The 58,483-nt window shown below is 45.3% G+C and overlaps 3 protein-coding genes across 4 annotated transcripts; 2 read left to right on the top strand and 1 right to left on the bottom strand.

The window, feature by feature from the left end:
• Positions 1–12,753: 12,753 nt before the first annotated feature.
• Positions 12,754–25,899, top strand: LOC310853739 (THAP domain-containing protein 5-like; the record flags this gene model as incomplete). 2 transcript variants are annotated; one of them, XM_083758155.1, is made up of 3 exons in its annotated part: positions 12,754–12,873; positions 18,954–19,143; positions 24,963–25,899. In XM_083758155.1, the coding sequence occupies exons 1-3, from the start codon at positions 12,791–12,793 to the stop codon at positions 25,722–25,724; spliced, it is 1,035 nt and encodes a 344-aa protein (XP_083614281.1). In that variant the 5' UTR covers positions 12,754–12,790. The 2 variants fall into 2 exon arrangements, with proteins under 2 accessions (XP_083614281.1, XP_083614282.1); XM_083758156.1 differs by having other exon boundaries at positions 18,954–19,163; positions 24,986–25,724.
• A 2,678-nt stretch (positions 25,900–28,577) lies between these two features.
• pnpla8 (patatin-like phospholipase domain containing 8) lies at positions 28,578–42,716 on the top strand. Its single transcript, XM_083757717.1, has 10 exons — positions 28,578–28,707; positions 30,506–31,681; positions 33,510–33,659; positions 34,171–34,322; positions 34,646–34,740; positions 37,016–37,187; positions 37,581–37,638; positions 38,505–38,699; positions 39,859–40,054; positions 40,452–42,716. Exons 2-10 carry the CDS (start codon positions 30,701–30,703, stop codon positions 40,724–40,726), a joined length of 2,274 nt encoding a protein of 757 aa, XP_083613843.1. The 5' UTR covers positions 28,578–28,707; positions 30,506–30,700; the 3' UTR covers positions 40,727–42,716.
• On the bottom strand, positions 28,723–29,870 carry akap14 (A-kinase anchoring protein 14; the record flags this gene model as incomplete). The annotated part of the gene is made up of 2 exons (XM_083758068.1): positions 28,723–29,064; positions 29,442–29,870. The coding sequence occupies 2 exons, from the start codon at positions 29,868–29,870 to the stop codon at positions 28,903–28,905; spliced, it is 591 nt and encodes a 196-aa protein (XP_083614194.1). The 3' UTR covers positions 28,723–28,902.
• Positions 42,717–58,483: the final 15,767 nt, after the last annotated feature.

Genomic DNA, 58,483 nt, shown 5'->3' on the forward strand with positions numbered 1-58,483 from the left:
TATAGTTTTAAAACAAAAACACAATGGTGAGTAAGTGACACGCTGTAACACCTTTACACTGATCACTGCATGCACACAGTTCGCAGTTGTCGAACGATCAATGGATTACTTACTTGTTTTGGGGTTCAAAAAGGTCATGTACAATACAGTATGTTGACTCAAAACTTTTTGATTGATCATTGATGCCATAGTCAATCGAGTTATAAAACATCCCTTTGTCCACGATTTACTCTATTTAGGTGAATTTATCCGGCGTTGTTAACTTGTTAGGGTTTGTGTTGTTGGGTCAGATTGAGGATTTTATTTAGCTTCCAATTGAATGGCTAACAAACATGCTTCGTTAAGGCGGCCGGGTGGCTCGCTCAAAAATGTCAGCTAGCTACAAGCTTGCACCACGCCGTAAGCTTGTTAAGGTAAACCTTTTTTTTTGTAGTATAGCCTACTAGGCCGCGGCGTGCATGTTTAGACTCAAACAGAACCAAAGTGTTCCAGCAGGACGACTATATACGCAATTGAGTTCAGTTAACTGAGATTACTATACTTTAGTTGTTCTCAAAGTAGGGTTCGGTTCAGGAATCCACCCTGACCCAGTAAAATGAGAGAATGTTAAATTACACTACGTCACATTCACTCTCCACTGTTGTTAGTTCATGTGACTCATGTCCCCACCTACATACATAGTTACAACAATATTCTTTTCATATTTTTAAAATTAATATTTCTTATGGAGGTCATATAGCAGCTAGGCCTACAGTATTTCAAACGGCCCGTGGCCTGAATAAACATGGGCCTGCCTGGGCTGGCCAAGGTAAATGAACTAGCCATCAGCCATGGTTCACAATCACATCATATGTCATGTTTCAGGGCTAATGATGCATGCTTGTAAAAAAAAATATCGAGGGGCGAGATGGTTTAGGGGCGACCGTACCTGATAGCCTGCAGCTACCTATTCGAATGAGCGGTCTCGTATTCTTTGAATGGTGATGTACTACTAAAGCTTTATAGCTACAACAGAACAGTTATTTTATTGACAATACATACTCGTTTAACGTGGATAACATAACATTGAAAGGTCATTCATAATTTCATACCATAGGCATTAGTTTACCTACCTGCTGACTGTGTGACACCGGGGCTCCACCGGGCGCGTCAGCCACTCTATACGTTGATGCGTGTGAAATAATGCTCGAGGGACCAATTATGCTATGCCGCCATTTTCTCGCCGCTGGGGGGCGCTCGAGACACATCAGTGACACTAATACTATTCACACTGATCAATCATCAACCTCCATTTCTGAGTTAGACCCTGTACGGTCTTCAACATGGATCTGGCCAAGGACCCCTTATGCTGAGATAGAGATAAAGTAGCCCCCCACTACATATTGTATAAAATGGACTGCTGCAGATTAAAAAAAATAATAATCATAGATTTCATGAAGTTTGTTTGACAGCACGTCTATCATGTTTATGTGCAATTTAGTAAACCTGACCTTTCACTCTGTCCGCTCTTTTTTTCCGCCTAGTCTAAAAACCTCTTTGCCAAAAATAGTCTATCTACAAGCTCACTACCGATATGTCCGTTCAATTCTGCTACAAGAATAAATGTGTAGTGTGAATGGATAGATTAGTATTCCCCTTTACATGTAATGCTTGTGAACTTGCGACCCTTGAATGTAATTTGTTCTAATAGCTGTAATGCTATTAATCGGATTCGAATAAATTCTGCTTCCAAATATCACAAAGAATTTAAGCACCGCTCCTTGTAATTGCCAGCAGTCACCTTGACTCACTTCATTGTTCTTATTGTTTCAGAACCAGAGCGGTGGCTTTACGGCAAATGGCTTCCCTCTGCCTGTGGGCAGGCTAATACCCAACACGCTTTTTGTTGGAGGGATCAACCAGAATGTGAGTTGAATCTGATGTCTGGATGGTGTAATTTTTAGTTATGTACTGTAGTAGCTAAGCTTGAAGCTGAACATTTGATCTGAAACATCTTAACAGTATGGGTGGGTTCAGTGTCTTGCTCAAGGGCACTTCAAAAGGACAATCAGATGATTGATTTAATACGTTATTAACAAGTTAACAGTACAGTACAGTCAAAGGTTATGCTTAAAGGATAACACAAAATGCACCAGGGGGCTGGTTTACATTGTGGTCCATTGTACTCAAAAACATTAAACATGTCATTTGGCTGTCCTCTAAAGCAGGGGTTCTCAAAGTGGGGTCCAATGCAGTGGTGTGTTCTATCGTAATATATAGTATACCGTCCAATACAATTTGAAAATAATTGTACTGTCCAGTAACCATCCGAGGAAGTGTATCTGATACGCAGGAGGAGGGTCCATCTAATTAAGACGTTTGAGAAAAACTGCTCTGAACACTGGTCCTGCTGTCGCAGATACGATCATTGTACATGCAATGATGTAGATGCTACAGTAAATATGGGAGCTTCAAAAACACAATTCATGTAGTTGATCAGGATCCTCCAGGGCTCCTTTCCCCCCTCTGTAGTAAATTAAAGGTCACTCAGAGCGCGTCACAAGCTTGTACTTCATGTGGTTTTAAAGACAGTTAACCTGCTTACAATATTGTCTTTGTGTTCTTTCATGGTTGTTTATCAGGCGAACGAAGGCCAAATTTGTCGCATATTTCAAAGTTTTGGTGCGATCAGGTTGGTGAGGTTTGTCAGATACAGAGGGGTGAACTTCCAAGGGTGAGCATTACAGTTGAATACATGACAATCAGAATGCTGTAAGATAAATATACTGACAGTTTGACATGCATGCAACAGAAAGAAATGAGTCAATTTCACTGAACATTGCGATAGTGTTACATTCATTTGAACAGTACTGATGTCAAAATGTTGGTATTTAGAGAACTAAGTTTTGGTCTCTTTTTCAAGGTATGGCTTTGTGTACTTTGGCGAAGATGTCGACATTCCGATGATTGCTGAGGTAAGTATAATTACCCATCAGTGGTTCTCAAACGTTTCACGGACTCCCCAAATCAATGTATTTGGCTGCAGGCAGACCACCCCCTCCCCCTCCCACCTGTCGGACTACCATCTGAACTACCTGCTATACTGGCACGGCTGGGGCCAATGTACACGGTTCTGAGGAACTATTAATTTAAATCACTAAAACAACTGGTTTGCACAAACAAACCAAAATTATAAGGACAAAAACAGCAGAGGCAAAGAGCTCCTCCTAATAAAACAAGAGAGGGCCACACTAGGCCATGACATCAGTACTCTGGTCCATACATGCAGCAATGCAGCATGACACCGAACCAGAGCTGAAGGGCGCCACATGCAGTTGGCATACGAGGCCATGACTCGAGGTGCCATGCCACTGAACGATCAGCAGCTAATGGCAGACAAGGCCGTAAGCCTACGACATGTGGGGGGGAAGAAGCAGCCTATCCCAGGGAATCTGGGATTCCCACTGTCAATGCCTGCCCTGCAACTAAGATTTAAGGAACATTCAGATTTTGCTAAAAACTTACATTTATCAAAACACATGAATTCACCGTGCATACTGCATACCATCAATGAGTCTCTTGTTGCACCTAAACCCAACACCACCAGGCAACCACAACAAGCCAGCCAGCTACTCTGATGGCTGGGTGTGGCTCCCCTTTATTCAGTCAAGTGTCACAGCTGTCCTGAATATGGGTGATTGGGGAGTCACATCACATGTCTAGGAAAGCTCAACTCACTACATATGGTAAAAGTGTTTAAACTGATTTTGATGCCCTATTAACTCATTTTGCTGGGGACCCCCTGGAACTCCCCCAAGGACCCCTGTTGGTCTCTGGACCCCACTTTGAGAACCACCGACTTACAGTATGTTTTGTTTGTTTAAATACATAATTATAACACCTTCTCTGTACACTATTTTCCACAGCAAGATATCTATTTCCTCGGGAGGAGACTTAAGCTGGGCCCTGCCATCCAGAAAAAGGGGGCCCCTCGCATCATTCGTATGTACTGTATACTATTGATCGATTGATTGAAGTATTTTTTAACAGTTTGCAGAATTACAGTACATTCAAGCACAACTCTCAAAAACTGGACGACACCATAAAGCATTACACTTGTTTACAATAGGGTCCACCATTTTCAATTCATCAGAACATTTAGAGACGTACAAATATACACTTTTAGCCAAAAACAGTAAATCATCATAAGAGGAGGGGAAAAGGGAAAAAATAACACACATTGAGGGGGAAAAGTGGTGGGGGGGGGGGGGGGGGTATTCAGATTTTACGGGGGCCAGTTTCGAATTGCAGCCGTCAGTAGGTGCCCTTTGAGAGTCATGGGATTTGCATGTCTTAATGACTGTTGGTAGGTCTTTCCACATTTTTGTGGCATAAGAGCAAAATTAATTTAGCCCCATGTTAGTGCCGAATCTGGGTTGCACATGGTTTGTTGAACTCCCTCTGGTGTTGTGGGTGTGGACTGTGGACTTCGTTGACATTAAGGAAGTATTTAGACCGGTACAGTACATGGGTATCTTGGTGGTGTTGCGAATCTTGTGGGCTGTACTCTGTCTTCAACCCTAAGCAAAGGACATGCAACACTTAAATTATGCTTTATGTTGTTATGTCATTCTATGTTTTAAATTCAGCATTTGTCACAACAAAATCTGTGTTTTAAGCACTCTGTAGAAGTTCAAGGTTGGACTGTATTGTTACATCTTGTGTACAGGTACATAAGAGTTTGTCTTCCTTACAGACAATACAGCAGCATAGATAGCATAACATATGTAGAAATAATAGTAACATATGCATGTTTTCCATGTAGTAGCAACGTTAGGTAAAATCTTTTAAAGCGCAAATAATATGCATTTAAAAATTGCTTTTAATATTTAATATCAAATTGTCTATGTCCCTCAAACTTATTTCTAATGGTTTGAGCCTCAATCACTACTCTGATATAACCAGTCCTTGTCAATTCTTTCTGGACTTTGAAAGCAGTTTTAGCTGCAGTACCACAATGTCCTGAGGTGGTGGGGTGCTGATATGCAGATTATTTAATATTTGAGTCATTATAATACTGATGCTAGATAAACCCAGGCTTGTTTCCATTCCATGCCAGCTTGGAAAATCAACAATAGTGGACATTGTAAACAAAGTGGAAATGCAAATTTGGAACTGAAGACTGAAGAAGAGGAGGAATTATATAAGTAGGGTGACATTGATGACATCACGATGAGGCCAAAATCAGTTGAGCTGTTCCTGAGAGCAATTTACATTAAAACACCCATATGATATGAAAGCCTGATTGTTCAAAATTGGTTATTTGTGGGGATAGAAAACACATATGGGAGCCCCAAAAACACAAAATAAATTGAAAAAGTAGAATTGTATGTTATAGGTCCTTTAACAGCTTCACAGTAGGTTATGTTCCATATAATACAACACAGTTTAGTTTAAGAAGATGTAATTTAGGCTAGGTCCCATATATGCAATTTGAGCATGATAGTGCAAGAGGGAGGGGGGGTCTAGCGTTTTCCTTCACTCTGGTTCTTATCAGTTCGTTCAGTTCATCTGATTGTTCCAGTGGCTTTGAGACAGTCTACGGTTGGGATGGCTTGGTTGGGAAGCTCATGACTGTGGTGTTGTCCACAAACTTGATCACTTTGTTGGAGCTGAACAGAGCTACACAGTTGTGTGTGTACAGGGAGTAGAGAAGGGGGCTCAGAACACAGCCATGAGGGGCTCCTGTGCTGAGGGGCAGAGGTCGTTGTGCCCATACGCTACACCTGACGTCTGTCTGTCAGGAAGTTGAAAAGCCAGCTGCAAAGGTTTGTGTTGAGACTGCTAAAGAGTCTGGCTCTTTAGCTTGCTGTCTAATAGAGCGTCGCTGTCCCGCCCCCTTTCAGAACGACGAGTGGCCCAGGTAATAATTAATTCTCCCCATAGGCTTTTCAAAAGGTATTTATAGACGTTTACGCCGCGGACAAAGCCAACTCGAGTTGTGACAAATCATGTTTTGGGTCGATCAAATAATTAGAATGAAGAAAATAAAAGCAGGGTACAACATTTTTTGTTTTGTTTTTCTTCTTACTAATTATAATTTGATCAGCCCAAAACATTGTGTTTATTGTCATGATTTGTCACAACTCCAGTTGGCTGTCTGTGGCGTAAACGTCTTTAGTTTAAATAAATACTTTTTTAAATACTGGGGAAAATGAATGGTGAATTATTTCCTGGGCTACTTGTCGTTCTGAAAGGGGGCGGGACTGCGACGCTCTATATGGATATGAACAGCATAATATGACTTATCTCTCTCCAGGTGAGAGAGGGTGGTATGGAGTGCTGTTGCAATGGCGTCGTCTGTGGATCTGTTTTGGCGATAAGCAAACTTTAGGTGGTCTTTTTTTATTTTATATAATGTTGAAGATCTGCAGCAGCAGTCAACCAAACAAAATGACACCTTTTCTGAGTAATGCTGAGGAAGGCCTACGTGCCGAAACGCGTATACTGTAGGCCTGTCACAATGAATACATAATCGCCTAATCAATTATTTTAGATAATTACAATTATTCATCATGATAGATTCAATGTTAAAAATGTTAATACATTTTCTAATCTATAAAAAAAAACTGGAAATAGATCTGCTAGCTCACAACACCTTCTATTTATGAGGTCAGCCATTTTTGTATATATTTTAGATATTTTTTATATCTGCCCCGTGGAATCTACCAAGCCTAGAAGCCAAACACAAATCATATGTTCCAATGTTCAATGCTAAGAAAACACAATTCAATTCTTAATTATGTATAAGTGTCAAGCATTATTGTTACAGCCCTAACTACAGTATACTATTTGTTCCATTTTGTCGCCACCCAGGTCTCAAGCAGGACCGTCTGATTGGCCAGGCTCCTGCGATACACCAACCACCCGAGTACCTTTGCTGCTTCTGTTCTTTCCTGATAGGGAACGGTCCAGACGCACCACATGGGATCAGTAATAGCCTGCCGGTGCCCGGCATGCCCCCAGCATGCTATACAGTAAGTAACATCTCTCTCGGTTGTCCTCAGACGAGCCCTCCATCGTCGTTTCCAGTCATCCCGGTTCTCCATACATCTGGCCAGTTCGTTGGTGCTTTGCACTCCTGCGTTGTTCTTGAGTACATACATACACGTATGTTAGTGTGGGATGTCCTCGTGATGGATGCCCGTGTGTTGGTTTTCTAGCTCACCCTTGGTATGCCCTCATACAGAATCTTGTTGGTAACATAACACTCTTACTGATGTTAATTACCGCATGCAGCATTTTGGTGTAGCACCCGTCTAGAGACTTCTGCAGGGTTGGCTTCAGGGTCCAGCATTCAGTGCCGTATAGAAGAACAGACTCCACCGTTGCATAGAAGAAGCTGAGTTTGATTTGACGGGGGAGGTTGGAGTTCCATACACTGGTCAGGGCCCTCCATGCAAGTGCCTTCCTCACTTTCAGATCTTGCTCCGTTGAGTTGACCCATGAGCCCAGGTACTTGAAGTCCTTGACTTCCTTCAGCACAGTGCCTCCTATTTTTGCCAGAGGTGGATCTTCCGGGGAGATGTTATAGGTGATAACCTCAGTTGATCTAAGTGACACCTAAATTGATCTGATCTTGAAATCTATGAGCTATTCAGAGAATATTGTTTGTGGATGTGTCTACTACAGTGGTTCTCAACCTGTGTCTTCATTGTGATACAGATAAATAGGAAAACATTCTATGTTAGATCCATTGATCCAAGTCAGAATGCAATTGATTGATCATAACATGCTCTGGAAACGCACACCGTCCATCCGAACGGCTGCCGTGTTAAGTGGTCAGATGAGTGGGCCACAAACGCTTTTGAGATTTTTGAGTGGGCCCTAATCCAGATCAGAAAAGGTTGAAAATGAACCACTGCTCTACTAATAAGCCAGCCAAGTGTTTGCTTGCCGTTAACGCCTTGACCTCTAGTTCTATCTAGTCCCTGGACCATCATGATCTGCTTGATCCCCACACAAAATTGTTGATGTTTGTCCTTTTCCTAGCCCTACTCCTACTCCAGCCTTTCTGGGGTCATGGTCCCACCGTTTCCCATGAGCTATGCACCACAGGCACAGAGCAATGTACACAATGCCTACAACCTCCAGGTACACACACACACACACACACACACCTATCTTTATGTTATACTTCACATCAATATTTCAGAACAGCAATATTGAAATGATGAGGCATTTTTAACCCTAAACCTAAAGCTGGAAATAGCCGATCTACAAGCTCTCAACGTGTGGCAGCACGATGCGTTGTAAGCTTGTAAATCTGCTGTTTTTGGTGTACGACATCAGGGCACAACTAAATATAATATAATTCAATGTTATAACCTTAAACATCTAAATGTCTAATCCTAACCCCAGTGTTTTCCAAAACTCCCCAAACATCTTTTTGTAAAATGTCAAACAACCTCTTTTTTTCTTCTGACTGAAGACCAGGAAAGTAGCCATCATGTATATTTTCTCCTGTATATTACAGAATTTCCTTCGCCCACTGCCACAGGGCGTGGCACCTCTTCGGCCACCGCCACAGGGCGTGGCACCTCTTCGGCCACCGCCACAGGACGCAGCACCTCTTCGCCCACCGCCACAGGGCGCGGCACCTCTTCGCCCACTGCCACAGGGCGTGGCACCTCTCTGGCCAGGAGGACGGAGGACACAGCAGGTCAATCAGGTGACTCTTCACACTCTGTCTGTATTAGTGTACTTGGGATGAGTCTGACCCTTAAACTCACAAGTCGGTGGCACAGTCGGTAGTGCTGTCGCCTCACAGCTAGAAGGTCCTGGGTTCGATTCCCGCTGGGGATGCTGTGGGCTCTGGGGGCGTGTTCTCTCCTCTACGTCATCAGTGCCCATACCCGAGGCGGGGTTGGCGAAAGGGCCTTTCTGAGTGGAGTTTGCATGTTCTCCCTGTGGGGGAAGGTACCCCCAGCCGGGGCACCTGATGGAGGGGAAAGGAACCGGTCGGAATAACGTGTTCTTTTCCACGCCCTACGTCCAACAGGGGAAACTCCCCCCTGTCAGGTGAAAAGAAGCAGCTTGGACTCCTCATGCATAGAAGGAAGGTCAGTCCACTGCCCTCCCAGGTTGGCAGAGGAAGTGTAGCGCCCAGGATTACATTAGATAATTGACACTGGGTGAAAAAATGGGTTGCAAAATCGTGGGATAAAAATGTATTAAAAAAAGTCAGGAAGTGAGAACAATCTCCCAGCTTTGATTGCTAAAACTTAGAGGAAGCAAAGAAACAAACATGAAACAAATTATTGAACAATCAATCTGAATTCTTACCCTCATCCGACCTACAGTAAACCTAAATGTTCTCCCTTTACAGGATTTCCTTCGCCCACCTCCACAGGGCGCTGCCCTTCCTTGGCCAGGAAAACAGAGGCCACGGCACATCAGTCAGGTGACTCTTCACATTCTGTCTTCGTGAATGTGTTGACCCTTAAACTCATAAGTCGGTCTCTAAATCAGTGGTCAGTGACTTCTAGCCAGAATTAGGCCAGTAGCAATATCTAGCTTTACAATTTAAGTCTCATGCACCAATGAGGAGCACACCTGGGCATGCGACTGGGTTTCACCTCAAACTGAACATGAGTTAACTTTCAATAGAGTGAATGTATGTCACATATTGACCCTGTGCTCTGGATATCATCAGCTGGCTTAGTCTGCATTACTAAGGGCTTGACCACTAGATGGCACTTGTTGCATCCGCACATATATATGTATAAGAAAGGCTAGATGGCTCGCCCGCACTGCTGGCCAATGGAGCAGATACGCATCCTGAATCATAGCCACATTGATAACGTTTGGAATAAACCAAACAATTTGAAAATCCATCAAGATTTCAGCGAGTTTCAGCTGCCGGTGAACGATGCTGGAGACTCCACCTTGTGCCATCTAGCCTTTATGTATGTCTATGATCTGCACTGTCCTTTGTGTTGCCTGGAGCAGAGAATCTCAAATGGTTTGACACCGGGACCGGCATCTTGCATTAACCATGAACTCTCAGCTAGGGATCACAATAACAAACTTAAGTTATTCTTCCTCTATGACCCTGTCGGATAATTTTGCAACTCACTTGAGAAACACTGAGCTAGAGACAAAATATTTGAATTGCCATTGGGTTTGTTTGTATTTTATTGTTTACCCTCCCTATTCTTGAACATAGTTATGCCCTCATTTTCTGATGTTTTCCAGAACTACGCAGACCATGATGCCGAGTCTGCAGACTTACTGTAGTCCATCAACTCCTCGGCCAGGTATAGACCACCAAACCCAGTCCACCATAAACACACCTATACTTTGACTCAAGTACCATAATGTGTTCTCTCTCTGTCCCTTGCTTGCTCCTCCAACAGGGACAGTTGTCGAGAAGTGTTGTTCGTGATCTCTCTTCCTTCCTCCACCTCCCTGGATTACAAGAGCACCGATGTGTGCAGTGCACTTTACCATCATCTTATCAACCGACATGGTGGCATAGTTAAAAAATAATGGTGGGAGCTCTTTTAAATCCCACAGGAATACAGGCTATTGGACAGGTCACTTTTATTTGTATTAAAGCTCACTTTTGTACCCAGTACTGTACTTCTTTAAAATGTCGGTTTAGGGTATTTTGTGTTAAAATTTGCAGTTTGGTTTTTGTTTTAATCTCATTTTACTTGAAACATTTTACTGTTATTGTTAAAAAAAAGGACATATTTGCACATTTGTATATTGTTTTATATTAATAGTTGTAGTTGGGGTTCCTATGACTATTTACCTCTCACTGTTGAAGTTGTGCCCAAAAAAATAAATGTTGAACTTCAATCTCATGGCAGGATTATTTTTCTTTTATAGAAGGTATTTTCCTGCGGGTTATCTCTTGGGATTTCCACAGATAACTAAGCCTGCTGTCTATTGTTCATCAAAGTTTGTTTTTGTCATCACAGGCCTGGTTGGCGTGACAGAATTCTCCATGGTGCCCTGTCCCACCCACCCCGTCAGACATTCCTTGATTACAGCTATAGATAGGAACTTTGAATAAGTACATGATTGCAACTCCTGGTGAATACCATATGTCACAATATCATTTTGTCTCCGGCTAGAAAGTGATTGCAGCGTCTCGCTCTAAGCTGGTATGGACAGTAATTGCATCAAAACAGCTTGGTTTCATTCTTGAAAATTATATTTAAAATATTATAGCCCAATCGGATCAATTCATCAGAGGAGGACCCCCCCCCACCCCATCCCCCAAATGTTACTGTACATATCTTTTTTTAGTCCCTCCTATGTTCAGCTTTTAGTGTGTGTGCGCACAAACTTTGTCCTACACAAACATTAAATTCCCAAACATTTACATGTTTTATACTAGTCCTTACCCGTTCTGATATATGAACACTAAATTATGTACAGTGTGGGTAATGTGATTTAATAGATCATGTTATTGGTGTATGTATTTTGAGGAAAGATTGCTTTAATGTACGGTAGTTGTGTCTACTTGATCACCGGACATGGAAAAACAGTACACCTGACAGAAATAAAAGTAACAGTCAGGGTTGCGTTTGTAGTGTAGCAATTGCATTAAAGGGACACTTCACCCTTTTTGCAAAAAAATAATATGTTGATAACATTTAGAAGATTTAGAACACTTTCCTGGGGGTCTTTATATGTGTGTAAAATGTGGTTTTAGATATTTTAGATTTGAGCAGTGAGCCCAGTGTCTGACTGGGCTTGCTTCCTTCCTGGACTACAGTTCCCATAATGCTTTGGTGCACCGTGCACTGCTCCTTGTGGAGCAGTGCACCAATCCATTGATTGATTGAAAAATGTATTAACAGTTTGCAGAATTACAGTACATTTTAAGCACAAACTCAATACAAAGACTGTTAACTGTGAGTGGACGACCCAATTAAGCATTACACTTGTTTACAACAGGGTCCACAGTATGGGGGATTCAGATTTTACAGGGGCCAGTTTCGAATTGCAGCCGTCCGTAGGTGCCCTTTGAGAGCGGTTTTGAAGGAGTCAAGGGATTCACATGTCTTAATGACTGTTGGTAGGGCGTTCCACATTTTGGTGGCATAGGAGCGAAAATAATTTAGTCCCTTGTTTGTGCAGAATCTGGGTTGTACATGGTTTGTTGCACTCCCTCTGGTGTTGTGGGTATGGACTTCGTTTACATTAAGGAAGTATTTAGACAGGTACATCATGGGTATCTTGGTGGTGCTGTACTCTTTCGTCGACCCTAAGCCATCCCAGCCTGTCAAAGTGTTTTAAGGGCCTTTGAGGTGCTGTGGTACCAAGAAGTGCATGCATAGTCAAAGAAACCTTGTACGAGGGCTCCTGTTAAGGTCTTCAAGGTGTTTTTGTTGACCAGTGAGGAGATCCTGTAAAGGAATCTTGTTCTTTGACATCAGAGACACTGGGCTCACTGCTAAAATATCTAAAACCACATATTGCACACATAAAGACCCCTAGGAAAGTGTTCTAAAATCTTCTAAACATCATTAACATATATTTTTTTGTAAAAAGGGTGAAGTTTCCCTTTAAGGTATGTATGCCATCAGAAGTAGCTGGAGACGGTGGAGAGACACACACACACACACACACAAAAAGCAGCAAATGTGCTGGCTTCTCCTTCTTCAAAGTACTCCTTGACCACAACCCGGAAGTTATAGCCTACACGAGTGTATATTTATTTTGTGAAAATGATTTTATCCCATAGGCTGTGTTGTAGGCTTACTATGCTACTGTAGTGTGATGGTTAACAGAGATGCCTCGGTACTGTGCAGTGAAAGTTTGTAGAAATCGTGGTGGGTATGCTGCTTCTAAACAAGAAAGGATCAGCTTTTATCCGTATGTTCCTCTTCTTTTCTTTTCTCTTCCTCTGTTCTGTACTGTGTTCATGTTTTATTCAGAGATGTCGACCTACTCTGTAACAAGCTAGCTGACATATTTAATCGATTCTGACATTTTGAAATGTCAGAATAGATCAAATACATATACATCTACGAGAGTCTAAAATCTTAGGCTATAGTTTACATCCAGTATGTCTGTCAATCTGTCCTGCCTTTAGTTTCCACTATTTGTCTGCTGGTGTAAATAAGATTTTTTTTTTTGAAGAAACATATTAGACACTTAACAGAACTTTTAATGTTTCGAGGAAATGTCCTATGTCCCATTTTTCTTTGTGTGTAAAATTATCAGGAAAGTGTATAGTGCCTCGGCCCTCGAGTATTTGATACTCTTTGCTCGATCCATTTCCAAACATATCTTCATATAAATGGTTATGGTCCTATCACTAATGTTCATCATAATACATGGCGCCATGTCTTACTGTCTCCACTAGCCCAAACATTTAGATTCTCGTAGAGGTTTTTTTCGATTCTGACGAATCTCTCTACGAGAGATCTCATTCTGACCTCGGACAAATCCAGAATCTCCAAGAAAGGGGTTATTGTTTGTGGGCTCAGTGATCATTTTATGATTTTCTGTACCCGCAAAATACAAAAACTAAAGTTTGACTGTCACAAAACAGTCATATCTATAGGGACCTCAAAACCTACTCTAGTGAGGCCTTTAACCTTGAACTGGAGAGTCTGGATTGGTCCGATGTGCTCAGGAGCTCACTAGTCGAAGAAGCATGGCTTGGCTTTAAAACCAAATTTACATCAGTACTAAACATCATGGCTCCTTTGCGAACCGTCAGGGTCAAAACCCGCTCGGAGCCATGGATGAATTCGGACATACTGCAATGAAAACCAGAGACAACAAATGCTCTGAACTTCTTAAATGCAAGTCCAAGCTAGCCAAGTGTTTCGACAGTGATCTCCAAACCAAACTGTACATCCTAGAAACCCAATGTAACAAGCTAAGAAACGGTGTTATTGCCATGACCAAATCAGCAAAAAGTAACTATCAATGATAAAGCCGAGGAAATTAAAAACAATCCTCGGAGCTTTGGAAGCTACTAAACAACCAACTAGGCTGTGGTCAGAAACTAAAAACCAGGTTTACTAATATAAACATCAAATCGAATAACACCCTCATCACTGACAAGCTTGATGTAGCCAACCACTTGAACATCTTCTTTACAAACATTGCAACAATGCTGGTTAACAAACTGCCCTCCCACTCTGGGCGTTTTGGTGTAGAACACATCAAAGCCTTCTACAAAAACCTAGGTGTTTGTAAAGATGATTTTAAAATGGCAATGGTAACAACTGAGGAGGTACTTAAAAAACTGAGTGCCCTCCAACCCCACAAGGCCACTGGCCATGACAATATTCCCTCCAAATTTCTCAGAGACTCAGCCATTTCCATAGCTCCCGTCATCACCCACATAGTAAACCTCTCCATCAAACAGGGACAGGTCCCCCAAGATTTTAAACTGGCCAAAGTAACCCCCCTGTACAAAAAAGGGAGTAAATTAGAACCTGGCAACTACCGCCCTATTTCTATTCTAAGCTCCATCTCGAAAGTGATGGAAAAAATTGTCTATGAACAGGTTGAAAAGTATCTTGCCACTAATAAATTGCTGTACGAGTTCCAATCTGGTTTCAGAACATCCCACTCCACTGACACATGCCTCCTCTATTTGAGCGACCACATCAAACACGAGGTGGACGCTGGAAAATACTGCGGCATGGTCATGCTGGACCTCCAAAAGGCTTTTGACACCGTGAACCACTCCATACTGGTTAACAAGCTTAAAGCTATTGGTTTTGATAGCACATCAGTGAGCTGGATGCAATCCTACCTGGAGGGGAGAGAACAGATGGTGGAGATGAACGGAACACTGTCCCCTCCCCTCCCAGTGAGCTGTGGCGTCCCACAAGGAAGCATACTAGGGCCTTTACTGTTCCTAATATATGTTAATGACATGACTTCAGCTTGTGACTGCAACTTGTTCCTGTTCGCAGATGACTCAGCACTGCTGGTCTCGGACAGGAACAAACTGCAGGTTGAAAAGACCCTCAGCTCTGAACTCGGTAGAATCTGCACCTGGCTCGCTGATAACAAACTATCCTTACACCTGGGAAAAACTGAATCCATTCTCTTCGGATCAAATAGTAATCTCAGCAAGGCAGATGGCTTCTTGGTTAGAGTGGGTGACAATGTTATCACACGAAAAGATCAAATTACCTACCTAGGTTCCATCCTGGAGGCCAATCTTTCCGGTGATAAAATGGCCACCAACGTAATCAAAAAAGTCAATCAAAGAACAAGATTCCTTTACAGGATCTCCTCACTGGTCAGCAAAAACACCTTGAAGACCTTAACAGGAGCCCTCGTACAAGGTTTCTTTGACTATGCATCCACCTCTTGGTACCACAGCACCTCAAAGGCCCTTAAAACAAGGCTCCAGACCTCCCAAAACAAACTGGTCAGGCTCCTACTTGGCCTCACCCCCCGAACCCACCTCACCCCTGCCCACTTTGACAGGCTGGGATGGCTTAGGGTCAACGACAGAGTACAGCATCTTGCAATGGGTCTGGTCCACAAGATTCGTTACACCACCAAGATACCCATGTACCTGTCTAAATACTTCCTTAATGTAAACGAAGTCCACACCCCACAACACCAGAGGGAGTGCAACAAACCATGTACAACCCAGATTCGGCACAAACAAGGGACTAAATTCTTTTCGCTCCTATGCCACCAAAATGTGGAACGCCCTACCAACAGTCATTAAGACATGTGAATCCCTTGACTCCTTCAAAACCGCTCTCAAAGGGCACCTACGGACGGCTGCAATTCGAAACTGGCCTCTGTAAGATCTGAATCCCCCCCACCCCACCCCCCCCCCCTTTCCCCTCACTGTATATGTATCTTTTCCCTTTTTGCTTCCTTTATGATGAATTCCTGTTCTGTTCTTTAGCTACATAGAAATGTCTATTTGTATGTCTCTAAATGTTTTGATGAATTGAACAATGTGGACCCTGTTGTAAACAAGTGTAATGCTTAATTCGGTCGTCCACTCACAGTTAACAGTCTTTGTATTGAGTTTGTGCTTAAAATGTACTGTAAATTCTACAAACTGTTAATAAATATTTCAATCAATCAAAAAAGAGTCTAAAAGTTAACCCCGCCCGTCGAAAAGGAACGTTTGTGCCTCAAAATCACTCTTACCTTGTACAAATGCAAAATCTAAGCTGCTTTAAATGTTGCCCCACTTGTTTGTGATCTGTGCACACCTATATTAAACAGCGCACATGCTTACTTTTCAATAAAAAAGGTATTTTAATCCACTCTGTCTCGGAATCTGGCAGCCATCTTTGTTTTCTCTCCATTGTAGATGCGCAAGAGAACCCTGGCCGCTAGGGGCGCGGGTAATGTTCTGTTGCGCATTTACAATGGAGGATTCCGAAACAGAGTGGATTAAAATACCTTTTTTATTGAAACATAAGCATGTGCGGTGTTTAATATGGGTGCGCACAGATCACAAACAAGTGGGGCAACATTTAAAGCAGCTTAGATTTTGCATTTGTACAAGGTAAGAGTGATTTTGAGGCACAAACGTTCCTTTTCGACGTTAGGGGCGGGGTTCTTTTTAGCCCCATATGTGCCCTCTCCCTACGTTCATTCTGTAGCTCCGAGATGAGGTCACACACTGGGCCCCTCCCCCACCGCGTTTCAGAAACGGCGCAAGTTTCCGAAAACATAGTCTCTTATCCTTACCAGACCATTAATCCAAAACGTGTAGGGCCGATCCTGGTTTACACTAATTCAAATTTAGGACCGGCCCAGAAAATCCAAGTCGCCATTTGAACTGAGCCTTTACGTCCTGTCTTTTGTCAGTCGCTTCCATGTTTATCAAGGAAGTTTAAAAGCTTTAGCGCCTCCCCGGCGCCTCCCCTGGTCGAAAATTTCCAACTGACTTCAGTTCACTCGACATGCACGCGCACACGCACACTTCCTTGATAAACATGGAAGCGACTGACAAAAGACGGGACGTAAAGGCTCAGTTCAAATGGCGACTTGGATTTTCTGGGCCGGTCCTAAATTTGAATTAGTGTAAACCAGGATCGGCCCTACACGTTTTGGATTAATGGTCTGGTAAGGATAAGAGACTATGTTTCCGGAAACTTGCGCTGTTTCTGAAACGCTGTGGGAGGGGCCCAGTGTGTGACCTCATCTCGGAGCTACAGAATGAGCGTAGGGAGAGGGCACATATGGGCTAGGTTCTTTTAGACTCTCGTAGAGAGATTCGTCAGAATCGGAAAAAAACCTCTACGAGAATCTAAATGTTTGGGCTATGTCTCCACCAGGCTGAAGGCATGGGGGGGGGGGGGGAGAATGTATGCGTGTGTGTACTAGGGCTGCACAATATATCGTTATCGTATCGTTATCGAGGTATGAACATGCACAATATCAGTATCGCAAAAAGGCAACGGTATCGCGATATAGATATATCGCCGACATATCGATATATCGTCCACTTCTAAAGCCAGCCCTCTGTTTTAGCCTGTGCCCCTCGGAAAATAAACCATCTCTCCGTTTGTCCCTCTGTCCTGTTGTAGCCTGGCTCCAGCCCTGAATCGCTAGCCACGCCCATTAAGAAAATATGTTGATATGAATTATATCGTATCGATATCGAGATATCTGCCATATATATCGTGATATGAATTGTTGTCCATATCGTGCAGCCCTAGTGTGTACCAGCTAATCACCGGCACAGTTAAAGGTATATTCAGTGATTTCACTTAATTCAAATATCACTTATTTTTTTGTTTTGTTGTGATAATCCTCCCTACTATAGAGTGTGCTGGCCATATAAGGAGTTCCTCCCTGTCTCCAGTTAACCCCTGGGGGTCAAAAAACCTTAGGTTTAGTTTTTGACTCTCTATCCTGATTGGACGAAAGGCTGGGTCCCACAGACAAAAACGAAACGTAAGGTTTTTTTAGTGAAATCACTGAATATACCTTTAAGTACCAGGTCTTATTACCTAACTTGAGTAAACTAAAGACCTGGAGGCGTGATCAATGCTCTTTGGCCACTCAGAAATTAGAATAGCCAAATGGCATTGATCACGCCTCCAGGTCTTTAGTTTACTCAAGTTAGGACCTATAAGACCTGGTACTTAAGACACGCAAAATACAGCCCAGTATCTCTATAGTCATGTGCTCAAGACGGATCTGTCTGGTATTTCATATTCCATCCTAATTGGCTAACATTGGCTTTCAAAGTTTGCAGGATTGGCCCATTTTGAACAAAAAGCCTCAAATCATGAACGCAGCATGCAATTTATGTGAAATCTTTCACGCACTTTCCTACTAGGCTGAGGAATATATCCCACCTTTTTCACATTGGCCTGTTATAGCGCCACCAACAGGTGGATTTTTGCAAAATACATTTTTGGAACAAAATGCCTCAAATCATCAAAGGCGTAAGAAATGGCACCCTTTTCACATTGGCCTATTATAGCGTCACCAGGAGGCCACAACCTGACCTGGACTGGTGGAGACCAGTTTGGTCTGTGTCTCAGAGGAGGGCTCTGAACAGTTCAGGAACGGACCTGCCTACCAGTGACACCATGCATCAGGTCAGACAGATCAGGCAGGTTTAAACCTTTTAGTTTGTATAACAATTATACAATTTATAATAATAAAATGGGTGAAATTTGCTTTGAAATGACTAAACCTGCCTACCGATGATGTCTCCGGTAGGCAGGTTTCTACTGTCCACAGCCCGACAGCCCGACACGGCACCCTGAGTAGACAGAAATGGTACCATCTAAAGCCCAAACCACACCAGTTGCAACTCCTTGCAACAAAAGCGTTTTAAGGTCAACCACACCAAGGAGTTGCAACTCGTGTGGTTTGCGCTTAATAATGAGCATTATTGAGGACCATTTGTATATAAAAATGGGTTGAAAATGGGCAAAGTGGTGCTTTAACAGTTAAACTGGTCTTTATTTTCCACTCATATACAGGTTCCCCTTACAAGATAACGGCAGGCTACAGAAATGGGTGGATAACATGAAGCGAGATCATGAGTGGGCACCGAGTCGACACCAGTTCCTGTGCAGCGAGCACTTCACGGAAGACTGCTTCAACATCCGCTGGGGCATTCGCTACCTGAGGAACACAGCCATCCCCACCATTTTCCCTTCTGTCCAACATGTAAGTCAGCGGTTCCCAAAGTGGGGTCCGCGGAACCCTAGGGGTCCGCGGAACCCTAGGGGTACGCGACGCATAGCCAGGGGGTACCCAAGCCCCCTCAATCTTTTTTTTTTTTTTCTTTTTTTTTTTTTAGGGGGCTAGTGAATCATGGTGTGTGTGTGATATGAAATGTCCAGTACCTCCCCAAGTGCCACCCCAGTGTCTGCCCTACAGTGTCTGCCCAGTGCCTCCCCAGTGTCCGCCATGGTGCCTCCCCAGTGCCCAGTGGCTCAATTTACAATTTACAATTTAGGCATTTAGCAGACGCTCTTAATCCAGAGCGACTTACAATAATCAAGAACAAAAGCATGGGAATACATCACAAAAGCATTTATCATAAAACATGCGTAAGCTAAGAAAGTAACAGTGGAATATCTATATTATGAGACTATACATATAAACTATATATAATATACTACTATGCTATACATATCAGATACAGGTGATGGTATTCCTGCTGGGCATTGCTGCCTGACGCACCTCCTCCAGTGCCTTTTGAACAGGTGTGCTGTGACACCTCACTGAACACCTTTGTGGGCCTAAACGGGTCATCAGCTGAGGACCACCATTCATCAACGTTTCGCTCCTTTAACCCCAGTACGTCTCATGGTGGCGGAGCGGTGGCAGGGATCTCTCCCTGCCACCCCCTGCTGATGCCCTAGGTGTTTGTCCCCCAACTCTTATGCTTCCTCCTTAGCCACAGCCAGAAGCTGCCTTTCTCCGCCTCCTCAGCCAGCTCTTTCATGGCTTTCCGATGCCCCGCTCCTGTGCATCCAATGTCGCGGAGTAGGCGTCCAGTTGAGGAACCTACGAAGCCCCTACACCCCACTTCCACAGGGCAGATAACAGCTTTCCAGCCAGCCTCCCTGCACTCTGCCGCCAGGTCTGAGTACTTGGCTCGCTTCCGCTCATAAGCAGCCTCCAAACCTCCCTCCCATGGGACAGTGAGTTCGACCAGAAGGACTGTCTTGCAAGCCTCTGACCACATGACTAGGTCTGGCCGCAGCGATGTTTCCACGATCTCCCTGGGGAACTGGAGTTGCTTCCCCAGGTCGACCCTCATGGTCCACTCATTTCCCGGTGAGAGGAGTCTTGCAGTATCTCTCTGGCGGGAGGGTTTGACACCCTCTCCAGCCCTCGCAAACTTGATGGGATGTCTGCCTGGAGCGGAAGGTCTGCTGTTTGCTTCCTTTCTGCATGACTCTGACACCTCTGCCAGCTTTTTCAGAACTTGGTCGTGTCGCCATCTGTAGCGGCCTTGGGACAGCGCTGTCCTGCAGCCCGACAGGATGTGCTGGAGGCTTGCGTTGATGGTGTTGCAAAGGGGACAGGTCTCTTCGGCACCAAACCATTGGTGGATGTTTCGGGGACAAGGCAAGGTGTCATATGTTGCTCTGATCAGGAAGCTGAGCCTAGCTTGGGGGATCTTCCACAGGTCAGACCATGACAAGGATCTGTCTGTGAGGCCTTCCCATGACGTCCAACGTCCTTGCTGGCCCTGGGACACCGCTTTGATGTTAAGGCGTTCCTGCTCAGTTCTTGCCACTTCTGCCACCACCATGGCTCTTCTGTCTTTTTTGGAAGCCTTTGACCAGAACAAGGGAGTGTCACCCCTACCGAGGCCTGCTCGACCCTCCTGGACTCTGCCAACCACCTCGCGGTGCTTCAGCCTGCCGATTGCCATGTCGACCTCTTCTTGGGCTTTCCACTTTCTTCCTGTTCTTATCTGGGTGCCCGCTGCTCTCACCAGCTGGTCAGTGGAATCCCTCAGCTCCAGCACCAGCCGAGCCTTCTCTTGCTTGTATCCCATGCTGATGGATCGCAGTGGTAGTTGTAGCGTGTTCCTACCAAAGAGGCCTACGTCTGAAAAGCATCTTGGTAGACCCAGCCACTTCCTGATGAACGAGTTAGCCACCCCGTCCATCTTGCTTACCACTGAGGAGGGGATTTCGCTCATCTTCAGTGGCCACATCACCCTTTGGTACAGTATGAACTGGTAACACCATACTTTGTACTTCCCAGGGAGTTGGCTTTGATTGATCTTAGCCAGGCCATCTGCGAGCTGCTTCCTCACTGTCTCCCCCATCTGCCTGTCAGAGAGCTCAGCTGTGTAGATACGACCCAGGCTACGAACAGGTTGATCTGCCAGCAATGGGATATTCTCACCGCCTGCGACAAAGATGGTGTTGTCGCTTCTGACTCCTTTCCTGATAGACAGACTGCGTGATTTGGGGGGTTTGATCTTCATCCTCGCCCAGCCCACAAGCTCGTCTATCCTCTTCAGCAGTCTTGTTGTGCATGCTGCTGTCTGGAGTATGGTGGTGATATCGTCCATGTAGCCTCTCACTGCTGGTAGCCTTTGACCTGAAGGCAGTTTCACTCCTCCGACCATCTGCCTAGCCCCTATGAGGATGATCTCAAAGGCTGCGACAAACAAGATGGGCGAGATTGAGCAACCCATGGCAATGCCTACTTCCAGCTGTTGCCAGCCTGTTGTAAAGTCCTGATGGGTGCAGCACATCTGGAGGTCTCCAAAGTACTTAGCTACCAGGGCTCTAATGCAGACTGGGACATGGAAGAAGTCCAAGGCGAACTCGATGAGTTGGTGGGGGACAGACCCGTATGCGTTGGCAAGGTCCAGCCACACAACATGCAGGTCACCTCTCTCTCTTTTCGCCCTTTGGATCTGCTCCCATATTACTGCAGAGTGTTCCACACACCCTGGGAAGCCTGGCACGCCTGCCTTCTGGCAGCTGGTGTCGATGAACCCGTTGCTTGTGAGGTAGCTGGTCAACCTCTTGGCCAGGATGGAGAAGAAGATCTTCCCTTCGACATTCAGGAGGGCAATGCTCCTAAACTGGCTGATCGTACTGGAGTTCTGCTCCTTCGGGATGAAAACTGTGACAGCTCTTTGCCACTCTGAAGGGATGACTTGGTTTTTCCAAGCCACTCTCAGCAGGTTCCAGAGGTATCTCAGGACCCCTGGGCAGTACTTGTACAGCTTGTATGGTATCCCGTTAGGGCCTGGGGCTGAGGCTGCTCTTGCCTTCCGGACCACTTCTGCTACCTCGCTGAGTTTGGGGAGGGCAGCATTAAAGAGGAGGGCTGGTGGAGCCGGGCGAGGAACATAACCAGGGGATCCCAGCGGAGTTGACTTCGCTGGGTCACTGTACTGCTCCTTGATGTGATTCTCCAGCTCAGATTTGGTAATCTCCAGTTTACCGCTTCTTTTGTCCTCTAGCAGCTGCCTCGCATGCTTGAAGGGGTTTTTGAAGAAATTGCTCCTCTCTTTCTCCTTCCGCCTTCTGCGTTTGCGAATGCGCTCTGCCCTCCGTAGGCCGGCAAGATTATTCCTCACCTCGTCCCACAGTGGCTTCAGGCCCTCCTTCTCCTCTTTGCTTGCCTTCCTCCACTGTTTTCGGAGTTGACGCCGCCTCTTCACCAACTGCTCGATCTCTCTCTCCCTCCTCCCCTTCTGCATTGGGCAAGATCTCCGCTTTTCAGCGGTCACTCCAAATCTGCCTCGGCATTCCTCATACAGGATGTCTCCAATGCGGTTCAGCTTGGTTTCCACCTGGCCACGCAGTGAATGCTCCAGGATAAGGCTGAGGTCCTTGTCAAGCTTCTGCCAGACAGCAACTTCGTTTGCTTTAGGCCATTTGACCAGCTGCCTCCTTCCAGGTTCTTTCCTCTCTGTTCTCTGGCTTTGCTCCTGGTTGATGGGGTTGCTTTGTGTTCTGTGTGTGTCTTCACCAGTGCCACTCTCAGAGGCATTGGTGTCCACCGAAGGCCCTCCTGTGTCCTCCACCTGCCTTTCTTCAGCAACGGTGGATCCCTCAGCGCTGTGGTTTGCGACCTGGCTTTGGGTTCCTCTTGTCTGACCTGCGGTTGCAGTGCAATGTTGCTGATGGCCTCCCTTTTCGCACTTTTTCTTTCCCTGGTGGATCCGCAAACCTCTGAAAGTGGTCACCTTCTCCCACCCACACCTGCATCTTCTCATAATCCAAGAATCTTTGTCGGTGTCCGTTCCAGTCGTAACCAAGAAATCCGTCAGTTTGGGCCGTTCTTCCATCCCGCCTCTCGGAGGGCCCTCGGGTTGTTTTTATATACTAAGGCGTGCTATGACTATATACAATGCAATTATAGTGCCGTCTACATAACATGCTATAAGTCTGTATCAGATGCTATCTAAGTCTACAGAAATGCTATCTAAGGGGGTAGGGTAAGTGCTATGGGCCATGATGGAGTCTAAAAAGGTGGGTTTTCAGACTACGGCGGAAGATTGGGAGTGATGCTGCAGTTCTGACTGCAATGGGAAGTGCATTCCACAGTACCTCCCCAGTGTCCCCTGAGTGCCTCCCCAGTGTCTCCCCAGTGGCTGCAGTTTCTCCCCAGTGCCTCCCCTGTGCCTCCCCAGTGTCCCCGGCCCTCAGTGCTTCCCCAGTGCCTCCCTAGTGTCCCCCTGAGTGCCTCCCCAGTGCCTCCCCAGTGTCCCCCTGAGTGCCTCCCCAGTGCCTTCCCAGTGTCTCCCAAGGAAGCTCTTAGAAGGAAGTGAAGTGGTCACGTGACTGGGCTGCGCCATGACACTTTCATGGACACTTTTATGGGAGCCAAACTCACACCGGTAGTGCAATGAATACATGGCAGTGAATGGAGCCGGCTGGACCAGCTCATAACAAACATTATTCATGAACAATTGCGAGCTTTGTCATATAATTGGTTCAGGAATATTAAAGAAGACATAAGTGATATCACACGTTTTTTCCGAGTGGTTGTTTTTCGACTTTTTATTGAGGTATTTATAGAAGAGCACATAGTAAGTTTTCTGCCTGGGCTGCTCTCTGCTCTTTGAAAAAATAAATCACATTAAGTAGTATGCACATAAAAAAAATAAGACAGCCTAAAATAACGTGTTATATATATTAATTTATTTTCCAGAAGCGATCACTTTAAAAAGGTCTCAGTCATTCATAAATAATGTTTGTTCATGAGCTGGTCACTGAGCTCTCATTGGCTCCAATGCATTCTGCCGAACTTCCGGGTGTAGTTTGGCTCCCCTGAAAGTGTCCATGAAAGTGTCATGGCGCAGCCCAGTCACGTGACCACTTCACTTCCTTCTAAGAGCTTCCTTGGTGTCTCCTCAGTGCCTTCCCAGTGCCTCCCCAGTGTCCCCTCAGTGCCTTCCCAGTGCCTCCCCAGTGTCCCCTCAGTGCCTTCCCAGTGTCCCCTCAGTGTCTCCCCAGTGCCTCCTCACAATAATAACATTTCACTTGACGATTAATTTCATACAAATACAAATTGATTGATTTAATACTTTATTAGACAGAAATGCAAAGAGCACGGGCTACAGTCATATGCTTTGGGGGGGGGGGGGGGGGGGGGTAAACCCCCCCCAAAGGTCCTGAGAATAATTTATTATAATCTTAGTCTTAAAACCAAAAATGTGGCACACCTACTGGTGCTACGGGTCACTCCACACTGACAATTTCGTAAAGCAGTGTTTCAGCGTCTTGTTTAAGGTCACTTCGACACTAACTCTGGGGGAGTCCGGAATCAAACTGGGAACCTTCCGGTTCCCGAACGGCCGCTCTACGCCTGAGCCACTGCTTACGATATTTTGTCAATTAAAACAAGACAAAATAAATGTACATAAAATATGACTAAAAGTAATGGGAATTTCATTCAAAAGACTATGACTTAAACTTCATCAAAAGTTACTGTCGAAATTAACACTGGCTAGAACAACACTCACAGAATGCATTCTCTTCATTGTTCTTCAGGAAGTTGAGACAAAGAACCAGAGGCCTAGACCCAGGGCATGTGGTACCGACACTGAGCTGAGTATGTCCCATTCCGCTCCCAATAAGAGGCCGCTCATTTTGACCAGGAAGCCCAAAGCAACCACGTCGACCACCGTTGGCTTCAGCACCATGCGTGAAGACAAAGACAGACAGACAGAGCCCAAAGGTCTACTTGAACTGCCGCTGGCCTCAGGTACGAACACAAACCATGTGCGTCTTGATGAACGTCTATCGCCAGAGCCTCTGAGTGCTGTGCATGAAGTTCACGGTGACAGCCACTCGTCCTGTCTCAGCCTGTGCCGAGGCGAGTCGATCCTCCCTCAAAAGGCCACAGACTCCGTGGTGAGCGTGGTGTGCCGTGAGTTGCTCTGCCCGCTCTCAGACGGCACAGAGATGGCTCTGGGGACGTCTTTTAGTTTTGTTCCCGTGGACGGGGAGCCAGTCAAAGAAAAGCCAAGCGAGTCAGTAGACCGCGTATCGGCAGACAGGTGGCCCGGCGAGCCGGAGCACGTCTCTGTGTACGAACACTCGTACTGCAGGGCGGACACGGACAGAGAGCAGCTCTGGAGTAAGATTTTGAACTTGCATGGCAAGATCCTGGAGCTGGACCACCGGGAGGAGACAGCTGTGGCCAAGATCCGGGCTCTGGAGAGCGAGATCGTCCACCTGAAAAGGGACAGTGCTGTGTTTATAGAAAAGCAGAACATTTTAGAAGATTGTATATCTTCCATATTGCTCTGACATTGCAATTACTCTTATGCACTGTTGAGTGAAAGGAGCACTTGGTGTTTTCTAGTTTCAGTATTACCTCTGCCAAGGAGGTAATGTTTTCACCACTACAGGTCTGTCTGTCTGATATCTTGAGCAGTTACAAACGGATTAGCACAAACATAGGTGGAAAGGCTGATCACGGGCCAAGGAAAAACTGATTAACTGATTAAGTTCTGTGTACAAAGAGGCTCTACGCACGCCAAAGTCCTTGTAACTGATTAAGTTCACCATCAGTTGTCACACAAATTACTGTGATTGTTTTTGAATGAACGTGAATGCAATTTAAATTTCTATTTGCTTTTGAGACCCAATCACATTAGTAAAAAAACTTATCCTGTTGTCTTGTGCATTTCCACATTCCACTTACACAATATAGCACAAACTGGAATCATTATACACTAGAGTGGTGCCCGTTAGGCACAGGCCGATGAAAGTTGGAAATTGATTTATTGAAAGATTTTTTAACAGATTGGAGAATTACAGTACATTTCAAGCACAACTAAATACAAAACTGTTAACTGTGGACGACACCATAAAGCATTACACTTGTTCACAATAGGGTCCACCATGTTCAATTCATCATAAATGCATGTAACGATGGAAGTTGGAGATCCATGCCCCACCCGGCTATGCAATACCCGTTGTACCCGTGTCAGAGTACTTGTTCCGCCCATCTGTCTGTGTCCCTTTTTATGCCCATATATTTTCAGATTTCTGTATTTGTCTCTCTGTGTCCTTTATTCCTATATATATGGAGTTCTGTGTCAGACATGCCCAAATATGGAGTGTTGTGATGTCAGAACAGGCCATCCTATCCAGAGCCCCGGCAGCGGTCCGACCAACTCGACAGCGGGCACTGCACTCCCTGTGGGGGCGTGGAACGTGTGTCGAATTTGAAGTCGGTGGGGCGAACGGTTCTAGTGCATTACAGACTTACACAGGTACAGACGGAGACATGGTGCATTTATAGATAGATAGTTACATAGAATACATACATACCTCTAGGAAGTGTGCCATTTTCTACAGCATTCAATGAGCATTGTAATTATAATTTCCTAGATCACTTTCCTAAATCACTGTCAATGTATCTCCACAAGATGGCACTACATGACTCTTCAAACACAAATGGAGGCATTGGGCTTTAATGCTGTCACATCTCTACTTTTTAGCTATGTATTTTTGTATGAATGTAATTTATGATCTTAATATTAAGCCATTAAAACAATTAAACCATTACTGTTGTGTTTACAGTATACAGGGAAACACAGTCCATTATATTATTGCTGTCGGGCAGAAATCTAATGCCATATTTTTTAACTTTTTATGTTTTTCTTTCTTTCTTTTTTCCCCAATGAAATATACATGCCCTATTTTGTGATACTACAGTGTCACACAAAAGGTAGCAAAAATAGCCGATCTACAAGCTCAAACATGTCTTATCGCAATGCGCTTTGAGGTTGAAGATTGTCAAATGATATCTATATCATTATAGATATATATATATATATATATATTTTTTTTTTAATAATGAAAAGTAACGGTTTTGGACATATGAGGTTTCCACCTGACAGCAACAGTATGTAATATAATGTACAGTAATTTGTCTTGTCTTTTTGATTGATTGAATACTTCATGCATTACATTTTGATTCTACAGAAAATTCTACAGTATATTGTGAACATAGGACAAAAGGGAGACAATTTTTGCCTCTTTCTTGACAATTTGGTCAGTGTTTGAGTTTTTAATAGTATGATTGATAGTATAGTAGGCTATAGATTATGATTAGTTTTACTTGCATTTATTATACAATGCAATCATGCAGAAGTACAGTACATGTCAAAGGATTAGTATATTGTGGAAAGGTTTGTTTTTGTACCTCAAAAAGTTAGTCATTACACACATTTAAAGTGAAATACCATATTTGTTATCTTTTTTTTTAAATCTTGATCTAAATCTAGGATGAACCAGAATGTCTTCCTGGTGGGGGCTCCTCACCATCAGGTGAGTCAACAACACAGAAATGTGTGGGGAGGAATCAATTGGCATAAAGACTAAATTGGGAAGAAAAGGGGGAAACAACTATTGGCTACTGGTACTATAAATAAATAAGTTTTCAATAATTGTAGTGGAGTGAGAAGTACAATGTTTGCCTCTGAGATGTATTGGATTGGATTAGAAGTATAAAGTATCGAAGTAGCCTACTCAAGTACCCTAAAAATTTGCTCAGTTTCACATCCTTTCACATTGGGATTTCATTTAGGCTGACAAAATTGTGAGATTTTGTTTAGTTTTAATCCATGTATTTGTTAATCTGTGGATTCCTCATTTCAGTGTAATTTTTTTTTAGTTTTAGTCAATGAAATATCTTTAGATTTTAATCAACTACTAAATCAACAGTTGATTTTGATACCTATCGCAATGGCTGATTTGACACTTGGCTGCATGCTGAAAATACGTGTTGTAGCGTAATGCGTTGTGTGAGCTTGTAGATCAGCTATTTTCAGAGAGCAACCCTTTTCTCTTCGCGTGTGTGTGTGTGTGTGTGTGAGAGAGAGACGCAACTTGGCCTGTTGTAGCGCCACCATGAGGCTGATTTGAAAAAACACACACACACACACACACACACACACACACACACACAAGCCAGTGACCAATGATGTTTCCACACACACACACACACACACACACACACACACACACACACACACACACACACACACACACACACACACACACACACACACACACACACACAAGCCAGTGACCAATGATGTTTCATTCCAAATCTCGTTCCTTCTCCGAGAGAATCTCTTTGTCCGAGATCTAGAATGGCGATGGTATAACGTCACATCCTCTGTATTTCCTGTTATCATTTTGGGTACAACAACCATCTATGACAACAACCCACAGCAGCTTTGAATGAGACAGTGTAATAGATGCATACTTTATTACGGTAAGATGACAGCATTCTTTATTATTTAGTCAATTGCGTGAATGGTTATATGATATACCATTAATGCTAGACTAGTTAGGAACTTACGAGTCCGTTTGTGAACGGGGCAGCTTGTTCAGCTAGAATCAGTAGACTGGCTAGTGCTACACACGACGGTGTCGCTTCGCTTGTCATTTTTTTGGGTGACAGATCGGATCAGAAGTCCACGACGGCTCGCACCGCAGCCTTGCTCTCGATCACGTCCCGCAGCCACTTCTCTCGGAACCGGCTCCTCCCCGCCGTGTGCACCAGCCGGTTGGACTCCACCACGAAGCGCACCTCCACGGGCACGGCCTGGGCTCTGGCCCGCTGGGAGACCTTGATTGATTTACTTCATTAGACATAATTTCAATTTGTACAGTCCTTTTGGCATTTGGGCTAAAAGCAAGGATTACACAAAGAAGTACAGGGAAGTGGGAACTTGTTTCCTTTGTGGTCCCGGTAACAGCCCAGGATAGGTGGGCACTGGAGATCTGGGCACCTCGATGTAAAGTTGGCTATTTTGTAATAAAAAATAGTATAAATGATTAGACCATGTTAAAATATTCGACAATTTATATGGTCTAATATTTCTACAATTACTACACAACGTGTATATTAATATCCAGTCATTATCCACGGGAGAAGTTAGCTCTGGTCCATAGCTCTAATGCGTTGCATGGACCAGAGCTAGGGAGAAGTATGAGTTTGTTTACCTCCACGACGAAGTGGACGCAGGCGGTCGCCTCGGGGACGGGCGTCCGGCTCGTCGGCACGCTACATCGGAGGCGGTAGTGGTGCAGGCTACGGTGCTGGTCCGGCTCCTCGGTGGTCCGGAGGAAGTCGAGGCCGGACAGCCATGAGCCCTGCCTGTCCCTGTCCGGACCCCGCACCGCTGCCTCCCAGTCCCAGCAGGTCCGGACGTACTCCTCGATCTGCTCCTTGCCCAGGTCGACTGTGAAGACACCGCACGCGGCCCAGGAGATGTTTTTTGTCACCTCGCCGCCGACGTTTTCTGCGTCGGAGATCGGTTCGTTTTTTTCGGTGACATGGCGTTGAGCTCGTTGCAGCACTGTGCTCACCAGCTCCTCTGCTCCCGAACTCAGGTTCGACGGGGGACGATCATCATCTTCTTCCATTGACATCGTCGTCTCCGTTTTTTTTTTTTTTTTTTTTTTTTTTTTTTTATTAACAGTTTGTAGAATGGGTACAGTTCAACGAAAGTATACAGATCGTCAATACAAAATCTGTTAAGAGGATAAAACCAGAAAAAGCACTATGCCTTGTTTACATAGATAAGGCCCAAGGGTCCTCCACGAGTCTGATTAAAACTATTTTGACGGTAGAATAATAACTGCATTTTATCTTCTTTAGTAGATGGGTGTAGAGATACCGGTAGTTTAAGTTTTGAAAGGTTATATGTTTTTATAGCAGGTCTTCAAGAGGAAGTCGTGTGTTGTTTGAGAGGTTGCCAGTGGCGACCATTCAAGTAGTGTGTTTGGCCTGAGGTAGTGGTTCTGAGGTGACACACTGTCACAGAGCCCTCTGTCGGGCGGCTCGGGCCCAGGATAAAGTATTGCATTTGATGTAACAAAATCATTCACAGAATTAAGACGTTTTTGGAAGGATGTTGACAAATCTTGAATTCAATACTTTGGTGGTGATGATAATAAATATAGCTTCAAGCAGCAAGTAAGCCCAAAAAGAAAAACGTATGCAATATACACAATGAGCTATGGGGCTAGCGCCTCCTTGAGTTTAATACTTCTTTCTGTTGCAGATCTAATAAGGAGTGATCCACAACTTAAGTGGAAACCAATTGGATTGGAACTACTATATCCTATGGCAGGGTGGGTGTCAGACTCAGAATGGCACATTACTTCACACAACCATCACAAGCCCAGACGCTAAAGGCCTGAGTTCGCCCAGACATTCTTCAATCTGCAACTGGTGTTCCATGTGAGGAAGCCAACGCATGTATCGGATCTGGACCACGCTGGACAGCGTCACCAAGGCGGTCGGCAGCACGGACCTCTTCGCCAAGATCTCCCGCCTCAAGCCCAGTGGTGCTGTGGCAGGTGCCAGCTGTGTGAAAAAGCTTCCAGTCAAAGCGGAGCCTGTAACCACAAGCGAAATGGCTCTGACGACAACATCAGCCGCTGCTGCCAGTGAAACCACCACCAAACCTCCAGAAGAAGAGCAGAAGGGTCCGATGGAAGCAGAGTCCGAGGAGCCATCACCGCAGGTCACAGAGAAGCCTTTCGTTGTCGCCAGGACGCCCAAACCTAGTTTAGTGTCGGCGGCGAATGCGTCTACTGCAAGCTCTTCCAACATGGCGAAACAAACTCTGCAGCTGTTCCACCCGGCAGCTCTGTCTGCCAACATGGACGAGACCTACAGTGCGCTGGCCCAACATGTTAACAATCACTTCAACATCGGTCCACAGACACAGCGGGATGACGACAACTACAGGCTGCAGCAGTGCAGCGCAGAGAAAAGCCCCGCTGATGAGCCTGTCCTTAATCAAGGCCCTCCCGCTACAGAGCGCGTCCCTGTATTGGTACCCGTTGCGGAGGCCAAGTCTGTGGAAACCACTACTACCTCTGCTGCTCTCACTCCCCCTACACCTGGAAACACGAACCCTCCCATAATGATGCCTTCTCCCGATTCTCCGGTGACAGACACTGTCCCCATGCCCGTTACCTCCCCGAAGAAAGGCTTTTCCCACTACCTCTCCGACCCACGGCCCAGTGTCCAAGCCTTTGTCGGAAGCTATATCTCGCCACTGGTCCCCAAGTTCAGGGGGGATTCTAAGAGTGCCATCGCAGAGAAGGACAAACCACCATTGCCTGCCTTGGAAGGATCTCGGTTGGCCAAGGCCGTGACGAAGACGGATAGCGAGGAAAAGAATGCAGAGGACAAGGCCAAGAAACTGCTGCTGTCTCAAAGAGAGAAGGTAGTCCAGATGGGCAAAAGACTTAGTGGTTCTCAACCTGTGGGTTGGGACTCCTAGGGGGGTCCTCACGTGACAGTGAAGTGATAATTTAAAGACTACATCAAAAGTAAACGACAAACTATACTAGAAAAACTGGTCAAACATTAGCCAAATTGTCAAATAATATTTGAAAGAGGCAAGCTTCTCGCCTCAACAGGTGCTTGTCAGGGTGGGGGGTTTCAAATATGATTATTTTGGGGGGTCATGGCCTGAAAAGGTTGTGAACCACTGGGCATAGCTAGGGATGGGTATCGTTAGGATTTTTTCGAGTCCGGTACCGATTCCGGTTCTGCTTATCGATTCCGGTTCTTAACGGTTCCCTATTTCGGTTCCAAAATGATATAAAAGAGGTCAAATGTTTAACAAAAAAGCTCAATGTCAATTTAAGACATGTAATGAATAAATAGTGTAACATCCTCTTCCTCCTCATTCAGTTGAGCCATTTGTGGATAATATAGTACAAAAATAAATGGTATAAACTTAAGGTCAATTGTTTTTCACAAAGCTTTTATTTTTTAAACTTTGATTTAAGACAGATGAATAGAGTATAGACCAACATCCTTTCCTTTAACAGTTGAGCCATTTGTGGATACTACAGTTACCTCTTACTACTACTGACAATGACAACAAATATGCCTGAGAGACTACACAACATAAACATCACTGCAACACAAAGTCAGAAATCTAGAAAAAAATAAAAAGATAGTCTCATGTAGTCTCATGTGGTGCACAGTCTGCATGGCATGTCAGAGCAGAGTATATACTGTATACTAAAGACATGTATAATGAATAGTATAACATCTTCTCCTTTATTGAGCCATTTGTGGATAATATAGTGATTCTTTTAAATGTATCTATATAATATCGATTCTGTATTTACCCAGGGCAATAGTGTTGTAGGCTACTTCTCTTATTACCAATAACAAATAAAAGCATGTCTGAGATCTGAGAGCAACACACACACGATTGACTGTGTAAATCAGCATCGCTAATGAAGGGGAGGGGGCAGCGCATCAATGGGGGATCATTGAAAACAAAGGCGGCTTGCATGCTGTGGTTTGCTGCTACTAACAGAAATGTGCATGCACATGCACACGTAGTGCTGCCCAAAGTAGGCTATATTTTGTTGTTTTTCCGCCACCTCTCGAAGTTAGACCGGGTATCTGGACCCTACGCCGTGATCACACACACACACACACACACACGCGGGTGCGCACTCGAAGTGAGTGCACCAACGCTTTCTCTCCTTGTCTCATGTTGATTCAATGCTGCGCAGCCAGCGTGCTGCGCACATATGCAGTGAAGACTCAGACAAGGCGCAAGATTCCTGTCCCCTCTTAAAAGTTTCCTCCCATAAACTTCACTTGAAAATTACGTTTAAGAAACTTTAATAATGATGTTGCCTCAGTGCCAGGCACAGCGCGTGTCACTGTCTCTAGACTCCTCGACAACTAACTCCATGCAGAGAGATGGCTCCGCCTCTGCAAGCCACAAGCCCACAACTCGTCGCTAATGCAACGCAATGTAGGCTTGTAGATCAGCTCTGTTCCCTGCGCATCTATTAAGGGAAGAAAATAAATAAATATCGTGTGACTGCGTGTCTGTGGGAACCGATAGAGAGAACCGACATTGAATTATTGTAATGGGTACCCGGTACCCAGGCACGTTCGGTTCGGTACATACTTGGTCCCGAGATTCGGGACCCACCCCTAGGCATAGCTGTGTTTTAGTTTTAACAATCTGCATATTAGTGACACTCATGTGTATATGGTATATTCCTCACCCCCAGATCATAGCCAGAGTGAGTGTAGACAACAGGACCAGAGCTCTGGTGAAGGGCCTGCAGAGAGTCACTGACATCAAGCTCCTCACCAGCAGAGTGGATGAACTTGGCTACCATCTCTTGGAGTTCCCAGAGAGTCGAGGAGTTGCCATCAAGGTTAGTGTGTGTCTGTTCTCATCAATACTCCTACATGCCAAATGCCTAATATACTCTGCCGCACAACGGTGTCGCTTACCAACAAGAACTGATCTTCAATATGCAACACATCGTTAGCTTGAAGAACTGTTCTTTTCAGCAGGTGATACCGATGCATGATGGATTATACATTTATTATTAATTACTTAATTTGTCAGACTGCCATGTAAAATGTTTGCACCTTGAGCACGGAATGTAATGTATGATGATAAGTCTGATTTTTGAATTTTTGCGAGGCGTTTGCTTACAAGCCCAAAATGAGGACACCAGGTTTCATGTGTATTACCAAGTTTAAAAACATCTAAAATAATAAATACATTGTATCGATCCATTTGGAACGCAGGCAAAGAGTAAGTGTAACAGGTTTGGACATTTGGTTTCCATCTGATGCCGATGATAGTGCTTGTTAAAGACTTTCTGATCCTTCCTTTTGCCTGGTCCTACCTGTCACATTATCCACGCCTACCCCCAGGAGAACGTGCTGCCCTGCCTACTGCGTCTCAGGCAGGCCAGGGATCCTCCACTGCAGGATGCTGTGAGAGAAGCTCTAGCCCTGGTGGGCTACAACGACCCTGTCAAAGGCAGGGGGATACGGGTGCTGGCTATAGACGGAGGAGGAACAAGGTACAACTCCAATGCTTCATATTGTCGGGCAGAAACCTCTTATCTCCATATTTAAACTTTTCATGTTATGCTACTTGATCATACGTATTACTACAGTCAGTAGTAGAGTCAGTGTCACATAAAAGTATCTATACAAACACAATTGGCCAATTTTCGGGGGAGGGAAGCCGGGCAGGGACGGTGATATTTGTCACTGCACATACTCCTACCGGCAGTGTTGGACGGGAAGATTAGGACAGTGGCTCTTCGGTCAGGATTTAGAGGACTTTTTAGAATTGGCCTCAGTCTAAAATGGGTTAATCTGTGTTGGATTTTGGTTGCAGAGGACTGGTGGCCCTGCAGACTCTCCATAAGCTGCAGACACTGACTGGGAAGCCCATCTACCAGCTGTTTGACTACATCTGTGGCGTCAGCACAGGTATGGCAGTTGTTTGATTTAGCAGCCCTCTAAGATTGACTCCATATTGATTGAAAGCAAAAGAAGAATGGAATCCACTTTAGTCAGGCATGAGATTCATCCCTGTCGGGCGTTCATTCTGTCAAACTGATGCTGCTGAGCAAGAGCAGTGTGCAGGACTTTTGTTTGTGAAGCTTTTGTTTCATTCATTATTATTACTAGTCCTTACCCGTTCTGAATATATGAACAGCAAATTATGTTCAGTGTGGGGAATTGTTTACAGATGGTCTTGGGAAGTGGGTTGGGCACAAAAGTGGATATGGATATGTTGCTGGGTGTCCAAGCGATAACGAAATTAGGTCAAAATTCTGCTAAATATGACGTAAATTAAACCATGATGTATGATGATAAGAGTGCCCCTCACTTCACACAGGTGTGATTTTTCTTAATAAAGTGATATGAGGTAGGGGCAGGCAATATGACAAAATATTATATCACAATACCTTTTCAGAAATGATCACAATATTGATATTCATCTGGATATCATATTTTTTTTATAATCTATATAATCAATTTGTTTTTATACTGATAGACTATTAGTTTGGTATGCAGATAGATAGATAGATAGATGGTCAATTCATTTTATGAATGGATGGACAGACAGACTATCCGTTTTTATCTTGCTGTTCTATCATGTGTGTGTGACATTTAGACAGTGCAGAGGCTACTCGATGGTGAATTAGTAATGTAACATTCTCCTTGGCTTTGACTGCTTCAGTTCAGAAGCGTTGCATTTAGAGTTATGGACCTGAGCTAGGCACTGACTAATATATCCAGCCAGGCAAGGGCAGAAGGTTCCTATAACGACAGTGGGTGCCCACCTTAGAGTAGCCTGCGCACACGCTTTTAGCGAGGTGCTAAGCAAGGGTTGTTTTGGTATATCAATCAATCCGTCCACTCCATGTGCGTGCGCACGTGCACTCTTTACGTGCGCGGCTGCACGCTGTTTCACCCACGTTTGGTTAAAAGTTATATAAAGTGATGTTTTAACATTACAAACTTTCTAAATAACTTTAGTATTCAACCGTTTCAACGTGTCGGGGTCCTAGCAAGTCCTTCTGTCTTCTGTGCTACCCTGCTTTGTTCGCTCCGCTGCTGAGTGCTGACAGAGAAGAGAACTGAGCAGCAACACAGGGAGGGGCGGTGCGGTGGGAGCAAAGGGACAGATCTTCAAATGAACACCGCATTGAGCCTCGACACGTTGTTAGCTTGTAGCTCTGCTCTTTTTGGCGAACGACACCGCCGTTCAGAAATATAAATTTAGGTATAGAACCGCGACAATAGAATGTGCAATTGCTGTAGACAGAGACTTGTCTTTATCACGATTGAATGGTCAAATCCTGTAGTCGCACCTGTGCTACAAATCTAATTTTACAACTCGCACGGTGATATCTTTAGTCGCAAATGCGAGTACCTAGTCGCACTGTCGAGCCCTGGGAATAGCTGTAGTATGCGTCTGTCGTCTGAGTTGTTTTCCCCGTGTGGTCAGATGCCTGCCTGGGGGCGGTGTGAAAAAGGGTAGGTGCCTCTGTGCTGGTGGAGAAGTGTGACGATTATGACGTCACAGCAACTTTGCCCGTGGGATCGTGTGGTGATGTAAAAACAATATCTGTACAGTAAATATGACCGTTGCGTCGGTAAAATGTAGCCTAGCTGGATTCTGGGAGCGTGCAGATTATTTTTGGCATGGAGAGATGTGTGCTAATAGTGTGGCTCGGTCGGAGATAGACCACGGACAAATAAACGGGTTTTTATTCACTAATGAATTCATTATTAATCTTATTGAAAAAATTGATTCGTTAAGACCTTCATATTATTATGTCAATGCCTGTGTGAAAAGTGGGAGCGATTGGTGCAGGCAATGAGGAGATACGGTGGTGTTTCTGACATTCATTCATTCATTCATTGTTAGAATGATAGTATGATTTTAAACATTTTTAATTATTGAAAATAGCCAATCTAATAGCTTACAACTTGTCACATTGCGCCGCATAGTGAATTTGTAGATCGGCAATTTTCATTGTGTGACATTCATTTACTAAACAACATAAGAATGCCTTCCAGTCCCTCCATGGAGTTGATCATTCAATGACTGATTATAAAAAAGAAATGCAACATTACCCCACAGACCTGTTGTGTTAAAGTTATAGTGTGAATAGAATGCCCAACCCTTCATTCGTCTAATCATGTCTTCTACAGCTTACACTCTGTCTGTCTGTGTCTCTGTCTCTCTCAGGTGCTATCCTGGCCTTCATGCTGGGAGTGTTTCAGATCCCCCTGGATGAGTGTGAGGAGATGTACATGAAGTTGGGCACGGACGTCTTCAAACAGAACGTCATTGTGGGAACGATGAAGATGGGCTGGAACCACGCCTTCTACAACAGCGAAATCTGGGAGAACCTCCTCAAGTCAGTCTGCCCTAGCCTGTCTTTCTTGTTGTCATTCCCTCCATTCTTCTCTTCTTTCTGTGACTCACTCCCGGCGTAAATTTTTACCATGCATGTCCTACCTTTTTTAGCTAACCTGCCTTTGTTCTTCCTTCCTTTTGGCCCTCTGACCCGGGCCGTAAATAACAAAATAGATTGTCCAGGAAACGAAATATCTGAGCCAAACTGAACTAAAACTTACTAGCTAAATCAGACAGTGCAATGCTGTGCATTTGATAGCCTTTTAATAATGTGATTAAACTCTTTCTACATCCTTCCTTCACTCCTTATTCCCATCCATATATTGGAAACGGCTCTACTAATTTGTGGTGAAATTAAATCAGTTTGAACTTGATCTGTGTTTTCTTTTCCCAGGGAGAGACTGGGTGAGAGGCTTATGGTTGAGAGTGCCCGCGATCCAAGGTGTCCTAAAGTAAGTCCGCATAAATATATGATGCTTGCATATATCATTTAATGTCTTTATCTCTAATTTATATATACGGTTTCCCATATAATGTTGCACTACCACTACCTGCACAGACAGACAGCATAGTCTTACTGAAAGAGTTGGAATACTCTTTGATCTCACTCGATGCAACACAATCATTATTTACTTGTTACTTACGTAGGCATTCTTCTTGTTCATGTTAGCTCTGAGTCTGAGCACACAAATTCCGAATCAACTGCAAGTTGGTTATACATGTTGAATATTAGCAAATTGGAATTCATACAGATGCAAAGTGCATTATAAATGGTGCATTTATATAGCTCCTTTATCCAAGGCGCTTTACAGAGATTGTGCATTACATTCACACACCGATGGCGGTGGAAACTATGCAAGGCACCAACCAGCACATCAGGAGCAATTAGGGGTTCAAGTGTCTTGCTCAAGGACACTTTGACACTAACTCTGGGGGAGCCCAGGTTCTAACTGGCAACCTTGCCGTTCGAACTGGCAACCTCTTCTGGACAAAGGTTACCAACTATTGAGAGCAAAACGGCTTGTTTCTGTAACGGCACATATCCTCAGGCAGTGAGGGCCCTTAACTCCCCGTCATCAGTTCAGAACATTAACCAAACTCGTGTTTTCATTTTAATGCACCAGTCACTGGTGTTTTATTTATTTGAAGTATCTTATATATATTATTATATATTATAATTATATAATTTTTTTTTTTTTTTTACACACTGTTGTATAGCTATTTCTATTCAAATCGGTGTCATTCTTGAGTCTAGTCTTCATAACGAACTGTGGCCCTTCATGTTCCTCTGATGTACCTTGCCACATCTTATCACCAGGTGTCGGCAGTGAGCACCCTAGTGAACAGGGGTCTTCCTCTGAAGGCCTATGTGTTCAGGAACTACAGGCTGCTGCCGGGGGTGAGGTCCCACTACCTGGGAGACTGCAACCACAAGATGTGGGAGGCCATTAGGGCGTCGTCTGCTGCCCCTGGTTACTTCCAGGAGTTTGTGCTGGGGAAAGACCTCCACCAGGTAGGAGATTATATCCACATATTGTAGGTAACTCTGAGAGTGTACAAAATGTCCATTTGTACACATCCATAAGGGTCCTGTTTAGTTCCCATTTGTACACTTGTAATATTTCAATGTCAAATTTCTGTTCACCTTCTCACTGTGTCAATCAGTGGTTGTTATATACACTATAATCATTGATGCATAGAGATCAAATTAGGAATTGGAAAGTCTTTTCTCTACACACGATAGTTTCACAAATTAGAATCCCTGGTACAGCAATTGGTCATCAATGGGTGATAGTCAAGTGACCTTTCAAACTGTCCTCTTAGCTAGAAACTTGTGACTGAATATCTGTGTCAGTCGCTCTGGATGAATGTCATTTAGACAACAGCTAAAATGTACCGGACAAGTGCCTCTGGCATAGAATGGGTTCGCTCATGGCTGAGAAAGTGTTCAGAAAATGGCAGCAGTCCAAACCAACATGGTGCCAACAAGGTCAGGCCTCTGATGTCTGACACAACCATCTGCCAATGCAGAGCATGTCTGCTCTGGAAGCTCACCCTAGCCTGGATGGATCGTACAGCTCTGTGCCCACTTGTTCCATGATGTAATAAGTTAAGTAAAGTGAATTGCCGTTGGATGGCTTTCACAGCAGGCATTCAAACAAAAAGAGTTGACATAAAAGTAACGGAAGCACTCATGTCATCTGTTTCATTATATGGCATGTAAATTAATTTATTGTTTGCAGTTTAAGTTTGAACCATATGGCCCAGGCCGTAGCGTAACGGTCTGGGCACCTGACTGGTGATCCAGTCGCGGTGTGCCGCGGGTTCGACTCCCGAACCCGACACGGCCTTTACCGCATGTCATCCCCCCATCTCTCTCCCGTTTCCTGTCAGCCTACTGTCTGTCCCTTAAAAAATCAATAAAAGGCGTAAGCCGCAAAAAAATATCTTAAAAAAAAAAAAGGTTTGAACCATATCCACTAGTAAATATAATTTCCAACATCTCTTTAAAACAGAAGAAATGGAATATTTGGGAGTGTATTGTTTTGGTCTGAATGTTCTAAGGTATGCGCAGTCATTTTGTTACGTTCACTGTGTTCCCTGTAAACGGAGACATTAATAACATCCTTTCGTTTCTCTCTCTCGTGTCCTTAAACCTTCTTCCCCTCCAGGACGGAGGTCTACTGATCAACAACCCCACTGCGTTGGCCATCCACGAGTGCAAGTGTCTGTGGCCCAATACTCCCGTGCAGTGTGTGGTGTCTCTGGGAACGGGGCGCCACGAGACGGCCGGCAAGAACAGTGCCACCTACACCAGCCTGAAGACCAAGCTCACCAATGTCATCAGCAGTGCTACCGACACTGAAGGTGATGCCTGGTTTATACTCCGCTGAATGGCAGTGACAGTGTATACAAACTATACATTCAGCTTTACCTGCATGTTTAATCATCCTGATAGTAGTTATTTCTCTACCAGTGTCCAGCGTGACGACAATTATCCCGCTTATTACATGGCAGCATGGCAGGTGCTCTGAGCCTTTGATTAGACAGTGGTCTGTTATTTAGTCCATCTGTATTATATAATATAACTGCTCCCTGACATCTTTCAATAGAACATTGGTAACGCTAAAACGTTATTAAGCCTTTTATAAACATTTATAAAACAAAAGTATTTGAGAAAGAAAGAGAATCTATTATACACCAACTCGATCCAACCTATGTCCGTTCACCGTTTACCCCACCCATACCCCCACCCCCTCCTCAGAGGTGCACATCATGCTGGATGCCCTGCTGCCCCCCGACACCTACTTCCGCTTCAACCCCTACATGAGCGAGGAGGTGCCGCTGGACGAGAGTCGGCCGGAGCGCCTCAACTACCTGAAGGGTGAGGGCGATCGCTACCTGGAGCGCAACGAGGACAAGCTGCGGATGGCGGCGAGCGTGCTGAGCCAGGAGAAGAGTGCCATCCAGCGGTTGGCCGAGTGGGCCAAGCTCAAGGCCGAAATGTACGAGGGCCTCCCCTTCTCTTCCAAGCTGTAGCTCCTCCTCCTCTGCAAAAGGCCCAGCCCACTCGAACCTGACCTCACGCTACAGTCTTAAAAGAGATGAAAGCTATTTTAATGATGAAAAAAGAAAATCAAACGATGATGGCATCGTGTTCCTGTTTAGTGCAGCTATCTTTAGAAAGAGGTACCTATGGGCCAGGGACACAGGGGCCAAAGGATAAATAGGGTGTGCCAGAGTCTATTGGTACCTACAGTAAGTTCTCTCTTTACTAAGTCAGAAACTAAGTTCTCTCCATGCAGCTTGAAGTAACAGTGACGGGTTAAAAATGAGACTAACATTATGTATTTCAATAGGGTATAAATAATGTGATGAGACTCACAACTGAAGATAATATTTGCACAATTGCAAATGACTAAAATGCCAGGTTTTGACTTTTGTAAAACACTGACTTCTTGCTGATGGATGCACCATCTAAGCCGTATTAAGTACATGAATATATGTATTCATATGTATATATGTATTCTGGAATGTGTCCACCAGTCTACAGCAAAATTGTAGATGAATTTGTGGCTGATGAGTTTTCTTTCTCTTCCTAACACTTTTGAAGGTGAACAAGTATAATTACAGCATCCAAAACTATTCTTAAAATCAAATACCGGTAGTTTGTTAGTTAACTAACTAAAATGAAATAGATGAATGAATCTATAATGACTGAATTTGGGAATGCACTGCTCTTGGGGCAAGAGGTGACCTGCTCCCCTGGTTTTTATTTGTCTCTGTAAAGAACTATGCCCTGGACCACGAAAGGGTGTCCATGAAAGGTGCATTATGGGGAATATCAGGAACTAATTTAATTATGATAACTGTAATTATTTGTAAATAACATAATGACATAGGACCTGTCATCAGATTGTATCATAACAATGACTGACTACTACTGTATTAATAATTTGTGCACTGTAAAATATAAAGAACAAAGTTTTCATTCCCAGATATATATGTATATACTGTATATAAATTGCGGGGGGACAAAGATAAGAGATCCCTTTGTTTTAGAAATGCACTTGTTTTGTAAGCAATTCTCATAAAGGGACACTATCAAATAGTAAATCACATATCGTTGCTGTCTGGAAGAAATCTTTTGTAAATGCCCAACCTCATCATACTACAGTGTCACACAAAAGTAGTAAAAATTGCCGATGTAGATCTGCTATTTTTGATTACTTTTTAAGTCTCCACCTGATGGCGATAAAATGGTTGTAATCAATAATGAACTGAAATGCAGAGAAATGTGTGATAGTGTCCCTTTCTTAGATAACTTACATCTTAAGCAATTATGCGATGCAATTTTGTCCGGGTAGCTCAGTCTGTAGCATCGGGGAATGCGGCGTTTTGTTTTCCAAGAAAAAAAAACAAAAAAAACATGGGCGAACGAGCCAGGTAATCTGGTCTAGGAGTTTTTCCATGAAACTTATTCAATCACATACTGATCATGTCTCAGTCATCATTGTAAATCATTTAAGTAATACAAGATCAGAAATGTAAATTATGTAAGTAAATATTCTAAATATCAGAGGATATGAATGGTTTAACTATAGGCTACTTAATATGCTAGAGTTTAAACACTTGAACCCCAGCATCCATATTTTGAGGGGAACATTTAGCCAAAAAGATTGCTGAATTACAAGCCTTTAAGCTTGTAGATGGATCATTTTGGCAGAGAGATTTTTGGTGTAGACAGAAAAAACCCTCCAAGTACAGAGACAACTCTGGTCCAGTTCACGATCGCACAGAGTGTTTAAGTGGTCATAACTACCAATAAACACTGACAAAAGCACAGGCTGTTAAGGACGATGCTTGCCTGACATAACGGCATGTGCTAGTTTGTGTCCTCATGATACATTATAGACTTATTTGATGTATATTTTTGGGGAATTGCTACCGTGTGGAAGTCTTTGCACTACCCCTGAGCATGCACAACTCACTCAGTCCTCAACATTAGTCGCATAGTGTACACTTTTTAAGACTTTTTTTTTTTTTAAACTTAGTAATGAACCTTGGAGTGCAATCAAATTTAAATTTGTCACCAAACAAATAAACCAATGTGTTGTTAAAACCATGTTTGGATTAGTATTCAAGTTTTTCTCTTAGTTAGTGTGGTTGCCCGAATGGGCAACCAGACTCTTGTAACTGTGACACTTTATTATTTCACTGGAGTAGTCTTTATTTTGACGCTTTATACCTCCCACACTGTACGCTGTACGCACTTGAGCCATATGTCAAATTGACCGAAAAAATCGGGAATCGTGTGCTTGTATTTTGTTAAGAGAAATGTTGTATAGTTTAATTGATATGAATTTATTAGTGAATTAAATTTCCCCATTGACATGAATGGGAAAAGGCAAAAATTCACATTCAAGTATTCGTTCCTCGGAGACTGTAATCACTATAGTTACAAAACTTTTAGGGATAATTCAACATTATCCCTAAAATTATTTAACCCTAAAATGTTATCGGTCGGCCTCATGGTGGCGCTATAACAGCCCACTTTACCTTTTGGCTTATAACTCTTGAACCGTAGGTCGTAAAATCCCATTTGGCCCATTTCCGCCATGATAGATTTTCCGCCATTTTGAATTTTGTCCAAAACACACTTTTTGCTTTTCCTCCTACAGATTTTGTCCAAATCTCACAGAAATCGGCACACGTGATCTCTGGACCCATCCAATTAAAACTGAACTGCAGAATTTTTAAAGTGCGTATCGTTCGGCCGTAATCGTCTTCCGAAGTTAGTAGGAGGGGCCTATATCACAAAAAATGCCATAAATCACGAACGGAATGTCCAATCCATCCCACATTTCAATCACATGTCCGGGGTGGTTCAATCAACCAAGTTCTAAAAGCAATTCCATTTTCATCCATAGGGGGCGCCGCAAATGCGAGAAATGTAACCGTTTGTCGCAAAAACATGAATTTCGGGGGTTAAATCCCCTCCGAATTACTTACGCATGATCTAAGGCGTGACTTGAAATTGTAATTGGCTGGCAATACTAGTGGGAGGGGCATATGTAAGCCACTGCGGCAACCACACTCTGCAATTTTTTTAAATTGCGAATTTTCTAGTTTGTGATGCCTTTGACAGATGTTTGTAGAAGTCGTTCAGTTATTGTTACATCATTTTGTAATTAACCTCTTAAGTCCTACATAATATATACACTTAGTCGCACAACAATGTTCAATTGTAAAAATGGCTGATCTACAAACTCACAACACAGCATTGTGAGGCTGTTTTTGAACATTTGTAAAGGATAATTTCACATGTTTCAAGTGATTAAAGGATGGATGGCTTTGCCGGCATTTAATGTGAATCACCACCAGCCCAGGTGAAATGTAGGCTATGCATAGTTCTTGTGAGGCTGGAATCTATTTTACAGTATGGCTCTAGATGCGGAACATAGAAATGTTATGTCAGATTTTCACATTCAGAACCGTGTTAATCAGACCAGTGTGTGTCCATGTGGAAACCTCGTATGAATCTGATCTCAGGTCAGAATGGGTTAATCAGACCAGTGTGTGTCCATGTGGAAACCTCGTATGAATCTGATCTCAGGTCAGAATGGGTTAAATACTACTGAAGTTTCACTTGTAAGTTTGGGTAAGAAACTGTTTTTTTTTTTTTTTTTTTATCAGCTTGCAGAGACTTTTTGTCTAATCACGTGGTCTGGTTCTTTATTTTCTTTACTTTATAGATAAAGCGTCCAGTACAGGAGTTATGTACAATTTGTCAATTTGCAGGTATTTAGAACAAAATTAGACTCAAAATCTATACATGCTGCAAGTGCTCCGTCTTCCAATAAATAAGGTTTATCAAGTAGAAATACATGTTTGGTTATGGTGACATACATTTTGTGCGTTGTACATTTACATGACATTGGCAGTTATAAATAAAATTGATATAAATTAACATGTTTTGAGTACTGAGTTATTTCACCGAGCTGGTTCAGTTCAGGTGAAGACTCGCGGGCGTGGCCTCACGTCACACCCGGAAGGAAGTGACGCCAACCCCTCAAATACGGAAGAGACGCGTGGAGGGGGGTTTTGCTCAGTGTTGTTTTGATTTTGCCACGTCACCATGTCCGCCGTGGCGTCGTCGTGTCCGCAGCAAGCAGGTACGTTAAATGTTATTTAATACTTAACGTTGTTGTTGTTCAAACATCTGTGATCACTTTATGATAACTTTGTTGTGATGTTTATATATTATGTTCGTGCCACTCTGTATAACCGTGTTCGAGTAGCCGAATGGTTACCGTCGGCGCCTAGTAGACTACGGCCAGGACCCGGCTTCGAGTCCCCATCGAGGACTGAGAGTTTAGCTTCATTTCTTACCAAACTAATACAATTGTTTTAGCTTTTCTCGTCGAGGTCCATTATTCATTCAGTATTTGAGCCTAAAAATGGTGATCCCGTGGCTCAGATACCGAATGAATAAAGGACCTCGACTTGATGCAAACAAACAGTTGTGTTTGTTAAGAAGAAAATAAACTCGGTCATCGACTGGGAAGTGAACCTGGGCCCGGTTGTTCACATTATTACCATCGACGGTATCCATTGGGCTACTGGATCATGGTTTTATAATGTAGTTAGTAACATATATGAACACAACACAGTAGGAACAGAGCATTCTGGTTCACGACGGCAGCACGCTAGCTAGCTAACGAACTAGCGTGTTCGTTAGCTAGCTAGAGTGCTGCCGTCGTGAACGTGCACAATGATAGTCAACGGACCAGCGCGTTCATGTGTTTGGGGCCAGGCTGCAATACCTTCATTCGGCCACTATGTCCATTTGGCCTCAGGGTTTCCTCTGGGTGCCTTTTCTCTATTCATAATATACTCTATGCTCACAATGGTGGTCAGTGGCTCAAATGGGTCTGAGAGGCTAAATGGCCTCAAATGGTGGTCCGTGGCTGAATAAATAATCGACTAGAGGTGAACAGAGTAGTGTTTAGATGGTTCTGTTATGACTGCATGCTGTAGTATTTAGATGGTTCTGTTATGACTTCTCCTCTGCATGTTGTAGTGTTTAGATGGTTCTGTTATGACTTCCCCTCTGCATGCTGTAGTGTTTAGATGGTTCTGTTATGACTTCTCCTCTGCATGCTGTAGTGTTTAGATGGTTCTGTTATGACTTCTCCTCTGCATGCTGTAGTGTTTAGATAGTTCTGTTATGACTTCCCCTCTTCATGCTGTAGTGATTAGATGGTTCTGTTATGACTTCTCCTCTGCATGCTGTAGTGTTTAGATGGTTCTGTTATGACTTCTCCTCTGCATGCTGTAGTGTTTAGATGGTTCTGTTATGACTTCTCCTCTGCATGCTGTAGTGTTTAGATGGTTCTGTTATGACTTCTCCTCTGCATGTTGTAGTGTTTAGATGGTTCTGTTATGACTTCTCTTCTGCATGCTGTAGTGTTTAGATGGTTCTGTTATGACTTCTCCTCTGCATGTTGTAGTGTTTAGATGGTTCTGTTATGACTTCTCCTCTGCATGCTGTAGTGTTTAGATGGTTCTGTTATGACTTCTCCTCTGCATGCTGTAGTGTTTAGATGGTTCTGTTATGACTTCTCCTCTGCATGCTGTAGTGTTTAGATGGTTCTGTTATGACTGCATGTTGTAGTATTTAGATGGTTCTGTTATGACTTCCCCTCTGCATGTTGTATTGTTTAGATGGTTCTGTTATGACTTCTCCTCTGCATGCTGTAGTGTTTAGATGGTTCTGTTATGACTGCATGTCGTAGTATTTAGATGGTTCTGTTATAACTTCCCCTCTGCATGTTGTAGTGTTTAGATGGTTCTGTTATGACTTCTCCTCTGCATGCTGTAGTATTTAGATGGTTCTGTTATGACTTCCCCTCTGCATGCTGTAGTGTTTAGATGGTTCTGTTATGACTTCTCCTCTGCATGCTGTAGTATTCTGATGGTTCTGTTATGACTTCTCCTCTGCATGTTGTAGTATTTAGATGGTTCTGTTATGACTTCTCCTCTGCATGTTGTAGTGTTTAGATGGTTCTGTTATGACTTCTCCTCTGCATGCTGTAGTGTTTAGATGGTTCTGTTATGACTTCTCCTCTGCATGCTGTAGTGTTTAGATGGTTCTGTTATGACTTCTCCTCTACATGTTGTAGTGTTTAGATGGTTCTGTTATGACTTCTCCTCTGCATGTTGTAGTGTTTAGATGGTTCTGTTATGACTTCTCCTCTGCATGCTGTAGTGTTTAGATGATTCTGTTATGACTTCTCCTCTGCATGTTGTAGTGTTTAGATGGTTCTGTTATGACTTCTCTTCTGCATGCTGTAGTGTTTAGATGGTTCTGTTATGACTTCTCCTCTGCATGTTGTAGTGTTTAGATGGTTCTGTTATGACTTCTCCTCTGCATGTTGTAGTGTTTAGATGGTTCTGTTATGACTTCTCCTCTGCATGTTGTAGTGTTTAGAATGGGGGTGGGCAACTTTGACGATGGAGACTATATTTCCACTATATTTCCACTCTCACTCCAGAGGGCCACGTTGCATATTGCTGTTGTAGCAAAAATAGCCGATGTACAAGCTCAAAACGGGTCACAGTGCAACGCGTTTGGGGCTTATTGATCAGCTATTTTTTTCCCCCCAAGACGGTGGATTGTGGCCCATGCCTTCCTGCTGTTATTTGTCATGTTGGTGTTCTCTATATCTTTTCGTCCTGGGCATGACGTTAAACTGTTCCGTTCGAGAGGACCGGCGACCCTCGAATGTAAACAGCCACGAAAGGAAACTATGTGTGTGTGAGGTGTTCTATCATTTCATTCCAGTACTACTACTTTGGGTAGTGGCTGGACGTTTGTGTAGATATTGAAAAGGAGGGGACGAGCAGGCTACCTTGTGGTAGGCCGTTCTTTTGGGCTTTCCATTTACTCCTCTGGTCATTTAACTGGACATAGAAGCGCCTGTTGTTGAGGAGGCTTTTCCCGACCATTGTGCGGTGTTGGACAGTGTCGTAGGCAGCAGAGAGATCTCTGAATGCTGCTCCAGTTATTTGTTTTCCCTCAAACCCATCCTCCATGTGTTGGGTGAGGTTGAGCTCTGTCCAGCACAGGAGCGGCCAGGACGGAAACCAGCTTGGTCTTTAGTCAGCTTGGTGTCTGTGAGTGGTATGAGGCGTTGGAGTAGCAGCCTCTCTTGTAGGTGATGCAGAGGAGGGAAATGGGTCGGTAGCTCTTTGGGGGTGATGGGTCTTTGCCAGGTTTGGGGATTGCAACCACTTTGGCCTTTCTCCAGACAGAAGGGATGGTTTTCTGTGCCATGCATTTATTCAGTATCCCCAAGAGCCAGGTCTTTGCGTTAGGTCCCAGGTGCTGTATCATTTCTGCCAGTATGTCATCAATCCCTGCTGCTTTTCCGGGTTTCAACTTTCCCATTGCAGTTTCGAGTTCTTCTAGGTCGAAGGGTTTGGTTTGAGGGCTGGCTGATTGAGGTTGGTCTGATACCACTGTGTGATGGTATTCTCCTGTGGGTCGGTGGCGGTTTTTCGCGTCTCGGTTCCTCAGGTGCAAGCTGCATAGTTGGGTTTGTGTGTGTCTTTCTTTTTCTGTCTTTCTTTCTTAGGACGGAGATCAAGGTAGACGCCGTTGGAAGGCTCAACACAAGCCGATGCCCCTAGAGATCCATCCCAAAGCTTCCCTCAGGGAGTTCAGCAAGCCAGCTAGCCAGCAAGCCTGCCCAGTCAGCGAACGCAGCCAGTCGGCTCCGCCAGTCAGCCAGTGTAGAAAGTCAGGCTGCCAAGCCAGAGCATATCAGCCGTTGCAGTCAGCCACTGCAGCCATACCAGCCTTGCTCAGTCAGCTCAGCCAGGCCTCTCTCGAGGCCTGGCTCTCTGTCTGCCTGGCCCGGTCTGCCCTGCCCTGCCTTGCAGCAACAGAACCAGCCTTTCTGGCAAGCCAGCCAGCTCAGAATGCGAGCTGAGCAAGCCAGTGCAGCAGCAAGCCCAGACTAGGTTACCGCAGCCTTACTGTGCAGCCACAGCCACTCAGCCAAGACCAGCAGGAGCTGGCCAGGCTCCAACCCTTGCAGCGCAGCCTTAGGCCGGATAGTCCCCCTGCCTGCACTTTGTTGCCTTCCTGGCCTGTCTGCCTGCCTAGGCGCCTCGGTCTTCCTGTCTGTCTGCCTTGGCCTGCCTGTCTGAAACTGGTTTAGACTAACTGCGTGCTTGCCAGCTGCGTTGGCTTGCTGAGCTCGTATTCTGAGCTGGCTGGCTTGCTAGCAAGGCTGGTTCTGTTGCTGCAAGGCAGGGCAGGGCAGACCGGGCCAGGCAGACAGAGAGCCAGGCCTCGAGAGAGGCCTGGCTGAGCTGACTGAGCAAGGCTGGTATGGCTGCAATGGCGGACTGCAAGGGCTGATATGCTCTGGCTTGTCAGCCTGACTTTCTACACTGGCTGACTGGCGGAGCTGGCTGGCTGCGTTGGCTGACTGGGCGGGCTTGCTGGCTAGCTGGCTTGCTGGGCTCCCTGAGGGAAGCTTTGGGATGGATCTCTAGGGGCATCGGCTTGTGTTGAGCCTTCCAACGGCGTCTACCTTGATCTTCATCCTAAGAAAGACAGACAGAAAAAGAAAGACACACACAAAGTCAACTATGCAGTTTCCACATGAGGAAGGCAGGCAGGAAGGCAGGCAGGCACGCAGGCAGGCACAAGCTGCCTGCGTGCTTGCTTCGCCCTCCAGTTGCTGCTCCAGTTATTTGTTTTCCCTCAAACCCATCCTCAATGTGTTGGGTGAGGTTGAGCTCTGTCCAGCACAGGACGGGACGGAAACCAGCTTGGTCTTTAGTCAGCTTGGTGTCTGAGTGGTATGAGGCGTTGGAGTAGCAGCCTCTCTTGTAGGTGATGCAGAGGAGGGAAATGGGTCGGTAGCTCTTTGAGGATGATGGGTCTTTGCCAGGTTTGGGGATTGCAACCACTTTGGCCTTTCTCCAGACAGAAGGGATGGTTTTCTGTGCCATGCATGTGTTCAGCATCCCCACGAGCCAGGTCTTTGCGTTAGGTTCCAGGTGCTGTATAATTTCTGCCAGTATGTCATCAATCCCTGCTGCTTTTCCGGGTTTCGAGTTCTTCTAGGTCGAATGGTTTGGTTTGAGGGCTGGCTGATTGTGGTTGGTCTGATACCACTGTGCGATGGTATTCTCCTGTGGGTCGGCGGCGGTGTTGGTTACGACTGTTGGCCACCAGTTGTGATGCAACAGAGTTTGCTGTGACCGTTGTGAATTATGGGTGGCTCCCCTGAGGTCCTTGATCGCCATTGGGTCCAACAGTGGTCATTGAAGCGTGCACACACACATGCACACATGCACCTACACACGCACAGGCGCACATGCGTATGCACACCTGGACCTTTAAATGAACAACAACACAAAAACTAAGGCACTGGTGTCGGACTTCTGGTTTACCGGAACGGGGTTCAACTCCCTGCAGTGCCCTGCTCAATGTGTTGTATTTCATTCATTGGTCCATGGTCTCAGGTCATTGAGCGGCGCGCTATAGTGCGCGATTCTTCATCATTGTTGAGGATTTTTTAAAGGTGAAAATCAAGGAAAAGCAAAAGGCTATAGTCCATGGTCACGGACCGCATACTGGTCAAGGTCATTTATACTGGTGAAGATCATTTACTAGTCTTATAAAGGTCATTTATACTGGTCAAGGTCATTTACTAGTCTCATGAAGGTCATGTATACTGGTCACAGTCATATACTGGTCACGGTCATTTCTACTGGTGAAGGTCATTTATACTGGTCAAGGTCATTTGTACTTGTCAAGGTCATTTATACTGGTCAAGGTCATTTACTAGTCTTATTGAAGGTAATTTATACTGCTCAAGGTCATTGATATTGGTCAAGGTCATTAAGTGGCACGCTATAGTGCACGATTCTTCATCATTGTTGAGGATTTGAAAAAAGGTTAAATCGCAGAAAAGCGAAAGGCTAAAGTCCATTGTCACGGAGGGCATACTATAGTATGTTGTTTTTCTATTTTTGGTGGTGTGCGGGCTCCATCCAATAACTACACCAGTTGTGATGCAATAGAGTTTGCTGTGACCGTTGTGAATTATGGGTGGTGTGGTCTTTGCCAAGACGGTGGATTGTGGCCCATGCCTTCCTGCTGTTATTTGTCATGTTGGTGTTCTCTATATCTTTTCGTCCTGGGCATGACGTTAAACTGTTCCGTTCGAGAGGACCGGCGACCCTCGAATGTAAACAGCCACGAAAGGAAACTATGTGTGTGTGAGGTGTTCTATCATTTCATTCCAGTACTACTACTTTGGGTAGTGGCTGGACGTTTGTGTAGATATTGAAAAGGAGGGGGCGAGCAGGCTACCTTGTGGTAGGCCGTTCTTTTGGGCTTTCCATTTACTCCTCTGGTCATTTAACTGGACATAGAAGCGCCTGTTGTTGAGGAGGCTTTTCCTGACCATTGTGCGGTGTTGGACAGTGTCGTAGGCAGCAGAGAGATCTCTGAATGCTGCTCCAGTTATTTGTTTTCCCTCAAACCCATCCTCAATGTGTTGGGTGAGGTTGAGCTCTGTCCAGCACAGGACGGGACGGAAACCAGCTTGGTCTTTAGTCAGCTTGGTGTCTATGAGTGGTATGAGGCGTTGGAGTAGCAGCCTCTCTTGTAGGTGATGCAGAGGAGGGAAATGGGTCGGTAGCTCTTTGGGGGTGATGGGTCTTTGCCAGGTTTGGGGATTGCAACCACTTTGGCCTTTCTCCAGACAGAAGGGATGGTTTTCTGTGCCATGCATTTATTCAGTATCCCCACGAGCCAGGTCTTTGCGTTAGGTCCCAGGTGCTGTATCATTTCTGCCAGTATGTCATCAATCCCTGCTGCTTTTCCGGGTTTCAACTTTCCCATTGCAGTTTCGAGTTCTTCTAGGTCGAAGGGTTTGGTTTGAGGGCTGGCTGATTGAGGTTGGTCAAATACCACTGTGTGATGGTATTCTCCTGTGGGTCGGTGGCGGTGTTGGTCACAACTGGTGGCCAACAGTCGTAACCAACACCGCCACCGACCCACATAGAATACCATCGCACAGTGGTATCAGACCAACCACAATCAGCCAGTCCTCAAACCAAACCCTTCGACCTAGAAGAACTTGAAACTGCAATGGGAAAGTTGAAACCCGGAAAAGCAGCAGGGATTGATGACATGCTGGAAGAAATGATACAGCACCTGGGACCTAGCGCAAAGACCTGGCTTGTGGGGATGCTGAACACGTGCATGGCACAGAAAACCATCCCTTCTGTCTGGAGAAAGGCCAAAGTGGTTGCAATCCCTAAACCTGGCAAAGACCCATTATCCCCGAAGAGCTACCGACCCATTTCCTTCCTCTGCATCACCTACAAGCTCTATGAGAGGCACTAACATTTCTGAACAGACTATATTTACATCAATATGTCTGGGTCCCCACATACTCACTCAGGGTTGACGTGTCACACCTGCAGTGATGGGAGGGGCACCAAAATGTGGTGTTTTGATTGGTTGATGGGGGCACTCCCTTAGTATAAAAGTGTATGTTTTGTGTACACATGACCTGATGAAGATCAAATAGATCGAAACGTTGTCAGTATTTCAATACAGAACGTTTTTTTTACACCTGTGATGTGCGGGCTCCATCCAATACCTACACCAGTTGTGATGCAACAGAGTTTGCTGTGACCGTTGTGAATTATGGGTGGTGTGGTCTTTGCCAAGACGGTGGATTGTGGCTCATGCCTTCCTGCTGTTATTTGTCATGTTGGTGTTCTCTATATCTTTTCGTCCTGGGCATGACGTTAAACTGTTCCGTTCGAGAGGACCGGCAACCCTCGAATGTAAACAGGAGTAGCAGCCTCTCTTGTAGGTGATGCAGAGGAGGGAAATGGGTCGGTAGCTCTTTGGGGATGATGGGTCTTTGCCAGGTTTGGGGATTGCAACCACTTTGGCCTTTCTCCAGACAGAAGGGATGGTTTTCTGTGCCATGCATGTATTCAGTATCCCCACGAGCCAGGTCTTTGCGTTAGGTCCCAGGTGCTGTATCATTTCTGCCAGTATGTCATCAATCCCTGCTGCTTTTCCGGGTTTCAACTTTCCCATTGCAGTTTCGAGTTCTTCTAGGTCGAAGGGTTTGGTTTGAGGGCTGGCTGATTGAGGTTGGTCTGATACCACTGTGCGATGGTATTCTCCTGTGGGTCGGTGGCGGTTTTTCGCGTCTCGGTTCCTCAGGTGCAAGCTGCATAGTTGGGTTTGTGTGTGTCTTTCTTTTTCTGTCTTTCTTTCTTAGGACGGAGATCAAGGTAGACGCCGTTGGAAGGCTCAACACAAGCCGATGCCCCTAGAGATCCATCCCAAAGCTTCCCTCAGGGAGTTCAGCAAGCCAGCTAGCCAGCAAGCCTGCCCAGTCAGCGAACGCAGCCAGTCGGCTCCGCCAGTCAGCCAGTGTAGAAAGTCAGGCTGCCAAGCCAGAGCATATCAGCCGTTGCAGTCAGCCACTGCAGCCATACCAGCCTTGCTCAGTCAGCTCAGCCAGGCCTCTCTCGAGGCCTGGCTCTCTGTCTGCCTGGCCCGGTCTGCCCTGCCCTGCCTTGCAGCAACAGAACCAGCCTTTCTGGCAAGCCAGCCAGCTCAGAATGCGAGCTGAGCAAGCCAGTGCAGCAGCAAGCCCAGACTAGGTTACCGCAGCCTTACTGTGCAGCCACAGCCACTCAGCCAAGACCAGCAGGAGCTGGCCAGGCTCCAACCCTTGCAGCGCAGCCTTAGGCCGGATAGTCCCCCTGCCTGCACTTTGTTGCCTTCCTGGCCTGTCTGCCTGCCTAGGCGCCTCGGTCTTCCTGTCTGTCTGCCTTGGCCTGCCTGTCTGAAACTGGTTTAGACTAACTGCGTGCTTGCCAGCTGCGTTGGCTTGCTGAGCTCGTATTCTGAGCTGGCTGGCTTGCTAGCAAGGCTGGTTCTGTTGCTGCAAGGCAGGGCAGGGCAGACCGGGCCAGGCAGACAGAGAGCCAGGCCTCGAGAGAGGCCTGGCTGAGCTGACTGAGCAAGGCTGGTATGGCTGCAATGGCGGACTGCAAGGGCTGATATGCTCTGGCTTGTCAGCCTGACTTTCTACACTGGCTGACTGGCGGAGCTGGCTGGCTGCGTTGGCTGACTGGGCGGGCTTGCTGGCTAGCTGGCTTGCTGGGCTCCCTGAGGGAAGCTTTGGGATGGATCTCTAGGGGCATCGGCTTGTGTTGAGCCTTCCAACGGCGTCTACCTTGATCTTCATCCTAAGAAAGACAGACAGAAAAAGAAAGACACACACAAAGTCAACTATGCAGTTTCCACATGAGGAAGGCAGGCAGGAAGGCAGGCAGGCACGCAGGCAGGCACAAGCTGCCTGCGTGCTTGCTTCGCCCTCCAGTTGCTGCTCCAGTTATTTGTTTTCCCTCAAACCCATCCTCAATGTGTTGGGTGAGGTTGAGCTCTGTCCAGCACAGGACGGGACGGAAACCAGCTTGGTCTTTAGTCAGCTTGGTGTCTGAGTGGTATGAGGCGTTGGAGTAGCAGCCTCTCTTGTAGGTGATGCAGAGGAGGGAAATGGGTCGGTAGCTCTTTGAGGATGATGGGTCTTTGCCAGGTTTGGGGATTGCAACCACTTTGGCCTTTCTCCAGACAGAAGGGATGGTTTTCTGTGCCATGCATGTGTTCAGCATCCCCACGAGCCAGGTCTTTGCGTTAGGTTCCAGGTGCTGTATAATTTCTGCCAGTATGTCATCAATCCCTGCTGCTTTTCCGGGTTTCGAGTTCTTCTAGGTCGAATGGTTTGGTTTGAGGGCTGGCTGATTGTGGTTGGTCTGATACCACTGTGCGATGGTATTCTCCTGTGGGTCGGCGGCGGTGTTGGTTACGACTGTTGGCCACCAGTTGTGATGCAACAGAGTTTGCTGTGACCGTTGTGAATTATGGGTGGCTCCCCTGAGGTCCTTGATCGCCATTGGGTCCAACAGTGGTCATTGAAGCGTGCACACACACATGCACACATGCACCTACACACGCACAGGCGCACATGCGTATGCACACCTGGACCTTTAAATGAACAACAACACAAAAACTAAGGCACTGGTGTCGGACTTCTGGTTTACCGGAACGGGGTTCAACTCCCTGCAGTGCCCTGCTCAATGTGTTGTATTTCATTCATTGGTCCATGGTCTCAGGTCATTGAGCGGCGCGCTATAGTGCGCGATTCTTCATCATTGTTGAGGATTTTTTAAAGGTGAAAATCAAGGAAAAGCAAAAGGCTATAGTCCATGGTCACGGACCGCATACTGGTCAAGGTCATTTATACTGGTGAAGATCATTTACTAGTCTTATAAAGGTCATTTATACTGGTCAAGGTCATTTACTAGTCTCATGAAGGTCATGTATACTGGTCACAGTCATATACTGGTCACGGTCATTTCTACTGGTGAAGGTCATTTATACTGGTCAAGGTCATTTGTACTTGTCAAGGTCATTTATACTGGTCAAGGTCATTTACTAGTCTTATTGAAGGTAATTTATACTGCTCAAGGTCATTGATATTGGTCAAGGTCATTAAGTGGCACGCTATAGTGCACGATTCTTCATCATTGTTGAGGATTTGAAAAAAGGTTAAATCGCAGAAAAGCGAAAGGCTAAAGTCCATTGTCACGGAGGGCATACTATAGTATGTTGTTTTTCTATTTTTGGTGGTGTGCGGGCTCCATCCAATAACTACACCAGTTGTGATGCAATAGAGTTTGCTGTGACCGTTGTGAATTATGGGTGGTGTGGTCTTTGCCAAGACGGTGGATTGTGGCCCATGCCTTCCTGCTGTTATTTGTCATGTTGGTGTTCTCTATATCTTTTCGTCCTGGGCATGACGTTAAACTGTTCCGTTCGAGAGGACCGGCGACCCTCGAATGTAAACAGCCACGAAAGGAAACTATGTGTGTGTGAGGTGTTCTATCATTTCATTCCAGTACTACTACTTTGGGTAGTGGCTGGACGTTTGTGTAGATATTGAAAAGGAGGGGGCGAGCAGGCTACCTTGTGGTAGGCCGTTCTTTTGGGCTTTCCATTTACTCCTCTGGTCATTTAACTGGACATAGAAGCGCCTGTTGTTGAGGAGGCTTTTCCTGACCATTGTGCGGTGTTGGACAGTGTCGTAGGCAGCAGAGAGATCTCTGAATGCTGCTCCAGTTATTTGTTTTCCCTCAAACCCATCCTCAATGTGTTGGGTGAGGTTGAGCTCTGTCCAGCACAGGACGGGACGGAAACCAGCTTGGTCTTTAGTCAGCTTGGTGTCTATGAGTGGTATGAGGCGTTGGAGTAGCAGCCTCTCTTGTAGGTGATGCAGAGGAGGGAAATGGGTCGGTAGCTCTTTGGGGGTGATGGGTCTTTGCCAGGTTTGGGGATTGCAACCACTTTGGCCTTTCTCCAGACAGAAGGGATGGTTTTCTGTGCCATGCATTTATTCAGTATCCCCACGAGCCAGGTCTTTGCGTTAGGTCCCAGGTGCTGTATCATTTCTGCCAGTATGTCATCAATCCCTGCTGCTTTTCCGGGTTTCAACTTTCCCATTGCAGTTTCGAGTTCTTCTAGGTCGAAGGGTTTGGTTTGAGGGCTGGCTGATTGAGGTTGGTCAAATACCACTGTGTGATGGTATTCTCCTGTGGGTCGGTGGCGGTGTTGGTCACAACTGGTGGCCAACAGTCGTAACCAACACCGCCACCGACCCACATAGAATACCATCGCACAGTGGTATCAGACCAACCACAATCAGCCAGTCCTCAAACCAAACCCTTCGACCTAGAAGAACTTGAAACTGCAATGGGAAAGTTGAAACCCGGAAAAGCAGCAGGGATTGATGACATGCTGGGAGAAATGATACAGCACCTGGGACCTAGCGCAAAGACCTGGCTTGTGGGGATGCTGAACACGTGCATGGCACAGAAAACCATCCCTTCTGTCTGGAGAAAGGCCAAAGTGGTTGCAATCCCTAAACCTGGCAAAGACCCATTATCCCCGAAGAGCTACCGACCCATTTCCTTCCTCTGCATCACCTACAAGCTCTATGAGAGGCACTAACATTTCTGAACAGACTATATTTACATCAATATGTCTGGGTCCCCACATACTCACTCAGGGTTGACGTGTCACACCTGCAGTGATGGGAGGGGCACCAAAATGTGGTGTTTTGATTGGTTGATGGGGGCACTCCCTTAGTATAAAAGTGTATGTTTTGTGTACACATGACCTGATGAAGATCAAATAGATCGAAACGTTGTCAGTATTTCAATACAGAACGTTTTTTTTACACCTGTGATGTGCGGGCTCCATCCAATACCTACACCAGTTGTGATGCAACAGAGTTTGCTGTGACCGTTGTGAATTATGGGTGGTGTGGTCTTTGCCAAGACGGTGGATTGTGGCTCATGCCTTCCTGCTGTTATTTGTCATGTTGGTGTTCTCTATATCTTTTCGTCCTGGGCATGACGTTAAACTGTTCCGTTCGAGAGGACCGGCAACCCTCGAATGTAAACAGGAGTAGCAGCCTCTCTTGTAGGTGATGCAGAGGAGGGAAATGGGTCGGTAGCTCTTTGGGGATGATGGGTCTTTGCCAGGTTTGGGGATTGCAACCACTTTGGCCTTTCTCCAGACAGAAGGGATGGTTTTCTGTGCCATGCATGTATTCAGTATCCCCACGAGCCAGGTCTTTGCGTTAGGTCCCAGGTGCTGTATCATTTCTGCCAGTATGTCATCAATCCCTGCTGCTTTTCCGGGTTTCAACTTTCCCATTGCAGTTTCGAGTTCTTCTAGGTCGAAGGGTTTGGTTTGAGGGCTGGCTGATTGAGGTTGGTCTGATACCACTGTGCGATGGTATTCTCCTGTGGGTCGGTGGCGGTTTTTCGCGTCTCGGTTCCTCAGGTGCAAGCTGCATAGTTGGGTTTGTGTGTGTCTTTCTTTTTCTGTCTTTCTTTCTTAGGACGGAGATCAAGGTAGACGCCGTTGGAAGGCTCAACACAAGCCGATGCCCCTAGAGATCCATCCCAAAGCTTCCCTCAGGGAGTTCAGCAAGCCAGCTAGCCAGCAAGCCTGCCCAGTCAGCGAACGCAGCCAGTCGGCTCCGCCAGTCAGCCAGTGTAGAAAGTCAGGCTGCCAAGCCAGAGCATATCAGCCGTTGCAGTCAGCCACTGCAGCCATACCAGCCTTGCTCAGTCAGCTCAGCCAGGCCTCTCTCGAGGCCTGGCTCTCTGTCTGCCTGGCCCGGTCTGCCCTGCCCTGCCTTGCAGCAACAGAACCAGCCTTTCTGGCAAGCCAGCCAGCTCAGAATGCGAGCTGAGCAAGCCAGTGCAGCAGCAAGCCCAGACTAGGTTACCGCAGCCTTACTGTGCAGCCACAGCCACTCAGCCAAGACCAGCAGGAGCTGGCCAGGCTCCAACCCTTGCAGCGCAGCCTTAGGCCGGATAGTCCCCCTGCCTGCACTTTGTTGCCTTCCTGGCCTGTCTGCCTGCCTAGGCGCCTCGGTCTTCCTGTCTGTCTGCCTTGGCCTGCCTGTCTGAAACTGGTTTAGACTAACTGCGTGCTTGCCAGCTGCGTTGGCTTGCTGAGCTCGTATTCTGAGCTGGCTGGCTTGCTAGCAAGGCTGGTTCTGTTGCTGCAAGGCAGGGCAGGGCAGACCGGGCCAGGCAGACAGAGAGCCAGGCCTCGAGAGAGGCCTGGCTGAGCTGACTGAGCAAGGCTGG

Source organism: Protomyctophum parallelum (assembly GCF_964188405.1).
Source record: "Protomyctophum parallelum genome assembly, chromosome: 22".
Taxonomy (NCBI): Eukaryota; Metazoa; Chordata; class Actinopteri; order Myctophiformes; family Myctophidae; genus Protomyctophum; species Protomyctophum parallelum.

Coding starts and splice junctions, on each gene's coding strand:
- pnpla8 (XM_083757717.1), top strand. CDS start 30,701: ATGTATCGGATCTGGACCACGCTGGACAGCGTCACCAAGGCGGTCGGC. Junction 34,741..37,015: donor CATCTGTGGCGTCAGCACAG/GTATGGCAGTTG, acceptor TGTCTCTCTCAG/GTGCTATCCTGGCCTTCATG. Junction 38,700..39,858: donor TGGGGAAAGACCTCCACCAG/GTAGGAGATTAT, acceptor CTTCCCCTCCAG/GACGGAGGTCTACTGATCAA.